Source organism: Mastigoproctus giganteus, chromosome 9 (assembly GCF_048544385.1).
Source record: "Mastigoproctus giganteus isolate SK-2022 chromosome 9, ASM4854438v1, whole genome shotgun sequence".
Lineage (NCBI taxonomy): Eukaryota > Metazoa > Arthropoda > Arachnida > Uropygi > Thelyphonidae > Mastigoproctus > Mastigoproctus giganteus.
Genome location: NC_143583.1, coordinates 125,240,341 through 125,312,429, shown reverse-complemented (window position 1 = coordinate 125,312,429; position 72,089 = coordinate 125,240,341).

The window sequence follows — 72,089 nt, the reverse complement described above, 5'->3', positions numbered from 1 at the left end:
AGACCTTATATTCCAAATCCCCTACGGTGTTTCCGATGCCAGAAGTACGGACATTCCCAGACAGCTTGCCGGGGAACCCCTGCTTGTGCAAAGTGCGGGTCAGTTGAACACAACTGCGAAGCCTGTACTGCACCCCAACCGATATGCCCAAACTGCAAAAAAGATCATCCCGCTTACGCTAGAACATGTGAACGCTGGAAAACTGAGAAACTTATTCAGATTTATAAAACCAATCATAACGTGTCCTATCAAGAAGCTAAGCGAAATATCTCACCACCAAACCTTGCAAATAGAACTACGTATGCTCATATCACCAAAAAATTCCAATCAACCGCATCGCAAACTGATCTATCAGTACCCCCAAAAGAGTCTTTCTCGAACTATGTAAAAACACTGTTCAATACAACTGAAACTCAGGCAGTCAATACGCCTATTTCTGTACCAATCGAAAATCACCACTCCCCGGATGAAGGGCACAAAGAAAAACAAATCGTAACTACTCACCAACAGGAAATGGATACTAAGGAAATACCCCCAGATGACCCGGTCCTACACATTTTTGTAGAAGAAGACATGGAAACAGAAAGGCCCTACTTTCGAAAGAAAGACAAAAACAAGAGTGAAAAACAGAGAACCTCAGCACCAAGAAAACGCTTTGAAAGTCTAACTAGAGATAAACAATGAACACAATAATTCAATGGAATTGTCGTGGTTTCCGTGCCAATATTAATGACCTATACGACCTTATCTCTAAATACACACCAATATGTCTCTGCCTCCAAGAGACATATTTCAAACCTCAAGACACACCAAAACTGTCTTATTACAATATCTTTAGAAAAGATAGAACTGATCAAAATACTGCACATGGTGGAGTAGCTGTTATAACAAACCCATTTGTTCCTGTCAAACAGGTCTTACTAAACTCTCCTCTCGAGGCAATAGCGGTCCGTGTAGCTGCTGACATCCATATTACAATCTGCTCCTTATATATTCCACCAAGCTATCCCATCCAACAAAATGATCTAAACAACCTCATAGCTCAACTCCCCACACCTTTCCTCATTCTGGGAGACTTAAATGGTCATCACACACTATGGGGTAACAACAATATTGACCAAAGAGGAAAACTAATTGAAAAATGTTTAGATGATAACAACCTTCTCCTTCTAAATGACGGCTCACCTACTTACGTTCACCTTCCTTCTGGAACATATACTGCAATAGACCTGTCTATCTGTTCTGCAACTTTGTATCCTACTCTAAAGTGGACGGCAAACAATGATCCACTGCATAGTGATCACTTTCCCATTACAATTGAATTAGTAAATAAACCCTCTTATCAACTTACTAGAATTCCTCGGTGGCTAATTGATAAAGCAGACTGGGTGATGTATAAAAAATTAGCTAAAGTGGACCCTGAAATTATACAAAAATCCCCAACCAAGGAAGCGGTTGAGTATGTCACAAAAACTATACTACACGCAGCAGGACAAGCTATACCAAAATCCTCCTCAAAATTACCTGTACACCCAAAAATATGGTGGATTGACGAATGCCGTGCAGCAAAAAGAGATCAAAATAAAGCTTGGAATACTTTTAGGCGCTATCCAACCACAGCTAATCTCATTCAGTTTAAACGCGTTAGAGCAAGAGCCAGGTATGTTAGACGCAGTAATAAAAAGGCCGCTTGGATTCGCTTCACTTCAACCATCAATCAAGCAACTCCCACACATAAAATTTGGAAAACAATCAGAAAATGAGTGGTAAATATCAAACGACACCTCAGCCTATCATGGAATGGAGAGGGCAGAACATTTCTGACCCTACCCAAATTGCCAATATACTAGGAGAAACTTTTGCCAAAACATCAGCAACAGAATGTTACATACCAGCCTTCAGAAGATTCAAAGCAAATTCAGAAAAACAAAAGTTAAACTTTTCTTCAAAAGCAGAAGAACAATATAACTTACCATTCACTATCCACGAACTACATAGAGCCTTGTCAACATCTAGGCGTAGCGCTGTAGGACAAGATAATATCCATTATTCGATGATACAGGAACTAAGTGCTGAATCACTGCAGTCACTTCTTGATCTGTTCAATAGGCTCTACCGGGAAGACACATTCCCTGAACAATGGCACCACGCTACAGTCCTTGCATTCCTTAAACCTGGAAAAGACCCGACAAACCCTACTAGCTATAGACCCATTGCTTTGACCAGTTGCCTTTGCAAAATTCTGGAAAAGATGGTGAACCGTCGACTGATATGGTACCTGGAAAATTTCAATCTCTGAAATTCTGCACAATTCGGCATTCGACAGAACAGATCAACACTAGATATACTAGTAAAACTAGAGAATTCCATTCGGAATGCATTCCTTAGATCGGAACACCATGTAATGGTTTGCTTTGACATCAGCAAGGCCTATGATTCCACGTGGAAGTATGGAATACTCCGTGAGCTACATCGCCATGGACTTCGGGGCCATCTCCCGATTTTCATACGCAACTTCCTAGACAAGAGAACTTTCCAGGTTCGATTTAAAACTTCGCTGTCCAAACTATTTTTACAGGAAGAAGGAGTTCCCCAGGGCTCTGTACTCAGCGCTACACTCTTTATAATTGTGATAAACACCATTGCTGAACAACTTCCGAACACTATTGATAAGGCACTGTTCGTAGATGACCTTAGTATTTCTTGCCATGCGAAAAACATGAATACGATCGAGAGACAATTACAAGGGGCAATAAATAAGATCAGTGCATGGGCACAAACCAATGGTTTTCAGCTTTGTTCTCAAAAAACGTTGTGTATCCATTTTTGCCGACAACGTAAATTGCACCTACACCCGGAACTACAACTGACCGGAAAACCAATAGCAGTTCAACCCAGCATACGATTCTTAGGAATCACCTTAGATCATAAACTTACCTTCCTGGAACATATTAAAAGACTAAGAACATCCTGCCAACAAAAATTAAATATCATCCGGGTTCTCTCAGCAACAAAGTGGGGAGCTGATCGCCTTACCTTATTACGGCTATACAGATCTTTAATAAGATCAAAACTTGATTACGGGGCCCCAGTATATAGCTCAGCAAGGCCTAGTGTCCTTCGCTGGCTTGATCCTCTCCATCATAGTGCAATACGCATTGCTCTAGGAGCATATCGCACGTCTCCAACACATAGTCTATATGCCGAAGCTCACGAACCCCCTCTCTCTATCAGAAGGCAACAACTTATATTACGCTATGCATATAAAATTAGATCTATGCCTGAACACCCAAATTGGGAATTACTTTTCACTCCCCAACACAGCAGGTTATACCATAACCGCCTTACTGCTAACAGACCGTTAGGTATAAGAATAAGACATCTTCTAGGAGAACTTAATCTGAGTTTTGATAATATCACAAGTACCCCTCCACTACTCCTTCCACCGTGGAGAATTACTCCACCTTTATGTGATAAATACCTTCATAAATGGGATAAATCTGCACTAAATAAAGAAACTTTTTTGCAATTGTACCATGCAGTGGTGGAGCAGTTTCCAAACTTCATTGTAGTTCATACAGATGGGTCAAAGAATGACACCCACGTTGGAATCGCCGCAGTTTTCCCGAACATAACATTAGCCTACAAACTGCCACATGAGTTCAGTATCTATTCTGCTGAACTAATGGCAATTCAGGTTGCACTGAAGCATATCGAGTCCTCCAATATTGAAAGCAGCATAATATTCTCTGATTCCCTAAGTGCACTTCAAGCCCTGGAAAACACCATGAACATCACCCACCCTGTCGTTAAAGAAATAACAAACTCTTTATATACCTTATCTGAGCTTGGAAAAACCATACACTTCTGTTGGGTCCCAGGACATATGGGAATTCCAGAAAATGAATTAGCGGACAGTGCCGCAAAAACGGCCGACTTACCACCTGATGTACAGTGGAGAGTTCCACATCAAGATTATAGACAAATAATGCAGGAAAAATGCATGTACCAGTGGCAATCAACATGGCAAAATCAACTTGAAAATAAGCTTCGAAGTATCAAGCCAAAACTTGAGCAATGGCCTTCAAGCCTCAGTGCAATTCGACAACAGGAGGTAATACTAGCTCGTCTCCGAATAGGTCACACTAATATTACTCATGGTTATCTTTTAAGAGGGGAGAATCACCCCCAGTGTGATCACTGTAAAACAGTACTTTCAGTGAAACATATCCTTGTGGAATGCGCAAAATTTGCAATAGAACGCCAGAATATCTTCACTCCAGCCACAACTGAAGACCCACTAACACTTGTTTCACTTTTGGGCAATAAAACAAATGTCTCAAAGATTTTTACTTTTCTCAAAGCGATCAATGTACACCACCTCCTTTAGCTAGTCAAAAATCAGTCTCCTGACCCTCGATCTATAACGAAATAGCAGAAATACTAACCTATGTATGGCGCACTATGGCCATAGATGCCCATGCGCCCCCCTCAACGTGGGCACCTGTACGTGGTGAGGGGACCTCCCAGTGACGCTGCTGGGTTTCCAGATTAGCATCACTGGGATCTAACGCCCATACCTTGGTTTCAGGGTTACATCTTTGAAATCCGGCGTGTGCAGCCGTGCGCCGCGACCCGTGGAAGCGGAAAGGGGGATCCTGGTGGTTGAGGGGCCCAGCTTCAATACACCACTTTGGCCCCTGCTTCGACGAGACGGGTGGTCCCGGACCGGCTCGACTGGGATCAATCGGCGGGTGGTATTATACTGCTAGGGTCAACTGCGTTCCAATAAGTCTCCCTCCCTATGGTCCTGGGACGGGATAAAGACTTATTGGTAACGTGGGTATGGTGCTCTAAGCGAACTCGGCGTCCCATTCGTGTACGCAGTACCTGCTAGTTCACGAGTGGGCGTCCCCTCGTAGGGCTCCGTGGTGGGTGAGGTACTTAGGCATCAGACATTTTCTCTTTACTCATATGAGTAAAGAGAAAATTTAAATCTTTCTTCTGGGGCCCCAACAAGGCCCCTACCTAATCGAAATGATGACGCAGAAAACACCTCTGCAAAAGGAGCCAGGACTGAGGATACACCATCATCAGTGACACCGCTTTTCCTCATTCTCCCTTCCACCGGAGAGCAGTCCATTGGGAAGATGTCACCCTTCTTTATCCAGAAAGGATTAGAAGGGTTGGCAGGTTCACCTAAAACTGTAAAAAGACTGCGTTCTGGCGACCTTTTGGTCGAAGCTTCTACCACCAAGCAAGCGGAAAAAATCATAGAGTCTACATCCATAGGGGGAATACCTATCGTCGTAACCCCTCACAAAACTTTAAATTCTTCACGTGGTGTCATATCAGAGTGGGACCTTCTTCATGTTTCTGAAGAAGAGATCTGCTCTGATTTAAAAGAACAAGGAGTGACAGCTGTCAAAAGAATATCAATGAGAAAGGATGGGAATCTCGTCCCTACCCGAGTTCTCATCCTAACGTTTAACACCCCACGGCCTCCAAGTTCCATCAAAGCAGGCTATCTAAACTGCCCAGTGAGGATTTATATCCCAAACCCACTGCGGTGTTTTAGATGCCAAAAATATGGCCACTCACAAACATCTTGTCGTGGTAACCCTGCCTGTGCTCGATGTGGTGTGAAAGACCACGAGAGCAAGCAATGTACAGCTCCAAAACCCACCTGTGTCAACTGCCAAGGTGAGCACCCCGCCTACTCAAGAGCATGCCAGCGGTGGAAGGACGAAAAAGAAATCCAAAAATTGAAAACAGAGCTGAATATTTCCTACCCAGAGGCCAGAAAACGTATCCAACCAGTAAATAGCGGGAAACCTTCATATGCCCAGAAGGTTTCTGCTAAGAGCACTATCGGGACACAAACTGAGATGACTATACCACCAAGAGAGTCATTCACCCCGAGTGCACGCTATTTATTGAGTTCTCAAAAGCCCACCAAAAAAACACAGTCAGTTGCCACTCCTATATCCGTACCTCCTAGTGCTCCACCACTACCAAAACCAAGTGGTAAAGAGCCTCAAGTAACAACAGAAAGAATGGATGTAGAGAACAAGGAGGTACAGGATGAATCAGTCTTGGAACTCTTTGCGGAGGAGGAAATGGACACGGGACAGCGTCCATTCTTCCCCAAAAAAGACAAATCCAAGACTGATAAAAGTAAGCCCTCAGCACCTCGGAAGCCGCCTGATGGACCCACCAAGCCAAAATAATGGCTAAATTCCTACAATGGAATTGTCGTGGATTCCGGCGAAATACAGATGACATCAAGGCCCTCCTGCAAAAGCACGAGCCAGTTTGCTTTTGCTTGCAGGAGACTTATTTAAAGGCAAATGATGATCCCACCATGCATAACATCACAATCTTTCGTAAGGATAGAATTGCGGATGGTCCTGCCCATGGAGGAGTGGCTATCCTTGTGAATAATCAGACCGCAGTTCAGCCCTTGCTAATTACAACCAGCATAGAGGCTGTTGCAATTCGCCTTACAGTGGGATTCCTATTAACGGTCTGCTCTATTTATTTGCCACCTGGGACTGACATCTCCCAGGAAGACCTTGATGATCTTGTAACGCAGTTGCCTCCCCCTTTCTTACTTCTTGGGGATTTTAATGGACATAACACCCTGTGGGGTAGTGTTAACATCAACGGAAGGGGACGAGTCATAGAGCGTATGCTCAATGACAATGACCTTTCCCTTCTGAATACTGGAAAAAACACCTTCTTCCACATGCCTACCCGTACTTTTTCTGCCATTGATCTCTCTATCTGCGTCCCTTCTCTACTCCCTTCACTCACTTGGGAAGTGGAGGAGAATCCATACGGAAGCGATCACTTCCCTGTGATAACCTTGTTACACAGTGGGAGACCATGTCTTCCTTTCAGGTTACCACGGTGGAAGATTGATCAGGCTGACTGGTTTGCCTTCCAAAATCAGGGAAATTGTGATCTCAGTACCGTCAGCCAAGAGCCTATCAATGAAGCAGTAACGTACATCACAAAAGCTATCGTCCAAGCAGCTGCGAATGCAGTTCCAAAAACATCTGCCCGGTTTCCACCATTTCCCAAACCTTGGTGGAATTCCCAATGCACAACAGCAAAAAAGGCCCAAAACAAAGCGTGGGGGATATTCCGCCGATATCCTACCACGACAAACCTTATGGCCTTTAAACGCGCACGAGCTAAAGCACGCTATACCCGCCGTCAGAGTCAAAAGGAATCGTGGATCCGTTTTACATCATCTATTAACCAGTCTACCAACTCCAAGGTAGTCTGGGATAAAATCCGGAAAATGAAGGGAAAATATACATCCCACCCTTCTTCAATCCTAGATTATAATGGATGCACTATTGCAGATCCAACTGCAATAGCCAATGCTCTTGGGGAAACATTCTCTAACATCTCCGCAACATCTTCCTCTTCCCCAGAGTTCCTGGTCCTGAAACATAAAATCCAAAAACAGACACTTGACTTCAAGTCCAAGGGCCTCTATCCCTACAACGGGGAATTCACTAGAGAGGAACTGAAAAGAGCTCTCACTCTTTCCAAAGCAAGTGCTGTTGGACCAGATGGCATCCATTATGAAATGATTAAACATCTTTCATCAAAATCTATGGATTATCTGCTCCTTCTATATAACAGAATCTTTATTGAAGGGCAGTTTCCGGATTCCTGGTGCAAGGCAATCGTTCTTGCCTTTCCTAAGCCAGGAAAGGATCCAAAAATCACCACCAATTATCGTCCTATTGCTCTGACTAGCTGTCTGTGCAAAGTCCTGGAGAGAATGGTCAATTCTCGTTTAATATGGTATTTAGAATCAAATGACCTTCTCTCCAATATCCAGTGCGGCTTCCGAAGGAACCGGTTCACTCTGGACCATCTTATTAGACTGGAAACATCCATCCGGGATGCTTTCCTAAAACGCGAACACTTGGTGTCAGTGTTTTTTGACATGGAGAAAGCGTATGACACAGCTTGGAGATTTGGCATCTTAAAAGATCTGCATAGCCTGGGTCTCAGGGGACGACTCCCCATTTTTATTAAAAACTTTTTGGCCAACCGATCTTTCCAAGTTCGTGTGGGATCCTCACTCTCTCGTTCCTTTAGTCAAGAGGAGGGAGTACCACAGGGATCAGTTTTAAGTGTCACGCTTTTCGCCATCAAAATAAATTCCATCACAGGACAACTTCCTCCTACCGTAAACAGTGCCCTCTATGTTGATGACTTTAGCATATTTTGTCAGTCATGCAACATGAGGGTTATTGAAAGACAACTGCAAAAATCCATTGATCGCCTCAACTCCTGGGCACTTGCAAATGGCTTCAGGTTCTCGCCGGAGAAGACCGTTTGCGTACACTTTTGTCGCAAGCGTAATCTTCATCCTGAACCTGAATTAAGGCTCGGACAAAATGCTATTCCAGTAGCAGCGGACACAAAATTCTTGGGACTCGTATTTGATCAAAAGCTGACCTTTCTGCACCACATCCGTCAACTTCGCACAAAGTGCACACGCGGGCTTAATATTCTCCGCTCGCTCTCCTCTACATCTTGGGGAGCAGACCGTTGTACGCTTCTTCGGCTTTACCGTGCACTTGTGCGATCCAAACTTGATTATGGGTCCCAGGTATATTCTTCAGCCAGAGACAGTGCCCTTCGATGGCTGGATCCTGTCCATCACCAGGCTCTTCGTGTCGCTACTGGAGCATATCGCACATCTCCTGTCCAGAGTTTATACGTCGAAGCAAACGAACCACCGTTATCGCTTCGACGTAAGCAGTTGTCTTTAAACTATGCTCTAAAGCTGAAATCCCTGCCAGACCATCCTACGTGGACATCCGTTTTTGATCCACGTTGGGAAAACTTATATAATACCCGTCAGACTGCCAACCGACCTTTTGGCATTCGTGTCCAAGAGCTACTCAGAGAGTTTAACATCATGGTGGCCCCAGGTGCCAAGCGATTTTGTGATCAAGTGTATTTGCCAGTGAATTGCGCTCTCTTGAATAAGTAAAATCGTCTTCTTTATTTACAGCGTTACACTAACAATCAATTAAATAAGCTTCAGTAAAGAAATCACTTTACTTGAACAGGAGGAAAATTAACCTTCTTTCTTTTTTTTCCCCTTTTTTCTTTGCATATTACTACTAACCCACTACCGCTTGGTCACAAAGGTGGCACTGCTCCTGCCTCCACGTGGCGGGGCCGGTAACCTGGAGGGGAAAAGATCTCCCTTCCAGGGCGAAATGGAGCAAGAAGTCCATAAAACCCAGAAAAACACTGGGTACACAGAAGAAACTCTGACAAGGCAAGAACAAGAGGAGTCTGGTTCTGTCGCAGCAAAACGTCAAAAGACTGACGTAGGCAGAATCCGAACCCCAACCTTTTTAATTATACATTCAACTCAAGAACAACCAGTTGGAAAACTCTCCCCTTTCCTAGTGCAAAAAAGCCTAGAAAGCATAATAGGTACTCCCAAGACAGTTCGTCGGTTAAGATCTGGAGACCTACTGGTTGAAGTTGTCACTGCCAGACAATCTGAACAACTACAAAAATTACAATCCTTTGGTGGAATTTCGGTCAGCGTTTCACCGCACGTTTCCTTGAACACGTCAAGAGGTGTCATCACTGAGTGGGACCTCCTCAATTTGTCAGATGAAGAACTCAAACAGGAATTACGAGAAGAAGGAGTCATCAATGTAAGGCGAATTCTCACGAAGAAGGATAATGTACTAGTTCCTACCCGGAATATAATCCTTACTTTTGATAATCCTAAACCACCAACATTGATCAAAGCCGGTTACCTTAACTGCCGAGTTAAACCATACATACCAAATCCATTACGCTGCTATAAGTGCCAGAAATTTGGGCACTCACAGACGGTCTGCAGAGGAGCAGCTGCCTGTGCCACATGTGGATCCACTGAACATTCTACAAATGACTGCACTAACACAACTCCAAACTGCATTAACTGTAAAGAAGCCCATCCGGCGTATTCGAAGGAGTGTCCCCTTTGGAAACGCGAAAAACAGATACAGCGATACAAAACTGAACATAATGTAACCTACCAAGAAGCTAAAAAATCCTTACCAGTTCCAAATACTAACAAGCCAAGTTATGCCCAAATAACCAAAAATCATGTATCAATTGCTACCCAAACAGAGGTCACCATACCACCAACAAAGTCACTAGCTGAATGGGCAAAGTCAATATTGTCCTCAGTGCCAACACCCCAAACAAAAAGCAAACAAAGCAAAGCAATAAATACGCCGATCACAATACAACCAGATGCCACTCAACAGCAAAATACTACAGTGTCTACCACTCCCGACTCAAACCAAACAGACTACATGGATTCAGAAGATAATTCAAACCAAGATGGACAGATTTTAGAACTTTTTACTGAAGAGGAGATGGATACAGCGAAACCTTATTTCCCAAAGAAGGGAAAAGGTAAACTTGAGCGATCTAAACCTTCTGCACCTCGAAAACAAATCGAGGGCCCCACTAAACCAAAATAATGCTTACTTTCTTACAATGGAACTGCAGAGGCTATCGCAGTAATTTGGCTGACATCCGAGATCTCCTTTCGCAGTATGATCCTATTGCCTTCTGCCTACAAGAAACCAATCTAACACCAAATATAATTGTTTCCCTTCAGAAATACATAATACATCGGCAAGATCGTGTTGCCCACAATCTGAACAACGTTGCACATGGAGGAGTAGCGCTGATCATCAACTCCCAGATACCCTCAAAAGTAATTCCACTAAAGACAAATCTTGAAGCAGTTGCTGCACGAATCAATGTCAACTTTGATTTAACCATAGTCTCATTATACTTACCACCTAACCAAAACATAAGCTACGCTGAATTAGAAGAACTAGTGATCCAGCTTCCCAAACCCTATTGTATCCTAGGAGACCTGAACAGTCACCATCCGCTGTGGGGAAACCACAACCTGGACAAGCGCGGAAAAACTATCGAAAAATTACTTGATCAACACAATCTAATAACTCTCAATAATGGAGCCCACACTTATACGCATCTTCCCACAGGATCTACATCAGCTATTGATGTCTCTTTATGCTCAGCAACCATATACCCTCTGTTCGGATGGACTATTCACAGCAACCCACTGGGCAGTGATCATTACCCTGTGATATGCCGCATTGATACAAGCGTTCCCCATATTTTTTACCGAATCCCAAAATGGATATTCTCCAAAGCTGATTGGGATATGTACAAGCAGCTAGCTACACTAGAAGAAAAACAAGTTCAACAAACACCTATAAACTTGGCAGTAGAACATATATCTAACAAAATACTGCAAGCAGCGGACAAAGCAATTCCGAAACGATCCACTAAAATATCGGCCCGCTGTAAAGTGTGGTGGAATAATGAATGTAGTGCCGCAAAAAAAGAGAGGAACAGAGCATGGAATATCTTCAGAAAGTTCCCAACAACAGAAAACCTCATCTGCTTTAAAAGGGCAAGGGCAAAAGCAAAACGAGTTAGACAGACCAGCAAAAGGGAAGCATGGAGGCGTTTCGCTTCCTCAATTACAAAAATGACAAAAACCCAAACAGTTTGGGCTAAAATACAGCGTATGTATGCAAAACATCCAAGTGTCAACTGTCCCATGCTTAATGTAAATGGCTCTGATATTTCAAAACCAGAGGAGATTGCAAACGCTCTAGGTAGATCTTTCAAGGAAATATCAGCTGTGACATCATACTCGCCACAATTCCAGACACTCAAAGCACAAGCTGAAAAACACTCAATTAATTTTGAATCAACATCCAGTGCTGCATACAATCTCCCTTTCACAATGTCAGAATTACATCATGCTCTAGCCTCCACTAAACTCAGTGCAGCAGGTCCAGATGGAATACATTACATAATGATAGCAAAACTCACTGAATCTGCACTCAAGACACTATTATTGCTCTTCAACAGAATATTCAAAGAAAACACTTTCCCTGACAAATGGCGGCATGCTTATGTTTTGGCTTTTCCAAAACCTGGAAAAGATTCTTCAAATCCGCAGCATTACCGACCTATTGCACTCACCAGCTGTCTATGCAAGGTAATGGAAAAAATGATCAACGCTCGGCTATCCTGGTTTCTAGGTCGAAATAACCTTATGAATCCAGTGCAGTGTGGCTTTCGTGAAGGTAGATCCACTCTTGACCTATTGATTAAGACAGAAATAAACATCCGTGACGCCTTCGTACGCAAAGAACATCTTGCGATGGTCCTATTTGACATTGAAAAAGCGTTTGATACTGCTTGGAGATACGGTATAATGCGAAATCTATACGATCTGGGATTACGCGGACACCTACCACAGTTTATAAGAAACTTCCTACAACACCGCTCATTTCAAGTTCGATTTCACAACCACTTATCTTCAAAGTTCATACAGGAAGAAGGAGTGCCCCAAGGATCAGTGCTAAGTGCTACCCTCTTTAATATAAAAATGAACTCAATAACACAGGACCTGCCACAAACAATATCCACTACCCTGTATGCCGATGACTTTAGTATCGCCTGCCATTCTCCTAATATGCGGATGGTAGAGAGACAGCTGCAATGTGCAATCAACAAAATAGCAAAATGGGCCCAAAACAATGGTTTTCGCCTGTCAAACCAAAAGACTGTCGGTATACACTTTTGCAGGAAGCGTAACCTACACCTACACCCAGAACTTCGACTAGAAAATCAAATCATACCAGTTGTCCCTAGTGTCCGCTTTCTTGGTGTGATACTTGACCAAAAGCTCACCTTCCTGGAACATATAAAAACACTCAGGATCACCTGTCTTAAAAAGCTAAATATCTTAAGAGTTCTATCAGGCACAACATGGGGAGCTGACCGATACACACTATTACAGTTGTACCATGCGCTAATACGTTCACGTCTAGACTATGGTTCTGTAGTTTATAGCTCTGCTAGACAAAGTGCTTTACGCTGGCTTGATCCTGTGCACCACAGTGCTCTACGTCTTGCACTGGGGGCGTACCGAACATCACCTGTCCATAGCCTATATGCTGAAGCACATGAAACCTCCCTGCAGCTACGCAGACAAATGCTTCTATTACAATATGCAGTAAAACTCAAAGGGCATCCAAACCATCCCACTTGGAACGGACTTTTCTCCCCTAAATGGATAAACCTATACCAAGCCTATCCATCAATAAATCCACCAACTGGGATACGTCTTTGCTCATTGCAGGCCGATTGGCAAATTGACTTTAGTAAAATACAGCCCACTGCCTCTCATGAAGTTCCACCTTGGACATACTATATACCACCGTGTGACTTTTCATTGACAGCATGGGGAAAACACACCTTATCCCAACAGAACGCACTGCAAATGTACACCGCACTGAGAACCCAGCACGGCCAGTACACACCAATTTACACAGACGGGTCTAAAACTAACAATCATGTTGGAGCAGCAGCAGTATTTCCCAACACAACTATATCCAAGAAACTCCCTTTAGAATGTAGCAGCTATACTGCAGAACTTTGTGCTATCCACATAGCCTTAAACTATGCACTCTCTAAAACCATATTGCACAGTGTTGTATATACAGACTCCATTAGTGCTATCCAAGCCATACAACGCAATACAAAAAATGATAACCCCTTACTTGGACAGATCTGGAATACTCTGACAAAGTTAAACCACAAGAAACAACAAGTTCTGTTATGTTGGATCCCTGGTCATGCAGGAATTTCTGGAAATGAACAGGCCGACCTAGCTGCCAAAACTGCTACCGACCCTATAGCCCAAGCCTTTACTACACCTGCATCTGACTACAAGTACATTATAAAGAAACAATGTATGGAACAATGGCAACGCATCTGGCAGAGTCAGGCCAATAACAAATTACTCGGCATTAAAAAAGATCTCAAACCATGGAAGTCTAGTATTCGTGAGAACCGTCATGAAGAAGTTGTATTAGCCCGATTACGAATAGGTCACACACACCTGACACATCTCTATCTACTTACAGCCGCTGATCCACCACGTTGCACAAACTGCAAAGCCCAACTTACAGTCCAACACATACTCATTGACTGCCCGATTTATAAAAATGAGCGTCAAACTTTATTTGCCTCTTTTTCAGCAACGAATTCTCCGAGCATTGCCCATCTTTTAGCAGATATGCCACATGTAGACAAAGTCTTCACTTTCCTTAAAGAGATAAAACTGTATAACACACTGTAAACGTTAACTGCAATATAAAAAAAAAAAAAAAAAAAAAAAAAAAAGCACTAAACTTTACCCGAGTTAGGCGCATTATGGCCATGTTGCTCTTGCGCCGTAAAGCCCACACTCAAACAAACAAACAAACAAACATCATGGTAGACAAGGTTGCACAAACACCAAAAGAAACTCTTCCACCCTGGCATGCTCATACTCCATCGTGCGACTTTTCCCTTAAGGAATGGGTAAAGTCTGAGACCTCATCATCTGTCTACCAGCAGCTCTTTTCTGCACATCGAGCTGAGAACTCCGACTTCCTGCCCGTCTACACAGACGGCTCGAAGTCTGAATCGTTCTTTGGATCTGCTGTTGTGTTCCCGGACACTATAATATCTCAGCAGATTCTTCCCGAATCCAGCATATACACTGCAGAGCTGCATGCTATAGAGTTAGCCTTGGATCACATTCGAATTTCTCAATGCCAAAGGTCAATAATATACTCTGATTCTTTGAGTGTATTACAGGCTTTATTATCTTTGAGACGCAGCTGTCATCCAGTTCTCTCTCGGGTTCAGCAGAAGATATATTCTCTTCATAAATATAAATTTGATATTCGCTTCTGCTGGATTCCTAGCCATATTGGGATAAAGGGAAATGATTTGGCTGACACTGCAGCCAAATCAGCAGCTCCCATTAACAATCGTTGCCTGTCAGTCCCCTATACAGACTACAGGCAAATAATACGAGAAAATATATATTCCCAATGGCAAGAACTATGGCATAGAGAGAGAACAAATAAATTATACCAAATAAAGCCTCTAATACAAACATGGCAGTCCAGTCTGCGCAGGAATCGGAGCGAGGAAGTTGTTCTTGCCCAACTCCGCATAGGACACAGTCATCTGACACATTCGTTTCTGCTGAGGGCGGATGATCCTCCTATGTGCGAGCAATGCGACACCATTTTATCCGTTAAACATATTTTATGTGACTGTCCCAGTTTTAGTAATGCTCGTTTTATCGCTTTTAACCATCTGACTGAGCCTTATACACTCAGTCAGATTTTATCCGACAATGACCACGTGTCTGCTATTTTTAGTTTCTTGAAATCAGTAAACCTTTTTAACCATATTTAAAAAATCTTTTTATTTTTACCTTGTTTACTGCTATTCGTCTTTTAAAATATATACGTGGCTTTTATAACCTGACTTAGTGACCTAATTCGTTAGGTCACTGAAAGCTTTTTATCACTTTCATGACAAGGTTTTGGCGCATTATAGCCTTAGTCGCTGATGCGCCAATAAAACTAAACTAAACCAAACCAAACTAAGCCCATGCGCCAAACAAATCCCCAACCAAACAAACAAATTCCGAAATCACGACCTCACAAGTGCTCCCACCATAACAACTGGTGGAACACAAATTGTTCGAATGCCAAGCGTGAGAAAAACCGTGCTTGGGACAAATTCCGTAAGTTTCCTACAACCAGTAATCTAATAGAATACAAAAGACTTAAAGCCAAAGCAAGGCAGATTAGGAGAAAAGCCAAGCGTGACTCCTGGATCTCATTTGCCTCAACTATCACCAAAGACACTGACCCACGATTCATTTGGAGAAGAATTAAAGCGCTAAATGGAAAATTCACTCGACCACCCTCTCTAATATTCTGTTGGAATGGAAAAGATCTCTCGGCACCTAAGGAAATCGCCAATGCGCTAGCAGAATCATTTTCTTCAATATCTGCTTCTGCTTCCTACTCCATCTCCTTTCAGCGCATCAAGGCAGATGCAGAACGCCGCAAAATTAACTTTTCCACACGGCTCTCACTTCCATACAATCAACCATTTAATATAACAGAACTCAAAGAATCCTTAAATAAATCATCAAATAGTGCTGCCGGCCCAGACGACGTACATTACATCATGCTAAAACAATTACTTGAAGAGGACCTACGTACCCTATTGATCTTCTATAATCGAATCTTCTCAGAAAATGATTATCCACTTTCGTGGTGTCATTCTCATATACTTGCCATACCAAAACCAGGCAAAGACCCTTCTTTGGTTGACAATTATAGGCCAATATCTCTCACAAGCTGCATGGGGAAAATTTCTGAAAGAATGATACATACGGGGCTTACCTGGATCTTAGAAGCAGAGAACCTTTTAACAGATCATCAGAGCGGCTTTCGTATGAACAGATCCACTCTTGATGTCCTTATCAAAGCTGAATCGAATATTCGGAATGCCTTTGTCATGAAGCAACATCTAGTCATGGTCAATTTGGATATTGAAAAGGCATTTGATACTACTTGGCGACATGGTATTATTATGGACCTTTATCATCTAGGACTAAGGGGTCATCTCCCTCAGATAATTCAGAATTTCCTGCACCACCGCTCTTTTCAGGTCCGTTATCAGAACGTACTATCTACACCCCATATTCAGGAAGAAGGAATACCACAGGGATCTATACTCAGCGCAACATTATTTGCAATACGAGTCAACAGCATAACTAGAGACATCCCCAAAAGTGTGGAGGCTTATATGTACGCAGATGACCTCGCCATCTCCTGCCAATCTCAAAGCATGAACACCATTGAGCGTCAACTCCAACTTGCCATTAACAGAATTGAATCCTGGATGTCACGCAACGGATATCGACTAGCTGAACAAAAGTCTACCACCACTCACTTTTGTAAGAAACGTGCTGTCCACCACCATCCTGAATTACGGCTAAACAATTGTCCAATACCAGTAGTAAACAGCATCAGATTTCTCGGTCTGATATTAGATAGTAAACTTAACTTCCAAGCACATATCACATATCTACGAACTACTTGTCTAAAACAGTTTAACATGCTTCGATCAGTCTCATCCAAGTCGTGGGAAGCTGATCGGTACTCCTTACTTCACCTCTACAAATCTCTGATCCGTTCACGCTTAGATTATGGTTCTCCCGTATATGACTCAGCTAGGAAAAGCACATTAGATCGGCTAAATGTCATCCAGCACAGTGCCCTGAGGACTGCTCTGGGCGCGTTCAGGACTTCTTCCATGCAAAGTCTTTATGTTGAAGCCCACGAGCCGCCATTACATCTTCATAGGAAAACATTATTGCTTTTATATGCTTCTAAGATCCAGAGTCTTCCATCGCACCCCAGTTGGGAGTATCTTTATCTCACTCGGTGGGATTCGTTTTATGAGAATAAGCCACTTGAAAATCGTCCTGCTTCACTCAGGATCAAAGATCTTATTCAGAGTTGGAATATTGATTTAGCTGATATTTTTCAGAACACAACTGCACCTGTTCCACCCTGGACGTATGTTTGTGCCTCACATGATACACATTTTCTCCAGTGGGGGAAGAATGTCATACCTCCCAAAAACTTTCGACAGTTGCACTCAGCTCATGCTACCCTTAACTCCGATGCCTGTAAAATATATACCGATGGGTCGAAAACTGATAGTAACGTAGGTGCTGCAGCTGTTTTTCCTACATGTACAATTTCAGTCACACTACCTTTATCATGCAGTGTCTTCACTACTGAACTTTATGCCATCAAGTTAGCACTTAATAAGATTATTGAACTTTGCATCTCACCCGCAATAATTTACACTGATTCCCTCAGTGCTATCAATGCCATAAGGAAGAATTTCTCCTCTTCTCATCCTACATTGAAAGAAATTCATTCCCAACTATTTTCCTGTAGTATGTCCAATCAGTCAATCTGCTTTTGCTGGATCCCTGGCCATTCTGGCATTCCGGGAAATGAAAGTGCAGACTTTGCCGCTAAACATCCTCAACCCACTCTCTCACAACATCCTCAGGTCCCATACACTGATTACAAGCCTGTAATTCGTAAAGCATGTTACGACAACTGGTCACAGACATGGAAAAGGAATACTAACAACAAACTTTACCAAATAAAACAAGAACCAAAGCTGTGGCTCTCTTGCTTCAGACCAAACAGACGTGAGGAAGTGGTGTTGGCAAGGCTAAGAATTGGACATACACATCATACCCATCTCTACTTGCTATTGGGAGAAAGCCCACCTCAGTGTTCATCCTGTAACAGTCGGCTTACGGTCCGCCATTTTCTGCTTGATTGTCCCTTGCATTCAACCATCTGGTCAAACACTTTTCAATCAGTTTCCAGGCTTAACGTATCACCTGATTTATCGCATATCCTAGGAAACAATGGAAATATTGAAGAACTTTTAATATACTTAAAATGTATTGGCCTATACAAAAGTATATAATGTAACAACAATAACGATAGGGTCATGCAATTAAACGATAAATAGACACAATTTGGCCTCAGTTGCCCTTGTGTCTTTAAACCCAATAACAACAACAACAACACGTCGTGTCATCTGCTCTTTAGTCAGTTGATGCGGCACCCAGAGAGAACAAAGTTTCTTCAAGTGCAAATGATCTTGCAGAATCGAACGAATTGCTGGTGCATTTAGGCCCAAAGTATCCTCTATCTGTTGGTAGGTCACTCGCCTGTTTTCGTCAAGCATTTTCCTCACAGCAGTAACGTTTTCCTCCGTAACTGACGTTCGTGGCCTTCCCGTCCTCTCAGAATCCTCCAGAGTGAAATTTCCCCTTTGGAATTCTCTATACCACCTGAATATCGTTGTACGATGTGGACAATCATCATCATCTAGTGCAAGGGTCATTTCTTCTAAGCACTGGTCTATGGTTAAACCACGCACGAAATTATACCGCAAAACTATCCTTATCTCATTTCTTGACCACGATGCCATCGCAAGCACTTTACACTCTCACTACTAATGAATAACTGAGCCCATCGACTTGGCGCGGCGGCTACTATGCACGTATGAACATGTCTCAACATGCAGCAACAAGCAGCTTCCTGTGATTCATTGTTGCGTCATATTGCAAAACTTTCCTAGTACCCTTTGTATATATATATATATATATTATTACAATAAAAGAATAGGCGCATTATAGCCAAAGCAGCTTATGCGCCATAAAACCCCCACAACAACAACAACAACAATATTCCACCAAGCCTTTCCATCCAACAAAATGATCTAAACAACCTCATAGCTCAACTCCCCACACCTTTACTCATTCTGGGAGACTTAAATGGTCATCACACACTATGGGGTAACAACAATATTGACCAAAGAGGAAAGCTAATTGAAAACGTTTTAGATGATAACAACCTTCTCCTTCTAAAAGGGCCCCGGGTGCCAAGCGTTCCGTGACCAAGTGATTTTTGTGCGTTCCAAAAAGCGTTATATCCAAAGAGCCTTTGAACAAATTATATTTCGTTCCAACTACCGTTTTCTTTATTTATAATTACTGCAGCACTTTCGCACTACAAGAAGTAGGCAAAGGCCCAGAAAGGGAAGCCACCTTTCTGTTTCTATTTCTAACAGTACTAACCAATTAACTCAGCCGCTTGGTCACCTAGTGGCACTGCTCCTGCCTCCCCGTGGCGGGGCCGGAAACCTGGGAGGTAAAGCAAACCCCCAGGGCCAAAAGGAGCAAAACATGGAATATGACAACTTCCCCCCGATTAAGACTGCAAATCTGAATAATACGGATTTGCATCAACCTGATATCGACTCTACCAATCCAAAGAGACTGAAAACGGATACTCATCGAATTGAACATCCGAGTTTTCTGATTCTCCATTCACTGACAAACCAACCCTTAGGCAATCTATCGCCATTTCTAATTCAAAAATGTCTTGAGAATGTAGCTGGTTCCCCGAAAATGGTGAGGCGACTAAAATCTGGCGACTTACTTGTAGAGACCACAAGCTCTAAACACTCTGAGTCTCTACTTAGACTCAATTCATTTGGTGGAATTCAAGTCAAGGTGTCCCCACATGCCACACTAAATACATCCAAAGGCGTAATTTCAGAATGGGACCTAATGAATGTTTCAGAGGAGGAAATTGTACAGGAATTGCAGGAACAGAAAGTCACACAGGCCAAAAGAATCATGATGAAAAAAGATGGCGAGCTAACTCCAACTCGGAGCATCATACTAACATTCAGCTCACCAAACCTACCTTCGTCAGTGAAAGCAGGGTATTTGCATTGTCGCATACGGCCATACATTCCAAACCCAATAAGATGTTATAAGTGTCAGAAATTTGGACACTCACAAACAGTCTGTCGAGGTGACCCAGTCTGCCCAAACTGTGGATCGAAAGAGCATACCCAAACTGATTGTAATGCCCAGTCTTCTCTTTGTCCCAACTGTAAAGGCAACCATCCAGCCTTCTCCAAAAATTGTGAACAGTGGAAATACGAGAAAAAAATCCAGAAATATAAAATAGAAAACAAAGTCTCGTTCCCAGAAGCACGAAAGCAACTGCAAATACAGATGCCTAGACGTACATATGCTGAAGCCTCTAAAAAATTTCATTCAGTATCCATCCAAACTGACACATCAATTCCACCAAACATCTCTATTGCTGAATGGGCTCGATCCCTGCTCTCTTCTGCACCACAATCATCAAAGCAACATATATCAAGCAGGGCTAACAACACTCCAATCACCATACCACCTGCTGTCCATGCAGCCCCTGTAATATCCGTTCAAACAGAGAATCCAGATCCCGTTAGCAAACAGCCAGTTGACTCCGTCCTTATGGATACCAATGAAATCCCCAGTCAGGAAGAAACAGAAACCATTCTGGAGATCCATCCGGAAGATGAAATAGACAAGAGACCAGTTTTCTCAAAAAGAGATAAAATCAAAATTGACCGCGGTAAACAGACTTTTAAAAAGCAGACAGACTCAGCTCCCTCATCTAAATCTAAACAATGAATAATATAGTCCAGTGGAATTGCAGAGGCTTGCGTAGCAATATTGATGACATCCAGGAAATAATCGTCATAATCCAGTTGGCATCTGTTTACAGGAGACATATTTAACTCCTAAGGTATCTCTCTCGATCAAAAATTATTCTCTTTTCAGAGAAGATAGACCAGTTACAAATAAAGCTCACGGTGGGGTTGCTATTCTCATAGATTCACGAGTCCCTTGCAGGCGTATTCCTTTGCAAACCTCTATTGAAGCGGTTGCTGCGCGAATAGCAATTGGAGTCACTATAACAGTTGTCTCTATCTATCTACCGCCCACTCAGCCTTGCACTATTCATGAACTTGAAGATCTAATACTGCAGTTGCCAACCCCTTTCTGTTTATTGGGCGACTTCAATGGACACCATCCATTGTGGGGCTCTCCCAATGCAGATGGACGGGGACAACTTATTGAAATGCTCATTGACAGGCAGAATTTATCCATCCTAAATACTGGTTCACCAACTTACATTCATCTCCAAACAGGAACTGTGTCCTCAATAGATCTATCTACATGCTCTCCAATCCTTTTTCCTTGTATTGAGTGGACAGCTTTGGATGATCCACTGAACAGTGATCACTATCCACTAATCTGTAAAATTCAAACTTCACACTCTGTGACTTCAGAAAACTGCATGAAATGGAAATTTTCCAAGGCTGATTGGGCAAAATATACTTATCATGTATCATTTGATAATCAGATAATTGAATCTTGTCCAATTGACATAGTCACCAGCCATATCACTAAACAAATCCTAGCAGCTGCGTCTATTGCCATTCCACAGTCACAGTCAAGCTCTCGTAGATCCATAAATTATTGGTGGAATGAAGACTGTAGAAGTGCCAAAAAAGAAAAAAACCGAGCCTGGAATATATTCCGCAAACATCCTACTACCAATAATCTTATAAATTATAAAAAACTCAGAGCCAAGGCTCGCCATATCAGGAAAAAAGCAAAAAGAGACTCCTGGATCCGATTTGCAAATTCAATTAATAAAAATACAGATTCTAGAATAATATGGAGAAAAATAAAACAATTAAATGGCAAATTTCCTCCTCCATCCTCCCCAATTTTCAACTGGAATGGACAGGAGCTGTGTACTCCTGCAGAAATTGCAAATGCTTTAGGCTCTGTATTCTCACAGCTGTCTGCATCGCCCGCATACGACCAGTCATTTCAGAAGATTAAAGCTTCAGCTGAAAAATCTCGATTGAACTTCAAAACCAAATCGTGTCTATCATATAATCGGCCCCTCACTATGATTGAACTTCAAGAAGCTATACATACCTCAAAGAACAGTGCTCCTGGTCCAGATGGAGTGTATTATACAATGCTTAAACACTTAGATAACAAAGCATTATCCTTGCTGTTAACTTTCTACAATCGTATTTTCACTGAACATTCATTCCCCACATGCTGGCATCACTCCTATGTACTGGCAATTCCCAAACCAGGGAAAGATCACTCTGTCCCTCACCACTATAGACCTATTTCTCTTACCAGCTGCTTGGGCAAAACCCTGGAAAAAATGATACACCGCCGACTAACCTGGTATCTTGACTCCAAACATTCAATATCTGATAGCCAATTTGGATTCAGGAAAAATCGATCATCCCTGGATCTCATGGTCAAAGCTGAAACAAACATCAGGAATGCGTTTATCCGAAACGAGCATCTCGTTATGGTATGCCTTGACATAGAAAAGGCCTTTGACACCACTTGGCGTTTTGGTATCTTGAAAGATCTACATTCCCTTGACCTCAGAGGCCACTTACCATATTTCATACAAAACGTCCTTCAGAATAGAACTTTTCAAGTCCGCTATCGGCAAGTCCTCTCGCAAATCTATATACAACAGGAAGGAGTCCCACAAGGCTCAATTCTGAGTTCTACCTTATTTGCAATAAGAATAAATAATATAACCAAATGCATACCAGTCCCTGTAAACACATATCTCTATGCCGATGACCTGACTGTTTCCTGCAGTTCACAGAATATGAACTTCATCGAAAGGCAACTACAAACCTCTCTTAACAATATTGAATTATGGATGACACAGAATGGATACCGACTATCACATCAGAAATCCGGTGTCATTCATTTTTGCAACAAACGAAAGATGCATCCTGAACCAGAGCTTCACTTAACGAATCATCCTATATTAGTCATGAAAAGTATTTGTCTCCTGGGCCTCATTTTTGATAGTAAGCTTAATTTCTTAGAACATATCAAATATCTGCGGACTACTTGCCAGAAAAAAATGAATATACTCAGAGTTCTTTCTTCGACAACATGGGGTGCAGATCGCTATACCCTGCTTCAATTGTATAGAACTCTAATTAGGTCTCGTCTTGATTATGGTGCCCCAGTTTATGACTCTGCCAGGGAAAGCGTACTTACTCGCCTTGCACCTATTCAACATTCTGCCCTCAGGATTGCTACAGGAGCTTTTAGGACATCGCCAGTACAAAGCCTTTATATTGAAGCCAATGAAGTTCCACTCTGTCTCAGAAGAAAGGTGTTACTTCTGAATTATGCAGCTAAAATTCGAAGCATGCCTACCCATCCAATTTGGCCTATACTTAGTGACCCACAGTTTAAAATCTTTTATAGAAATAAACCCAGTGCTGTTCAGCCTACTGGTATCAGATTACAAGCACTATCAGAAACTTGGAATGTCCATCTCGAAAAAGTCCTCCAAGATCCAACCTGTCCAGTCGCCCCATGGGCCTATACTATACCATCCTGCGACAATTACTTCGTAAACTGGGGGAAGCATTCCCTGGCAAATATCAATATACAACAACTCCATACTGCTCACACAGAGAATTATCCTCTTTTTACAAAAATATATACCGATGGATCAAAGTCTGATAGCGCAGTAGGTGCTGCAGCAGTATTCCCTTTTAACACCATCTCTCTATCACTTCCCACAGAATGCAGCAGTTATACAGCTGAGTTATTTGCCATCAAGCTTGCCCTACAAAATATTCTCCATCTGTCCATCAAAAAGAGTATAATATATACGGACTCGCAGAGTGCACTTATAACCCTACAAAACACCTCCTCACCAAAGAATCCTTTAATAAAAACTATAAGAGATATGTTGATACACACTCAGGAACGCCAGCTTGTAGTTATCTTTTGCTGGATCCCAGGCCACACTGGGATACCTGGAAATGAATGTGCAGATTATGCAGCCAAACATCCTTCTAATTCAGAGTCATCATGTGCTCTCGTTCCATATGCTGACTACAAATCTAATATACAAAGAATATGTAAGGAACAATGGACACTTATATGGCAAAATAAACCAGATAATAAGCTCTTTCAAATAAAACCAGACCCACAATTATGGGCCTCTAGCTTCCGGGAAAACAGAAAGGAAGAAGTAATCCTAGCCAGAGCAAGAATTGGTCACAGTCACATTACCCACCTATTCCTCCTCACAGGCAATGATCCTCCTCAGTGTACACACTGCAATTCTCAACTCACAATGAAGCACATTCTTGTTGAATGCACCTTATACTCGCATGCCCGGCAACTCTCATTCAGTTTTCTTCCTAATCTTAAAGAATCTTTAAACCTCTGTCATATCATAGGTAATAATGCCAATCTCACAGAATTTTTCTCATTTATCAAACGGATAAACTTATATGATCAGTTCTGATTGTTTGCAAAACAGTCATCATGAGTATCGTCCACATCGCTGATCGGCGCAATATGGCCTGAGCAGCCCTTGCGCCAAAAATAACAACAACAACAACAACAATCCTTCTAAAAGACGGGTCACCTACTTATGTTCACCTTCCTTCTGGAACATATACTGCAATAGACCTGTCTATCTGTTCTGCAACTTTGTATCCTACCCTAAAGTGGACGGCAAACAATGATCCACTGCATAGTGATCACTTTCCCATTACAATTGAATTACTAAATAAACCCTCTTATCATCTTACTAGAATTCCTCGGTGGCTAATTGATAAAGTAGACTGGGAGATGTATAAAAAATTAGCTAAACTGGACCCTGAAATTATACAAAAATCCCCAACCAGGGAAGCGGTTGAGTATGTCACAGAAACTATACTACACGCAGCAGGACAAGCTATACCAAAATCCTCCCCAAAATTACCTGTACACCCAAAAATATGGTGGAATGACGAATGCCGTGCAGCAAAAAGAGACCAAAATAAAGCTTGGAATACTTTTAGGCGCTATCCAACCACAGCTAATCTCATTCAGTTTAAACGCGTTACAGCAAGTGCCAGGTATGTTAGACGCAGTAATAAAAGGCCGCTTGGATTCGCTTCACTTCAACCATCAATCAAGCAACTCCCACACATAAAATTTGGAAAACAATCAGAAAATGAGTGGTAAATATCAAACGACACCTCAGCCTATCATGGAATGGAGAGGGCAGAACATTTCTGACCGTACCCAAATTGCCAATATACTAGGAGAAACTTTTGCCAAAACATCAGCAACAGAATGTTACATACCAGCCTTCAGAAGATTCAAAGCAAATTCAGAAAAACAAAAGTTAAACTTTTCTTCAAAAGCAGAAGAACAATATAACTTACCATTCACTATCCACGAACTACATAGAGCCTTGTCAACATCTAGGCGTAGCGCTGTAGGACCAGATAATATCCATTATTCGATGATACAGGAACTAAGTGCTGAATCACTGCAGTCACTTCTTGATCTGTTCAATAGGCTCTACCGGGAAGACACATTCCCTGAACAATGGCACCACGCTACAGTCCTGGCCCCGGGTGCCAAGCGATCCGTGGCCAAGCGATTTGTAGTGCATTTCTAAAAGCGATTTCTGCAAAGAGTATTTGAGCAAAGAGATTCTACAAGAAGTAGGGAAAGGCCCAGAAAGGGAATCCACCTTTCTGTTTTTTTTCTATAAATACTAATTACTAACCCAACCGCTTGGTCACCTCGTGGCACTGCTCCTGCCTCCCCGTGGCGGGGCCGGTAACCTGGGTGGAAAAGATAATCCCCCAGGGCCAAAAGGAGCCATCATGGATTCTACAAATTTTCCACCCTTAGAGCCTTCAAGCTCAAGACCAGAATATGGTAATGAAGACAAGGAAAATAGCCAACCCAAAAGGCTTCGAACAGAAACACACTGTTCAGACATTCCCAATTTTTTGGTGATGCACTCTCTGTCTACCCAGCCTGTGGGTAAGTTATCTCCGTTCGTGATTCAAAGACATCTAGAATCTATTGCAGGATCACCAAAAATGGTAAAGCGACTCCAATCCGGAGATCTCCTGATTGAAACAGCCACCACAAAACATTCGGAGTGGCTATTAAAGACAACGACATTTGGTGGGTTGCCAGTATCTGTTACTCCCCACAATACCTTAAATTCATCAAAGGGTGTCATCACAGAATGGGACTTAATTACTGTGTCTGAGGATGAATTAGTACAAGACCTTAGCAACCAAAAGGTAATCAGCGCTAAAAGAATAATGACAAAAAAAGATGGAAATCTCATTCCAACTCGTTCCATCATTTTAACTTTTAGTACTCCTGATTTGCCATCCTCAGTAAAAGCTGGATATTTAAACTGCCGAATTCGTTCATACATCCCAAATCCTCTTCGCTGTTTTAAATGCCAGAAATATGGCCATTCACAGCAGGCATGCAGAGGTGACGCCATCTGCCCTATTTGTGGAGCAAAGGATCATACGCAGGCAGATTGTCCAGCCGCAATTCCCATCTACCCCAACTGCAAAGGCAATCACCCCGCATTTTCTAAAACATGTGAAATGTGGAAAACAGGTAGGAATATCCAAAAATATAAAGTAGAACACAAAGTCACATATCCTGAGGCACGCAGACAAATAATGCTGACCATGCCAAGTCCATCTTATGCCTCTCGAACCCGAAGTTTTCATACAACTGCAATTCAAACAGATGTGTCGATACCGCCCAACGTCTCGCTAGCTAATTGGGTTAAAGCAACCATATCAACCACAGGAAAAGAAAATTCTAAAACGAAAACCAGCAATGCCACCAACACCCCAATTAGTATCCCAAATGATACTGAGACAGTCTCAAATGACACAGAAAAATTCCCAATTGAGACTCGGACAGTTCTGCATAACAAAGAAAAACTTAAAACTGCTAAAGATAAGAATAAACCTGAATCATCAGCCAGTAGTATGGAAGTAGATGTAAACCCAGATCATGAAGAACCCATACTAGAACTTCATGCAAATGACACGATGGATACTGGACGCCCTACTTTCCCGAAAACAGACCGAAAAAAATCCTCTTCAAACAAAAAACAGTCAGATGATTCATCCTCAACTAAACCAAAATGAAACACAACATCTTACAATGGAATTGCAGAGGCTTTCGTTCCAACACAGACGATATTCAATACCTAATTAACCAATATTCTCCGGTTGCCTTTTGTTTACAGGAAACTTACCTAACCACACAAATTTCTCCTTCGATAAAGAACTTTGGATTTATCGAAGAGATCGAAATACTGCTAACGCTGCCCATGGTGGTGTGGCAATACTAGTAAATTCAAAGATCCCATCTAAACATATCCCACTCCAATCTGAAATAGAAGCTGTTGCTGTTCGTATAACTCTCCATGGTACAGTAACACTAGTCTCAGTCTATCTACCACCAAACTGTACTTGCTCTTTAAAAGATCTTGAAGACCTCTTTATACAGATACCTCCACCTTTCTGTATATTAGGGGACTTTAACGGGCACCACCCATTATGGGGCTCTACTAAATTGGATAGACGAGGTAGACTAATTGAAAGTTTTTTGGAGACACTAAATCTCACTGTACTCAATACAGGTGCACCGACACACGTACAGCTCCCAGCAGGACACACCTCAGCAATAGATCTCTCAATTTGTTCACCAGTACTAGTCCCAACCATAGAGTGGTATGTAATAAACGATCCCATGGACAGTGACCATTTCCCAATAGTATACAACTTTCTGAAAGCAAAGACTCCTTCATTTCAACCCAGCAGAAAGTGGAAATTTGTCCGAGCAGACTGGGCAAAATTTCAGTCATCAATTGACCTTGATGAGGAAAAAATCCGCCTCCAGCATATTGATGATGTGACAGAATACATCACGTCGCATCTTCTAAATGTGGCTAAAGACACGATACCACTATCAAATCCGCCGGGCCGAAAGCACTATAATTACTGGTGGAATGACAAATGCACCACAGCAAAGAGAGCAAAAAATAAAGCCTGGAATTTGTTTCGGCAGTGCCCAAGCACAGTCAATCTCATTAATTATAAGAAATTAAGGGCAAAAGCACGCTTTATACAAAAGCAAGCAAAGAAAGAATCCTGGACCCGGTTTGCATCCACTTTTCACAGAAATACTGATCCCAAAATAATATGGAAAAGAATTAGACAGCTGTCTGGTAAGTTTCCTACCATACCTTCTCCAATCCTCTCCTGGAATGGGCAAGATATATCTAATCCTGCAGATATAGCCAATGCTTTGGGCAATATTTTTGCAGAAATCTCAGCAACATCAGCATATACTAGCTCATTCCAAAGAATTAAAAACACTAAAGAAAAGCATGGTATTAATTTTGAAACTTCAAACCTTCTCCCATATAATAAACCTCTGCAATATTCTGAACTATTACATGTCATTAGAACAGCCCGCAATGGTGCTGCTGGACCAGATGGGATTTATTATGTCATGTTTCAACATCTTAATGACAAAGCTTTGCGCCTCCTCCTAGTCGGCCCCGGGTGCCAAGCGTATTTCGAGGCCAAGCGATATTCTGGTGATATATAGAGCGCTCTTCTAAAGTGATTGAAGTTATTTCCTCTTAAGTTCCTACGTTTCTACCAAAAGCCTTTCTTTTATAACTAGTTCTATACTTGAAAACCACAAGTTAGAACACAGAAAGGAAACACACCTTTCTTTTTCCTATATTTTTTGTTCTATTAACCAACTAACACTTCAACCGCTTGGCCTCCGAGCGGCACTGCTCCTGCCTCCCCGTGGCGGGGCCGGTAATCTGGGGGAAAAGTTATCCCCCAGGGCTAAAAGGAGCAACGATGGATAAAAATGAATATCCACCTCTAGAGCCTTCAAACTCAAGGCTAGACAAACCAAATGATGAAGACGTGAACCAACCGAAAAGGCTCCGAAGAGAAGTTCAGTGCAATGAAATGCCAAACTTTCTGGTGATACACTCTCTCTCCAACCAACCTGTCGGCAAATTATCACCATTCGTCATCCAAAGATTTCTGGAATCGATTGCTGGAACACCAAAAATGGTTAAACGACTGCAATCCGGAGACCTATTAATTGAAACAGCCAACTCCAAACATTCCGAGTGGCTGCTCAAAACAACGACATTCGGTGGCCTGCCAGTATCTATTACTCCACACAACACCTTAAATTCCTCGAAAGGCGTTATAACCGAATGGGACCTACTTACAATATCAGAAGAGGAATTAGTTCAAGAACTGTGTAATCAAAAAGTAACCAACGCCAAACGCATAATGACTAAAAAAGATGGAAATCTCGTCCCAACTAGGTCAATCATTTTAACCTTCAGTACCCCAGATTTGACATCCTCAGTAAAAGCTGGCTATTTAAACTGCCGAATTCGGGCTTATATTCCTAATCCCATTCGTTGTTTTAAATGCCAAAAATATGGACATTCCCAACAATCATGCAGAGGAGAAGCTATTTGTCCTATTTGTGGTTCCAAGGAACATACACAAGCAGACTGTTCAGCAACAAGTCCCATTTGCCCCAACTGCAAAGAAAGTCACCCAGCAATTTCAAAATCCTGTGAAATGTGGAAAACAGGGAAAAAAATTCAAAAATATAAAATTGAACACAAAGTCACATACCCTGAGGCACGCAGACAGGTTATGTTGACCATGCCCAGTCGTTCATATGCGTCTCACACTAGAAGCTTTATTTCAACAGCAGTACAAACAGATGTATCAATACCCCCCAGCACATCTATGGCTAATTGGGTTAAAAATACATTATCTAATTCAGGAAAAGACACACATCAAACTAAAACCAGTGAGTCGACCAACACTCCAATCAGCATCCCAACTGATACTCGGACACTCTCGCATGATAAAGAAAAATTAAAAACTACCAAAGAAAACAAGAAACCTGAATCATCCAACGATAGTATGGAAGTAGACGTACACTCAGATCTTGAAGAACCCATACTAGAACTCCATGCAAATGACACTATGGATACTGGGCGCCCTAGCTTCCCAAAAAAAGACCGGAAAAAGTGCTCAAACAAAAAACAGTCTGATGAATCATCCTCAACTAAACCTAAATGAACCACAGTATCTTACAATGGAATTGCAGAGGTTTTCGTTGCAACACTGACGATATTAAATACCTAATTAACCGATTTTCTCCAGCTGCCTTCTGTCTACAGGAAACTTACCTGACCTCACAAATTTCTCCTTCGATAAAGAACTATTGCCTTTATCGAAGAGATCGAAATACCGCTAATGCTGCCCATGGTGGTGTAGCAATCCTAGTAAACTCGAAGATCCCAACTAGACATATCACACTCCAAACTAAAATTGAAGCTGTTGCTGTTCGCATAACTCTCCATAATGCAATAACACTTGTCTCAATCTACCTACCACCAAACCATATTTACTCTTTAAAAGATCTTGAAGACCTCTTTATACAGATACCTCCACCTCTCTGTATATTAGAGGACTTTAACGGGCACCACCCATTATGGGGCTCTCCTAAATTGGATAGACGGGGCCGATTAATTGAAAGTTTTTTAGAGGCACTAAATTTCAGTATACTCAATACTGGTGCACCGACACACGTACAGCTCCCAGCAGGACACACTTCGGCAATAGATCTCTCGATTTGTTCACCAGTACTAGTCCCAACCATAGAGTGGTATGTAATAAATGATCCCATGGGCAGTGACCACTTCCCAATAGTATGCAACTTTCTGAAAGCAAAGACTCCATCAATTCCACCCTGCAGAAAGTGGAAATTTGTCCGAGCAGACTGGGCAAAATTTCAATCATCAATCGATCTTGATGAAGAAAAAATCCGCATCCAACATATTGATGAAGTGACAGAATACATCACGTCGCATCTTCTAAATGTGGCTATGAAGACAATACCACTATCAAATCCTCCGGGCCGAAAGCATCATAATTACTGGTGGAATGACAAATGCACCACAGCAAAGAGAGAAAAAAATAAAGCCTGGAATTTGTTTCGGCAATGTCCGAGCACAGTGAATCTCATTAATTACAATAAATTAAGGGCAAAAGCACGCTTCATACAAAAGCAAGCAAAGAAAGAATCCTGGATCCGTTTTGCCTCAAGTTTTCACAGATATACTGATTCCAAAATAATATGGAAAAAAATTAGACAGCTGTCTGGTAAGTTTCCTACCATACCTTCTCCAATTCTCTCTTGGAATGGGAAAGATCTCTCTAATCCAGTAGATATAGCTAATGCTTTGGGCAATACTTTTGCCGAAATCTCAGCAGCAACAGCCTATCCTACCTCATTCCAAAGAATTAAAAACACTGAAGAAAAACATGGTATTCACTTCAAAACTGCCCGTCTTCTCCCATATAACAAACCTCTGCAATATTCTGAACTTTTACATGTCATTAAAACCGCCCGAAATGGTGCTGCCGGGCCAGATGGGATTTATTATATCATGCTACAACATCTTGATGACAAAGCTTTGCGTTTCCTCCTGGTCTTTTACAATCGCATTTTTTTAGAAAATGTTTTTCCAGCTACTTGGCATCACTCTACAGTTTTGGCTTTCCTGAAACCTGGAAAAGATCCATCCAACCCCAATAGCTATAGACCAATATCTCTCTCAAGCTGCCTCAGCAAAATTCTTGAGAAAATTATCCACAGAAGACTCGTCTGGATTATTGAGTCGGAACAGCTAATGAGCCATAACCAATATGGCTTCCGTCAAAACAGGTCATGCTTAGATCTTATGGTCAAGGCTGAATTTGCCATCCGTAATGCTTTTGTCAAACGTGAACATCTAGTAATGGTTTCAATAGACATAGAGAAGGCTTTTGATACCACCTGGCGGTATGGTATACTTAGTGATCTTTACCTTCTCGGACTACGAGGCAACCTTCCTATATTTATTCAGAACTTCTTACATACTAGATCATTTCAAGTTCAATACCAACATGCCCTTTCCACAACTTTCATCCAGGAAGAAGGTGTTCCACAGGGATCAGTACTGAGTGCCACTCTTTTTGCTCTGAGAATAGATTCTATCACTAAGCAGCTTCCAAATACAGTTGAGACTTACCTTTATGCAGATGACCTTTCGATCTCCTGTCATTCTCAAAACATGAGGTCTATTGAAAGACAGCTTCAGATAGCACTTAATAAAATCCAACAATGGGCGAGCCTCAATGGTTATCGGCTCTCACAGCAGAAAACAGTTGCCATCCACTTCTGTAGACAACGCAAACTTCATCCAGATCCCGAACTTCAAATTTCTAACATCGTTGTCCCAGTCACCAGCAACATCAGATTTCTTGGATTAATCCTAGACAACAAGTTAAATTTCCTAGATCATATTAAAAATGTACGGACCTCATGTCTAAAGAAGTTAAACATACTCAGAGCTTTATCTGCCCAAACGTGGGGTGCAGATCGTACCTCGCTTCTTCGTTTATACAGGGCATTAATCAGATCCCGTCTCGATTATGGTGCTCCAATCTATGATTCTGCCAGAAAGAGCGCATTACACTGGCTTGATCCAATTCAGCACAGTGCTTTGAGAATTGCAACTGGTGCATTCAGAACGTCGCCAGCACATAGTCTCTACATTGATGCTCATGAGCCCCCACTAACTTTACGCAGGAAAACACTGTTACTCAAATATGCTGTCAAGATACAAAGTTGTGCCTCTCATCCCGTTCAGTCATACCTTTTCAACACACCATTAGAAATCCTATACAGAAACAAACCTAGTATAGTAAAGCCAGCTGGTCTTCGCCTTCTTGAATTGGTGCAAGTTTGGAATATTTCCATCCATTCCGTAAAGCAGGTGGCAACTTATACTCAGCCACCATGGGCATCTCCTCCTCTTCCAACCTGTGACACTTACCTCTGTCAATGGAGAAAGAATACTTTGCAAGCATCAAATGTCAACCAAATTCATGCAGTTCACACTCAAAGATATACTGATTTCTCTCCAATTTATACAGATGGCTCTAAATCTAATTCAAATGTTGGAGCAGCTGCAGTGTTTCCGAATACAACTGTATCAGTTTCCCTTCCATCAGAATTTAGTATATTTTCTGCTGAATTAGTATTATTTTAGTATTAGTATTAGTAACGGCCCTATGGTGCAAGAAAGCCTATGGCTTATGCTGCACCAGCCAAAAAAAAAAAAAAAATCCGAACAAAACAATGATAAAAACAAAAATTAAATAAATAAATAAATAATAATAATTAATAAATAAATAAAAATAATAAAATGAAATTAAAAATTAAATAAAAAGGAAATTAATCCTATCATCCTATGCGCTTCCCTTACCCGAAAGTACTATCCAGATGACCTTTGAATTTCCCCAAACTGTCGGCCTCTACCACCCATGAAGGCAACTTATTCCAGTAATTTATAACTCGCTGGCTAAAATAAAACTTCCTGCAATCCAATCTAAACATTTCCCCCCGTAACTTGAATTTATGTCCCCTAGTTCTAGCATCATTTATAATCTTGAAAATTTTGTCCTCATTCATTTTACTGATGCCTCTCAGAGCCTTAAACACCTCAATCAAATCTCCCCTAAGGTGTCTAGTTTCCAAACTCTGCAACCCACATATTCGAAGTCTTTCTTCATACGGACTCCCTTTTGCCGATCTCACCAGGCGAGTTACCCTTCTTTGCACCCTTTCAAGAAGCTCGATGTCTTTCTTTAGGTGCGGTCTCCATACTTGAACACAGTATTCCAAGTGTGGTCTAACATAGGCCTTATATGATGGGATTATCACGTCCCTAGATCTACTTGCAAAAGTTCGATAGATCATCGAAAGGACACCATGGGCCTTCCTTGCAACCTGTTTACAATGCTCAGAGAATTTCATGTCTGACCGTATCGTAACACCCAAGTCCCTTTCCTCCAGTACTGGGTTTAGTTGAACTCCACCAAGTGAATAAGTTGGCCCCGAGTGCCAAGCGATAGTGCCCAAGCGATATTTTGTGCGATACATAGCGTTCTTTCACAGCGGATTAGTTATATTTATTTTCCAGTCTCACTATTCTTCTTGTTTTTCTTAAGTGATTCTTTACTTAAAAGCTTTGAAGTAGAATCCAGAAAGGAAATACACCTTTCTTTCCTTGTGTATATATATATATAATCCGTACTAACCTAACTAAACCTCTAAACCGCTTGGTCACTGGTGGCACCGCTCCTGCCTCCACGTGGCGGGGCTGGAAACCTGGGAGGAGAAAAACACTCTCCCGGGGCAAAAAGGAGCAAAGATGGACATAAATAGACATGCCACTTATGGATCTCATGATCCAGATCTCTCAAACAGAGAAGACTTAAATGCAGGAAATGCAAAACGGCAGAAAAAAGAAGGAACAGAAAGCCCTGCTCCTCTTTTTTTGATACTGCATTCTTTGACTGACATTCCTTTGAGTAAGCTCTCCCCATTCTTAATACAGAAATGTCTTGAGAATGTGGCGGGCCCACCAAAAATGGTTAGAAGATTAAAATCCGGAGACCTTCTAGTGGAGATGAACGAGAATAAACACTCGGAAAAACTATTAAAAATATCGACTTTTGGTGGAATTCCCACAAAGGTTACCCCGCATGCCACCTTAAACTCCTCTAAAGGGGTAATAGCCGAGTGGGATCTCCTTAACGTATCTGAGGAGGAAATCGTTCAGGAATTAGGCGATCAAAATGTAATAAATGCCAAAAGGATAGTCATTAAGAAAGATGGGGTTCTTACTCCTACCCGAACGGTCATTCTTACATTTAAAACACCAATTTTACCAACAACTGTTAAAGCTGGATATTTAAGGTGCAAATTCGACCTTATATTCCAAACCCAGTCCGGTGTTTTAAATGCCAAAAATTTGGACACTCACAAGCAGTCTGCAGGGGTGTAACCACCTGTGCCTCCTGTGGTTCAAAAGAACATGTTCACACAGACTGCCCCAATGAAATACAAAGCTGCCCAAACTGTAAGGGGAATCATTCAGCATTTTCAAAGGATTGCATCCAGTGGCAGACTGAAAAGAATATACAAAAGTACAAAGTAGAACACAAGGTGCCATACCAAGAAGCAAAAAGACATTGTTTAACTTCAAATAAATTGCCATCTTATTCTTCAGTTGTAAAAAAGCAACGATCCATAACATTACAAACAGATTGTTCAGTTCCGCCAAGCATCTCAATTTCTGATTGGGCCAGATCAGTCCTCTCTACACCAAAAGAACAGCCTACCCAACAGCAATCAACTCATTCGGTAAACACACCATTGACAATACCGCCAGATAAAAATTCTGTACAACAGCCAGTTAATCAAACAAGCTCTGAAAGAAATAATCAAAAAACCAGTACTGATACCATGGAGATAGATAGAAATTCACACCGAGATGACCCACTTCTTGAACTTCATGCAGAAGAGGAGGACATGGACATCACTAGACCAAATTTCCCAAAAAGAGAAAAAAGACTAGACAGGCGCAAACAGACCACATCCCGTAAGCAAGCAGACACACCCGATAATGCATAGAATCATTCAATGGAATTGTCGCGGACTCCGAGCTAACTCAGACGATGTTTATGACTTAATTACCGAATATAAGCCTGCTGTTCTTTGTCTACAGGAAACAAACCTGACCCCTAAAATAACTATGAGCATAAAACATCACATAATGCTTAGAAAGGATAGGAATGACTCTAATACAGCACATGGAGGTGTAGCATTGCTAGTAAACTCCAGAACTCCTTTCAGACCAGTCCCACTGCAAACAACTTTAGAAGCAATTGCTGCTAGAGTTATGGTAAAGATAGCAGTAACAGTTGTTTCCATATACCTTTCGCCAAACTATTCATACTCTCTAGCAGATTTGAATGATTTAGTTACCCAGCTGCCACCACCTTTCTGTATCTTGGGCGACTGGAATGGGCATCACCCCCTATGGGGTTCCTCGCACCTTGATAAGAGAGGTCAGTTAATTGAAAAATTTCTTGAAAGGCACAACTTAACATTATTAAACAATGGGACTCACACGTACGTGCATCTTTCCTCAAGGTCAACTTCAGCAATTGATCTTTCAATATGCTCGCCAAACCTCCTTCCTCTTATTGATTGGACGGTCACTGATAACCTGCGAAATAGTGACCACTTTCCAGTAATATGCACACTATCGACTAACTCTCCTCCTCAAACTGAGATAAAAACTGTTTGGAAATTTGACAAAGCTAACTGGAAGAAATATCAAGAGCTAGCACATCTAGATATTCAGACTATTGAGACTCTCACCATTGACTCTGCCGTAACTTACATAACTCAGCAAATAATAGCAGCTGCAGAAACCAGTATACCCAAATCATCCATGAAAACTCGCTCCCACCCAAAAATATGGTGGAATGCAGCTTGTAGCAATGCAAAAAAAGAGAAGAATAGATACTGGAACTTATTTCGTAAATACCCAACCACAGCTAATCTCATACAGTTCAAGAAAGCTAGAGCTAAATCCCGTCACATACAACGAATAAGCAAAAAAGAGGCATGGTCTAAATATGCCTCCTCTGTAAACAGGACCACAAATATCAGAACTATTTGGACTAAAGTTCGAAGAATTAATGGAAAATATCCACCTATAACCACTCCGATAATATATCTAAAAGGCAAAGAAATCTGCAGTCCTCTCGATATATCTAATACATTAGGTGAAACCTTTGAAAAAATCTCCGCTGTAACCGCATTTGAGCCAAGTTTCCAGGCACATAAAATACAGGCAGAAAGATATAATCTCAATTTCAGTACTTCACGACAGCATCCATATAATGTACCCCTTACCATGGCAGAGTTACGTTGCGCACTCGCAAGATCTAAAAATAGTGCTGCTGGCCCTGATGGAGTGTACTATGCCATGATATATCACTTGAGTGAAGAATCCCTTTCTGCTCTGCTAAAACTGTATAATAGAATCTTTGGCGAAGACTACTACCCTACCAGTTGGCGTCATTCTATTGTATTAGCGTTCCCAAAACCAGGAAAGGACCATTCAGATCCAGCAAATTACCGACCGATAGCATTAACTAGTTGTATAGGAAAAGCATTAGAAAAAATAATTAATGCCAGATTGACATGGTTCCTAGAGACTGAATGCATTCTAAGTCAAAATCAATATGGATTTCGAAGAACTAGATCAACACTTGATCTTATGGTCAAAGCTGAAGGAAACATCCGAAATGCATTTCTCAGGAACGAACACCTAGTGATGATATGTCTTGACATCGAAAAGGCTTTTGATACAACCTGGCGGTATGGAATTCTTCACGATCTCTATGAATCCGGTATTCGTGGTCATCTTCCAAAATTTATTCAGAACTTTTTGAGCAATAGGACCTTTCAGGTACGTTTTCACTCTGCTCTCTCACAAACATTTGTGCAAGAAGAGGGGGTCCCTCAAGGTTCTGTGGTTAGTGCCACGCTCTTTTCTCTCAGGATTAATTCCATTACCAAATGTATTCCCGACACAGTTGAAACTTATCTGTATGCCGACGATCTGGCAATCTCAAGCCAGTCACAAAACATGCGTTTCATTGAAAGGCAGCTTCAAGGTACAATTAACAAGCTTGTTCAGTGGGCCAAAAACAATGGATACAGACTTTCAAAACAAAAAACAACAGCAATTCATTTTTGCCGTAAACGGAATTTACATCCAGATCCCGATTTACATCTTGATTCTCATCCAATTTCTTTTCAACAGAGTATTAGCTTTCTTGGACTAATTCTGGATAGAAAACTTAGTTTCTTAGAGCATATTAAACACATTCGTACAACCTGTCTAAAGAAGCTGAATCTCCTCAGGGCAATTTCCGATATGTCATGGGGTGCAGATCGGTACATGCTGCTGCACTTATACCGGTCGCTCATAAGATCCAAACTAGACTATGGGTCACCTGCATATGCCTCAGCTAGAGAAAGTGCATTAAAATGGCTCGACCCAGTACATCACAATGCCCTCCGAATTGCACTGGGAGCTTTTCGTACATCGCCAGTTCAGAGTCTCTATACGGAAGCACATGAACCACCCCTATTTCTTCGTCGGCAAGCTCTGTTATTAAGTTATGCAGCAAAAATCAAAAGTTTCCCACATCATCCAATAAAGCAGTATTTATTCACCCCAAAATGGCATAATTTGTACCAAAATAAACCTTTGCAGAATAAACCATGTGGCATTAGATTAGAAAGCATAACTACGTGCTGGGAACTAAATATGAATGACATAACTCTAGATATTAGCACGGCTATGCCACCATGGCAAATACCCTTGGCCAATGTTGACCAACACTTCCAACAATGGGGAAAGAATGCTCTTCCAAATTTCAGTTTTCAGCAGATCCATGCAAATCACTCTTTTCAGTTCTCTAGTTTTACCCAAATTTACACTGACGGTTCCAAGACAGATAGTAAAGTTGGAGCAGCTGCAGTTCTACCAAACATTACAATATCCCAGCAGCTTCCTTTGGAGTACAGTATTTACACTGCAGAACTGTATGCTATCCTGATGGCTCTAGACAATGTAAAACAGTCATTACATCCTCAAACTATTATCTACACCGATTCCTTAAGTGCTGTATCTGCTCTTCAGTGTAAATTTCCATCCAGTCATCCGTTTCTACAACAAATTCAAACCAAGTTAATGCAGCTTCTTGCAAACAGGCAAAAATTAATTTTCTGTTGGATACCTGGGCACTCTAGAATCAGAGGAAATGAACAAGCGGATCTTGCAGCCAAGAACGCCAGTCACATAAAATCAGACATGCAGATACCTTACACAGATTTAAAATGCATCATACATACCAATGTTAGAAAAAAATGGCTATCCATTTGGCAGGGAGAAAAAAACAATAAGCTTTTTCAGATCAAAAAGGATCACAAGAAGTGGCTATCAAGCCTAAGGGGCAATAGAAAGGAAGAAGTAGTACTTGCTAGAATTCGAATAGGACATACTCACCTAACTCATAGTTATTTACTCACTGAGGAAGACCCTCCACTATGCAGCAACTGTCAAACTCAACTCACAGTAAACCACCTGATCATTGAATGCCCATTATATCTGAGAGAACGAAAAACAGCTTTCTCTTCACATCTATCTTCTTCTAATAAATTTACCTTACAACAGATTCTCGGAGACCGACAAGATATTAATGATGTTTTTACCTTCCTCAAATTGATAAACAAATATCACCTGATCTGAATCCTTTTATTTAATATAACAATCATGTACCAAATAAGACTGAAATAGGTGCATTATGGCCTTAGTAGCCCTTGCACCAATAAATCCAACAAACAAACAAGTGAATAAGTTATTTTGGGATTACTGTTTCCCAGGTGTAATACCTTACACTTTGTTGGATTAAAGCACAGCTGCCATTTTTCTGACCATTCTTGAAGTCTATCTAGGTCTCTCTGAAGAAGCTCAGCTTGACAGTGATCATTAACTACTCTACCAATTTTAACATCATCTGCAAATTTAGACATCACGCCCTCTATCCCTTCATCAATGTCGTTTATGAAAATTAAAAACAACAGTGGTCCTAATACTGATCCTTGGGGAACCCCACTTCTTACATCAACCCAATCTGAGGAATAGCCATTTATCCCCCTCGACGTGGGCACCTGTACGTGGTGAGGGGACCTCCCAGTGACGCTGCTGGACTTCCAGACTAGCATCACTGGGATCCAACGCCCACAGCCTAGGTTCCGGGCTTACATCAATGGAATCCGGCGTGTTTGCCGTGCGCTGCGACCCGTGGAAATTCGGAAAGGGGGATCCTGGTGGTTGAGGGGCCCAGCTTCAATACACCACTTTGGCCCCTGCTTCGACAAGACGGGTGGTCCTGGAAGGCCCGGCTAGGATCAATCGGCTAGTAGGTTCGCCTGCGAGGGTCAACCGTGTCAATGCAACGCCCCTACCCTCATGGTCCGAGGGACAGGATTCAGGCTGGCGGCGGTGCGGGTATAGTGTCTGGGTAGCCCTGGCGTCCCACTCCCGAGCGCATTTATTGCATGCCGGGTAGTGGGCGTCCCTTTGGGCTCCGTGGTGGGTGGGGAGCCCGGGCACTGAACACTTTAATAAACTACATGAATCCTGATAAACTAACTTCTTCAGGGGCCCCAACCCGGTCCCTATCTGAAACTATTGAGAAAGATCCAGATAGCATTATTGCTAATAAGAGGCAGCGAACCGAACTACCATCAGGGCCAGTCCCAAGGTACTTAATCATGCACTCAACAAGTGAAAAACCGATTGGAAAAATGTCACCCTTCTTTATCCAAAAAGGGTTGGATGGGTTAGCAGGTTCACTCAAGTCAGTTAAGAGGCTCCGTTCTGGAGACCTCTTAATTGAAACTAAAAATGACAGGCAATCAGAACACCTACTCCCAACAACATCAATCGGAGGAATCCCTATAACAGTGACACCACACAGAACACTCAATTCATCTAGAGGTGTCATTTCGGAGTGGGACCTTCTCGACGTATACGAGGAGGAAATGTGCTCCGAATTAAAACCACAGGGAGTCATTGCCGTCAAGAGAATCACTGCGCGAAGGGATGGAAAAATTGTTAAAACCAGGAGCGTTATCCTGACTTTTAACTCTCCTAAACCTCCTGATGAGATTAAAGCTGGATACATCAACTGTTCAGTGCGTCCATACATTCCGAACCCTTTACGGTGTTTCAAATGCCAGAAGTATGGACATTCTCAAATGGCCTGCCGTGGAGTCCTTGCATGCGCTCGATGCGGTGCAAAGGACCACGAAACAACAGCATGTTCAGCCGCAAAACCCACCTGTATTAACTGTGAAGGCGAACACCCAGCCTATTCACGAGCATGCCAGAGGTGGAAAGAAGAAAAAGAAATTCAACGGCTGAAGGCAGAGCTAAATATATCATACCAGGAGGCAAGGAAATCGGTCAAACCCCTGAATATCAACAAACCTACCTACGCCCAGAAGGTAGCAGGGAGATGTTCCGTCGGAACTCAGACGGACATGACCATTCCTCCAAAGGAGTCTTTCACTCCCATCGTGCGGTATCTCTTAAGCTCTCAAAAACCTGCACAAAAGGACCAATCAGCTGCCACTCCTATATCGGTACCTCCTAATGCTCCACAAGTTCCAAAGGTAATTATGAAAGAAAAGAATAAGAAAGGGGAAGTCCCTCCTAGTACCCAAGAAAAGATGGATGTCGAGCAGAAGGAGGTACCCGAAGATTCAGTCTTGGAACTCTTTGCGGAGGAGGAAATGGACACGGGACAGCGTCCATTCTTCCCCAAAAAAGATAAATCCAAGACTGATAAAAGTAAGCCCTCAGCACCTCGGAAGCCGCCTGATGGACCCACCAAGCCAAAATAATGGGTAAATTCCTACAATGGAATTGTCGTGGATTCCGGCGAAATATTGATGACATCAAGGCCCTCCTGCAAAAGCACGAGCCAGTTTGCTTTTGCTTGCAGGAGACATATCTAAAGGCAAATGATGATCCCACGATGCATAACACCACAATTTATCGTAAGGACAGAATTGCGGATGGCTCTGTACATGGGGGAGTGGCTATCCTTGTGGGTAACCAGACCCCAGTGCAGCCCTTACTAATTACAACTAGCATAGAGGCTGTTGCAATTCGCCTTACGGTGGGATTTTTATTAACTGTGTGCTCTATCTATTTACCACCTGGGACCGACATCTCCCAGGCAGACCTTGATGATCTTCTAACGCAGTTGCCTCCCCCTTTCTTACTTCTCGGGGATATGAATGGAAATAACACCCTGTGGGGTAGTGCCAACATCAACGGAAGGGGACGAGTCATAGAGCGTATGCTCAATGACAATGACCTTTCCCTTCTAAATACTGGAACAAACACCTTCTTCCACGGCCCCGAGTGCCAAGCGAGTGATCAAAGCGATATACAAAGCGATTTGAAAGCGTCTTTTTCCCAAGCGACTGATTAGAGAGTTTGTTAAAACCTTTTCTTTTATAAAGTTATTTATTTTGGCTCTTCCTAAATAAAGGAGTAAGCTTCCTGACAAGAAAAGAAAGACACCTTTCTATTATATATATAAGTAACTTCTCTAACACACTAACCACTAACCACTTTTCGCTTGGTCACTGGTGGCACCACTCCTGCCTCCACGTGGCGGGGCCGGTAACCTGGGAGAAGAAAGTCCCTCTCCCGGGGCTAAAAGGAGCAAACATGGAATTTGATAATTTTCCTCCAATTGAGCCTCGACGCTCATCAGGTCCAAAAGTCAATGACACAGATCATGACACATCACAGTCGAAAAGACTGCGAAATGACAAAGAGCAACAGGAATTCCCATCTTTCCTAATTTTCCACTCCTTGACAAACATATGCATGAATACGCTCTCCCCATTTCTGATACAGAAATGCTTGGAAAGCTCATCAGGTTCGCCTAAAATGGTGAAAAGGCTTAGATCCGGAGATTTGCTAATAGAAAGTGCGAGTCGTAAGCAATCAGAGACTCTGCTGAACCTCTCAACCTTTGGTGGTATTCCAGTACAAGTTACACCCCATGCAACACTAAATACCTCCAGAGGGGTAATTGCTGAGTGGGATTTGATGAATGTCACAGATGAAGAACTGGTCCAAGAATTAAAAGAACAGAAAGTCTCAGAAGCTAAGCGGATTATGATCAGAAAAGATGGTCAGCTTGTTCCCACACGGAACATCATCCTAACGTTTGGCACACCAAATTTACCATTGAATGTTAAAGCCGGCTATCTAAACTGCCGTGTAAGACCATACATTCCTAATCCCATCAGGTGTTATAAGTGCCAAAAGTTTGGGCACTCTCAGACCGTCTCTCGAGGGGATGCAGTGTGCCCAAACTGTGGTTCAAAATCTCACACACAAACGGAATGTGGTGCTGAAACGCCACATTGTCCGAACTGTCAAGGCCAACATCCCGCTTATTCAAGGACCTGTGAACTATGGAAAACAGGAAAAAAGATACAAAAATACAGAGTAGAACGGAAAGTGACGTACCAGGAGGCGAAGAAACAAATTATGCTTACGACACCAAAATATACCTATGCAACAGCAGCAAAGAAATTCCAGTCAGCCACCACTCAAACAGACGTTTCAATTCCCCCAACCATATCTATTTCAGATTGGGCCCGAAAAATACTCTCAACCTCACAGCAATCCACTAAACAACAACATGCAACAGATCGTGCAAGTAATACACCAATTACAGTACCATCAAATGTATCGCAGTCCTCCTCAGAAATCATAAAAACTAAGATAGTAGCTCCAATGCAAAAAACTCAGCCAAATTTAACAAATATGGATACAGATGAAACCATTAACCAGGATGAGCCAATCTTAGATCTACACGCAGAAGATGACATGGACACCGGACGACCTATTTTCTCGAAAAAAGAAAGAATAAAATTGGAGAGACAGAAACAGACTGGACCTAAAAGGCAGACTGAACCAAACCCAACTACTAAAAACAAATAATGGATCACATCATACAGTGGAACTGTAGAGGCCTACGTAGCAACATTGATGATATCTATGACCTAATCCAACAGTACAGTCCGGTAAGCATTTGTTTACAAGAAACTAATCTACCACCAAACGTAATCCCAAAAATCAAGAATTATACTATATATCAGCATAACAGAAATAACAATAACACTGTGCATGGAGGTGTGGCCATTCTTGTAAACTCAAGAATTCCTACTAACCATATTCCACTGCAGACCCCCTTAGAAGCAGTAGCAGTACGTGTCTCCCTAGGAATCCTGTTAACAATAGTGTCTATCTACCTATCACCAAACAAAGTATATACTTATAATGATCTAGAAGAACTTCTGCTGCAGATCCCACCCCCCTTTTGTTTATTGGGGGATTTTAATGCCCACCATCCACTCTGGGGCTCCCCGCATACAGACAGACGAGGAAAAATTCTGGAATCGCTACTTGACAAATGTAATCTAACACTGCTGAACACTGGTGCAGATACTTACATTCATTTCGCTACTAGAACAACTACAGCTATAGATTTAACAATCTGCTCTCCAACATTGTATCCCCTCATTCGCTGGTCAACAATGGATAATCCCCTAAACAGTGACCATTATCCGATAATTTGTGAAATCCAAACATCTAGAATACCTCAGGCTAATAATACGCACTTAAAATGGAAATTTTGCAAAGCAGATTGGCAGTTGTTTGCTTCTAATATCTCATTCGACAATGAAATTATCAGAAATAAATCCATCGATGATGCTACACAACACATCACAGTTGAGATCCTAAATGCCGCAACCAAGGCTATACCCAAAATCCGTACTGGTTCTTCTAAACATGCAAATTTGTGGTGGAGTGATGCGTGCCAGCTTGCCAAAAAAGAGAAAAATCGGGCATGGAACCTATTTCGAAAACACCCAACAACGGAGAACCTTATAAATTTCAAAAAACTTAAAGCAAAAGCACGATTTGTAAGAAAAAAGGCTAAAAAAGATTCTTGGATTCAGTTTGCCTCTACTATAACGAAAGATACCAATAGCAGAATAATCTGGAATAAAATAAAAAAACTGAATGGACGATTCTTACCAACGCCCAATACAATACTGAAATGGAACGGACAAGACTTATCTTCTCCAAATGATATAGCCAATGCTCTTGCAGAAAACTTTGCCAAAATATCAGATATTGCTGCATATCAATCATCCTTTCAGCAACATAAAAGAAGGGTTGAGAAATGCAAATTAAATTTCAGCACAAAACTAACACATCCATATAATCAGTCGTTTACGTTTTTGGAACTACAAGACGCTCTAAAAAAATCAACGAATGGGGCATCAGGTCCTGATGGGATTTATTATCTCATGCTGCAACATCTAGACAAAAAGGCGTTAAACTCCCTATTGCTGTTTCTGAATCGGCTCTTCTCCGAAAGCCACTATCCTCACTCATGGTGTCATTCAACAGTGCTAGCGTTTCCTAAAGCTGGAAAAGATCAGACGAATCCATGCAACTATAGACCAATATCCCTTACCAGCTGCTTGGGCAAGACATTAGAAAAGATGATACACAATAGGCTTATATGGTACATAGAATCTCATTCAGTCATTAACTGTAATCAATATGGCTTCCGCAAAAACCGATCCACATTAGACTTGATGGTGAAAGCAGAGTGTAGTATACGAAACGCCTTTATCCGAAAAGAACATTTTGTCATGGTGTGCCTAGACATTGAAAAAGCATTTGCCACCACCTGGCGCTATGGCATTCTACAAGACCTCTATGCCATAGGACTCAGAGGTCGGCTCCCAATGATCATAGAGAGTTACCTTAAAAATAGAACTTTCCAAGTGAGATACCGTAATGCTCTTTCACAATCTTTTGTCCAAAGAAAAGGTGTACCACAGGGATCGGTACTCAGTGCTACACTCTTTGCTCTCAGGATAAACAATTTAGTGCCCAACATTTTGGGTAACGTAGACACCTATCTGTATGCTGATGATCTTGCAATATCCTGCCATTCACAGAATATGCGTTCCATTGAACGACAACTGCAACTTTCCATAAACAAAATAGTGTCATGGACTTCACATAATGGTTATCGTCTATCCGCAACCAAAACTGTAGCCATTCACTTTTGTAAAAAACGTCAGTTACATCCAGAACCTGAATTAACATTGGGAAATAAACCGATACCAATCACTAACAATATCCGATTCTTGGGCATGACTTTTGACACCAAACTGACATTCCAGAAGCATATACTACAAACACGAACTATCTGTATGAAAAAGCTGAATATACTTAAAGTTATCTCATCCATGACATGGGGAGCTGATCGCTATACTCTGCTCCATCTATACAGAGCTTTAATAAGATCGCGATTAGATTATGGCGCTCCAGTTTATGATTCCGCTCGAAAGACTCTGTTGGCCTGTCTTGACACAGTACAACACAGTGCGCTCAGGATTGCTCTTGGGGCATTCAGGACTTCGCCAATCCAAAGCCTATATATAGAAGCCAATGAACCTCCACTCCATCTACGGAGAAAGATGCTGCTCCTAAACTATGCAGTTAAAATAAATAGTTTTCCATATCATCCTATCTGGTCACACCTCTATGATCCCCAATGGGTAAACCTTTTTAGAAATAAACCGCATGAAAACAAACCTACAGGAATCCGTCTACAAGAACTAATTCAGCAGTGGAATATGCATTTGACCAATATTCATCAAGATAGAGAAATTGTGCAACCTCCATGGAAAGCATGCATACCTTCATGTGATTATTACTTTCAACGTTGGGGGAAACAATCCCTGAACAATGAAACTTTTCAGAAAATACATGCAGCCCACTCCTTGGCAAATGCACAAACTCTGCAAATCTATACTGATGGCTCCAAAAGTGACACAGCTGTGGGAGTTGCTGTGGTTCTACCAACATCAACAGTCTCTGTCTCGTTGCCTCAGGAATGCAGTGTTTTCACTGCAGAACTCTATGCCATTAAGATGGGTTTGACTTTCATTGCTACTAACTCCACACCGAAGACTATGATATATACAGATTCTTTGAGTGCAGTGACAGCACTCCACGGCAATTCTCGCTCTCCACATCCATTGATAACTCTAATAAGAACTCAAATATTGGATCTCCATAAAAATAAGCAGAGTGTTACTTTTTGTTGGATCCCAGGGCACACAGGAATACCAGGTAATGAGCATGCAGATAAAGCAGCAAGAAATCCCACTGACAATGACAATATCCAGATTCCTTTCACAGACTATAAATTAATCATTCATCGAATATGCAATGAAAAATGGAGAGAAATTTGGCACAATCAGTTAAATAACAAGTTACGAAATATAAAACAGAATCCGCAGGTATGAAAATCTAGTTTCCGCTCAAACAGGCACGAAGAGGTTGTACTTGCCAGAGCACGTATTGGACATACCCACCATACGCATCTCTATTTATTGCAAGGAAATAACCCCCCACTATGCTTGCATTGTGATTCACCACTAACTATAAAACATATTCTTGTAGAGTGCGACCATTATCAGTCTATCAGATTAACATCATTTAGATCCCTCCGTAACTTGAATGAATCTCTTCAACTAAGACATATACTTGGAGACAACTCTAATCTATCTGAATTTTTTCACTTTCTGAAACAGATTAATATATATATGCTCTTATAAACTCCCTTTACTGACCTGTACAGTGTCTCTCTACAGAAATAGGCGCAATTTGGTCATAGTAGCCCTTGCGCCAAAAAACAACAACAACAACAACCTTCTTCCACATGCCTACCCGTACCTTTACTGCCATTGATCTCTCTATCTGCTCCCCTTCTCTACTCCCTTCACTCACTTGGGAAGTGGAGGAGAATCCATACGGAAGCGATCACTTCCCTGTGATAACCTTGTTATACAGTGGGAGACCATGTCTTCCTTTTAGGTTACCACGGTGGAAGATTGATCAGGCTGACTGGACTGCCTTCCAACAACAGGCAAATTTCGATCTTAGCACAGTCAGTCAAGAGCCGATCAATGACGCAGTAAGGTACATCACAGAAATCATCGTCCAAGCAGCTGCTAACGCTGTCCCAAAAACATCTGGCCGGTTTCCACCATTTCCCAAACCTTGGTGGAATTCAAAATGCACAACAGCAAAAAAGGCTCAAAACAAAGCGTGGGGGATATTTCGCCGATATCCTACCACGAACAACCTTATAGCCTTCAAACGTGCACGAGCCAAAGCACGCTACATCCGTCGTCAGAGTCAAAAGGAATCACGGATCCGTTTTACATCATCTGTTAACCAGTCTACCAATTCTAAGGTAGTCTGGAATAAAATCCGGAAAATGAAGGGAAAATATACCTCCCAACCTTCTGCAATCCTAGATTATAATGGATGCGCTATTGCAGATCCAACTGCAATAGCCAATGCTCTTGGGGAAACATTCTCTAACATCTCTGCAACATCTTCGTATTCCCCAGAGTTCCTGGTCCTGAAATATAAAATCGAAAAACAGGCACTTAACTTTAAAACTAAGGGCATTTATCCCTACAACGGGGATTTCACTATTCTGGAATTGAAAAGAGCCCTCGCTCTTTCCAAAGCAAGTGCCGTTGGACCAGATGGCATCCATTATGAAATGATTAAGCATCTTTCACCAAAATCTATGGATTGTCTGCTCCTTCTGTATAACAGAATCTTTACTGAAGGGCAGTTTCCGGACTCCTGGCGAAAGTAATCGTTCTTGCCTTTCCTAAGCCAGGAAAGGATCCAAAGGTCACCACCAATTATCGTCCTAACAGATATTTATTTAAAGTATACCCAGAATAAAATAAAATAAAATAAAATAAAGTTTTATTTTATTTTATTTTATTCTGGGTATACTTTAAATAAATATCTGTTAAACTATGGACCCCAGTACTCCAGGCCCATTTGTCACTAATTATCGTCCTATTGCTCTGACTAGCTGTCTGTGCAAAATCCTGGAGAGAATGGTTAATTCCCGTTTAATATGGTACTTAGAATCAAACGACCTTCTCTCCAGAATCCAGTGCGGCTTCCGAAGGAACCGGTCCACTTTGGACCATCTTATTAGATTGGAAGCATCCATCCGGGATGCTTTCCTAAAACGCGAACACTTGGTGTCGGTGTTCTTTGACATGGAGAAAGCGTATGACACAACTTGGAGATTTGGCATTTTAAAAGATTTACATAGCCTAGGCCTAAGAGGGCATCTGCCCTTTTTTATTCAAAATTTTTTAGCCAATCGATCTTTCCAAGTTCGTATGGGATCCTCACTCTCTCGCTCCTTTCGCCAAGAGGAGGGAGTACCACAAGGATCAGTCTTAAGTGTCACGCTTTTTGCCATCAAAGTCAATTCCATCATAGAACAACTTCCTCCAACTGTAAACAGTGCCCTCTTTGTTGATGACTTTAGCATTTTTTGTCAGTCGTGCAACATGAGGGTTATTGAAAGACAACTGCAGAAAGCCATTGATAATCTGAATGTCTGGGCACTTGCCAATGGCTTCAGGTTCTCGCCGGAGAAGACCGTTTGCGTACACTTTTGTCGCAAGCGTAATCTTCATCCTGAACCTGAATTAAGGCTCGGGCAAGATGTTATTCCAGTAGTGTCAGACACAAAATTCTTGGGACTTGTGTTTGATAAAAAGTTGACCTTTCTCGAACATATTCGTCAACTTCGTACAAAATGCACGAGGGGTCTCAATATTCTCCGCTCTCTCTCCTCAACGCGTTGGGGAGCAGATCGATGCACCCTACTACCGCTTTACCGTGCACTTGTACGCCCCAAATTAGACTACGGGTCCCAGGTATACTCCTCAGCTAGAGATAGTGTCCTCCGATGGCTGGACCCTGTCCACCATCAGGCTCTCCGTATCGCTACTGGAGCTTTTCGAACATCTCCTGTCCAGAGCTTATACGTCGAAGCAAACGAACCATCATTATCCCTTCGACGTAAGCAGTTGTCTTTAAACTATGCTTTAAAGTTGAAATCCCTGCCAGACCATCCTACGTGGGCATCCGTTTTCGAGCCACGTTGGGAAAACATGTATAATACCCGTCAGACTGCCAACCGACCTTTTGGTATTCGTGTCCAAGAGCTAATCAGAGAGTTTAACATCATGGTAGACAAGGTGGCAGAAACACCAAAAGAAACTCTTCCACCCTGGCATGCTCATCCCCCACCATGCGACTTTTCCCTTAAAAAATGGGTAAAGTCTGAGACCTCATCATCTGTCTACCAGAAGCTCTACTCTGCACACCAAGCTGAGCACTCAGACTTCCTGTCCGTTTACACAGACGGCTCGAAGTCTGAATCGTGCGTAGGATCTGCTGCTGTCTTTCCGCACACTATAATATCTCAGCAGATTCCTCCTGAATCCAGCATATACACTGCAGAGCTGTATGCTATAGAGCTAGCCTTGGATCACATTCGAACTTGTCAATTCCAAAGGTCAATAATATATTCTGACTCTTCCAGTGTACTACAGGCTTTATTATCTCTGAGACACAATTCTCATCCAGTTCTTTGTCGGGTTCAGCAGAAGATACATTCTCTTCATGAATACAAGTTTGATATCCGCTTCTGCTGGATTCCTAGCCACATTGGGATAAAGGGAAATGATTTGGCTGACGCTGCAGCCAAATCAGCAACACCCACTCATAATTGTTGCCTGTCAGTCCCCTATACAGACTACAGGCAAATAATACGTAACAAGATATATTCCCATTGGCAAGAACTGTGGCACAGACAGAGAACAAATAAATTATACCCAATAAAGCCTGTAATAGAAATATGGCAGTCTAGTCTGCGCAGGAATCGGAGCGCGGAAGTTGTTCTTGCCCGACTCCGCATAGGACACAGTCATTTGACACATTCCTTTCTGCTGAGGGCGGATGACCCTCCTATGTGCGAGTCTTGCGACACCGTTTTAACTATAAAGCATATTTTAATAGATTGCGTTCATTTTACCCATGTTCGCAATATATATTTTACCGCTTTTACTCATTCGACTGAGCCTTATACACTCAGTCAGATTTTATCAGACAACGACCACGTGTCGGCAGTTTTTAAATTTTTAAAAGCTACTAATATATACCCACATTTATAAATAACAATTTGACGAGGTAACCTTTTTAAAGGTTACCAGAATTTATCTTTATTGATATTTTAATCGTTTCATGGCGCAGTATAACCTTAGCTGTTTTTGCGCCAATAAACACAAAATCAATCAAGCCATTTATCACAACCCTCTGCCTCCTGCCCTGAAGCCATCCTTCTATCCATCTAAGGATTTTTCCAGTGATTCCAACCTGTTCCAGCTTATAAAGCAACCGCTCATGTGGGACTGAGTCAAAAGCTTTGCTGAAATCTAAATAAACAATGTCGAAATTATTCCCTAAATCCAGCTCGTGAGTGACCCTTTCAAAATAGCGAACCAGATTTGTTAAATATGATTTTCCCTTTACAAAACCATGCTGAGTATCCTTGAGAATTTCAATTCGATCCAAATGATCCTGAATTCCACCCTTGATCAATGCCTCCATGAGTTTCCCTACTACTGAAGTCAGACTGACAGGTCGATAATTTCCCACTTCACTTTTAGAGCCACCCTTATGTATGGGAGATACATTTGCACTTTTCCAATCCAAGGGAATCTCCCCAGAGTCTAGTGATGCTCGCATAACCAGCCTCAGTGGTTCAATGCACTCGCTTGCCGCCTCTCTCAAGATTATAGGGTATATTCCATCAACTCCAGGAGCCTTACTAGTCTGTAGGCTTGAAAGTTTTTTCATTAAATAATCTTGCGAAATTTCAATATCATTAATTACATATTTTTTAACTTCGCTCCCACAATTTCCCATTGCCACAAAAGGCTTTTCATTTGTAAATATCGATGCAAAATAACTGTTGAGTTCATCTGCAACGGCAGCTGGTGTATTTATTACTATCCCCTTTCCCTTACGTAAAGGTCCGATCTGGTTTGTCCTGCTCTTCTTGGCATTTATATATGTGAAGAATTCTTTATCCCCCCTCTTTGCTCTGTTTGCTAGTGATTTCTCATAAACTGCCTTTGCCTGTCGAACCTTTTCTGTGGCTCTATTACAGCTCTGTGGCTCTATTACAGCTCTGTGGCTCTATTACACATCACCTTGTAGCTGTTATAGGCTTCAGTACTTTTTATTGCTCTGTAACGTTTCCATGTAACCTTTTTCTGCTCAAGTAATGTGGCAACTTCACTATTCATCCAACTTGGAACCCTTCTCGTGGAGTATTTTTTTAATGGTATATACGCATTCAAGGCATCGGTGATTAATGTTTTAAAAGCGTACCACAGTTCAAATGTATTCATTCTCTGCGCGATATCTACCCAGTTAATAGAGGCCATCTAGTACCTTAAGGCATCGTAATTTCCTTTTCTGAAATTAAAACCCATTCCTTTGCCTTTTACTTCTGCTACCTCTCTCGTCATCATCCACCGTAGAACTCCGTGATCACTTCCTGCTACTGGTTCCTCTACTGTCAGCCCTGTTATGTCATCTGATTCATGTGTGATGATGAGGTCTAGGATATTCTTTTCTCTAGTACTTTCCCTGGCATGTTGATACAAATAACAGTCATCTAGTTGATTTAAAAATTTTGTTCCCCATGTCGAGTTTCCTTCCCATTTACTCCAATCAATTTGAGGCAAATTGAAATCACCCATAATAAGGCATTGACGCTTACTTGCCCATTCCATTTGCATGTAGAGGCTTTTGTCATAGTCTTCACAATCACCTGGTCTGTAGATTACGCCTACTCGCATTGTACCTTTGTTTCCAACTATCTCACACCATACAGACTCTATACTAGCATGTGAAATGTCTGAATCTGGGAAAGCTATCGTCGCACTCAGGCTGCTTCTGATAAGAAGCATTACCCCACCACCCCTTCTATCTACTCTATCCTTCCTAAACACATTATACAAGCCGTACTGAAACTCATCATCCCCAATTTCCGGGTGGCACCACGTCTCCGTAAGCCCTATTATGTCCGCGTTACTTGTTTTAACCAGCAGTTCGAATTCGCTCATTTTATTGACGACACTTCTAACGTTACTGTATAAACAATTAAGATTTACTGTTCTTGTATATTTAACAACCCTAACACAACCCTTGAAGTTTTTTAGGCTCTCTTCCCTGATATTAGCTACCTGCTCACGTGAAACGTCTTTGCCCCCAGAACATCTAGATAATACGTGCAGTTGGGGTAACAGATAAGAACTCTTAAGGTATGTGCAAGAGTTACATTGACCAATATTATCAGATAAACGCGTGTCAGTATTACCCACATCCCCCCTAACTAGCAGTTTCCCTGAGCCTTTAAGGTATCCTCAATAATACTGGCAAAAACTTTTGCACCACCTTTGTTTAAGTGTATCCCGTCTCTACAAAACAAATTCCTTCTACCTACAAGTGTGGGCCATGCTGATAGAAATTTACCCCCTAAAGCCTTGCAGATTCCTTCAAGTCTTGAGTTAATCCACAAGTCTCTTAACATATAATCCCTCCTATCGTGTCTGGGCAGAATTGCAGACACATAGACATTATGGCCTAGCTCGCGACATTTCCTCAGCATGGTCCTGTATTTTTCCAACAAATCGTCAGATCGTGTACGTTTAATATCGTTTGTCCCCACATGAATAATAATATTTTCTTTACCCCCTTTAAAATCTGACAGTCTGTTGGTGACATCATCAATAGTTGCTCCCGGCAGACATACCCTGGTTCTGCTCCACCTATCTTTATTACAAAAAATATTCCCCGTTTCCCTGACAATGGAGTCTCCTAATAAAACAATGTCCTTTCTAACCAGGGTAGTTTGCACTTGGTTTTTCTGTTTTGAGGCTCGAATCGGGTGTGCATCACTTGGTAGATTGCTGGAGTTTTGAGTCCCTGACGAGCTCCCAGAAGCATTATTTTCGAGGGCAAGCACTCGTTTTTTCAGGGACTCAAATTGTTCCATCAGTGCACCAAATTGTAATTTAAGATCGGTGCACTCCTTACATCGATCACAAAGAAAAGAATCCCCAGGTGAGGTAGGATTAGTCACCAGGTCGACCTTGGAAAACATTCCACAGGTTCCACAACGGATTAAATCATGACTCACCCGTAAATCGCCATCTGCTATTTCCGTGTGACTCACGATACCCTGTGACGTGTTTAAGGCAGATCTCGTAACAACCATTATAAAATTAAATAAATATCAATGAAAGTAACTTTAAAAAATTATATCTATAATATTATTAAAATCAAACAGTTACAGGAAAACCTATAACAAAATAATCCAACAATATTTAAATAAATCAAATATTTAAAAGCACTATCCAAAAGTAAACCACTTAACTGAGGAGCCCTGTCTAAGCGCGTCCGCTCACCTCGAATGCCAACGAATTATATGCAATTAAACTAGCTTTAGAAAATCTCTATTCTGACAGTTCCTTAAAATCAGTTATTTACACTGATTCACTGAGCTCAATCATGTCATTATGTAATTCCTCAGATAAAGTTCACCCTGTTCTTGATGAAATCAGAAGCTTATTACTGCAAATTAAAGAACGCAACCAACTGGTCACTTTTTGCTGGATTCCAGCCCATTCCGGTATTTTAGGCAATGAACTGGCTGATAAAGCTGCAAAAAACCCAACTACATTTGATTTAACCAATATCCCTGTTCCAGCATCAGATTATGCACTAACCGTTCATGCTGCTTGCCTATCACAGTGGACAGCACTCTGGCACTCTCAGACTAATAATAAACTCTTTAAGTTTAAACGTGATCCAAAAATTTGGCGCTCCAGTATCCGTACATCGAGACAAGAAGAAGTAGTCCTTTCAAGGGCAAGAATAGGACATACACATCTGACCCACCTTCATTTACTCACAGGAGATGATCCACCACAATGTACACATTGTTCTAATAATTTGACTGTAAAACATATTCTTATTGACTGCCCCTATTATAAACAAGCCAGAACTTCATCCTTGATATCATTGGTTAACCTTCATAAACCAGTAACTCTTGAAAATCTCATTGGTGATAAGGCAAATATTTCTGAATTTTTTGACTTTCTCCGGCAAACTGGGCTTTTCAATTATTTCTGATTTCAGATTTTCTTTTGATCTAGGGAAAACTCATGTTTTAATATAATAAGTGAATAGGCACATTATAGCCTTAGCAGCTTATGTGCCTTTAAGCCTCCAGAACAACAACAACAACAATCCTCCTAGTCTTTTACAATCGTATATTTTTAGAAAATGTTTTTCCAGTTTCTTGGCATCACTCTACAGTTTTGGCATTCCTAAAACCTGGAAAAGATCCATCCAACCCATATAGCTATAGACCCATATCTCTCTCAAGCTGCCTCAGTAAAATCCTTGAGAAAATTATCCACAGAAGACTCATCTGGATCATCGAGGCGGAAGAGCTAATGAGCCGTAGTCAATATGGCTTTCGTCAAAACAGGTCATGCTTAGACCTTATGGTCAAGGCTGAATTTGCCATCCGTAATGCTTTTGTCAAACATGAACATCTAGTAATGGTTTCGATAGACATAGAGAAGGCATTTGATACCACCTGGAGGCATGGTATACTTAGTGATCTGTACTTTCTCGGACTACGTGGCAACCTTCCTTTGTTTATTAAGAACTTTCTACATACTAGATCATTTCAAGTTCGATACCAACATGCCCTCTCTTCAACTTTCATTCAGGAAGAAGGTGTTCCACAGGGATCAGTATTGAGTGCCACTCTTTTTGCTATTAGAATTGATTCCATCACCAAACAGCTTCCAAACACAATTGAGACATATCTATATGCAGATGACCTTTCCATCTCCTGCCATTCCCAAAACATGAGATCTATTGAAAGACAGCTTCAAATTTCACTAAATAAAATACAACAATGGGCCAGCCTCAACGGCTACCGACTCTCTCAGCAGAAAACAACTGCAATTCATTTTTGCAGACAACGAAAACTTCATCCGGATCCTGAACTTCAAATTTCCAATGTCTCCATCCCAATCGCTACTAACATCAGATTTCTAGGATTAATCCTTGACCAAAAAATTAAATTTCCTAGATCATATTAAAAATGTACGGACTTCCTGTCTGAAAAAGATAAACATACTCAGAGCGTTATCTGCCCGAACGTGGGGTGCAGATCGTACCTCCCTGCTTCGGTTGTACAAGGCATTAATCAGATCCCGTCTCGATTATGGTGCTCCAATCTATGATTCTGCCAGAAAGAGTGCATTACGCTGGCTTGATCCTATTCAACACAGTGCTTTGAGAATTGCAATTGGTGCGTTCAGAACGTCGCCAGCACATAGTCTCTACGTAGAAGCTCACGAGCCCCCACTAAATGTACGCAGGAAAACACTGTTGTTGAAATATGCTGTCAAGATACAAAGTTGTGCCTCTCATCCCGTTCAGTCATACCTTTTAAACCCACCATTAGAAAACCTATACAGAAACAAACCCAGCATAGTTAAACCAGTTGGTCTTCGCCTTCTTGAACTGGTGCAGGTTTGGAATATTTCCATCCGGAAAGTACAGCAGATACCAACCTTTGCTGAACCACCATGGGCTCCTCCTCCTCTTCCAACATGTGACACTTACCTCTGCCAATGGAGAAAGAATACTTTGCAAGCAACAAACTTCAAACAAATTCATGATGTTCACATTCAAAGATATATTGATTTATACAGATGGCTCTAAATCTAATTCAAATGTTGGAGCAGCTGCAGTGTTTCCAAATACAGTTGTATCAGTATCCCTTCCATCAGATTTTAGTATATTTTCTGCTGAATTGTATGCAATAAAACTTGCTTTAGAAAATCTCTATTCCGACTGTTCTTTAAAATCTGTTATTTATACTGATTCCCTCAGCTCAATCATGTCACTAAGTAATTGCGAAGATAAAGTTCACCCTGTTCTAGATGAAATCAGAAGCTTGTTACTACAAATCAAAAAACGTCAACAACTGGTTGCTTTTTGTTGGATACCCGCCCATTCCGGTATTTTAGGCAATGAACTGGCTGATAAAGCTGCAAAAAATCCAATTACCTTTGATTTAACCAATATCCCTGTTCCAGCATCAGATTCTGTACTAACCGTTCATGCTGCTTGCCTATCACAATGGACAGCACTCTGGCACTCTCAGACTAATAATAAACTCTTTCAGTTTAAACAAGATCCGACAATTTGGCGTTCCAGTGTCCGTACATCGAGACTAGAACAAGTAGTCCTTTCAAGGGCAAGAATAGGTCATACTCATCTGACACATCTTTATTTACTCACAGGAGGTGATCCACCACAGTGTACACATTGCTCTAACATCTTGACTGTTAGACATATTCTAATTGACTGCCCCTACTATAAACAACACAGAGCTTCATCCTTGATCTCACTGATAAATAATCGTAAACCAATAACTCTTGAAAATCTCATTGGTGATAAAGCAAATATTTCTGAATTTTTTGACTTCCTCAAGAAAATTGGACTTTTTAATAATTTCTGATTTAAAATTTTCTTTTGATTTTATGGAAATTCCTCATCTCCTAAAATAATAAGTGAATAGGCACATTATAGCCATAGATGCTTATGTGCCATTAAGCCTCCATAACAACAACAACAACAACAGCTACAGTCCTTGCATTCCTTAAACCAGGAAAAGACCCGACAAACCCTACTAGCTATAGACCCATTGCTTTGACCAGTTGCCTTTGCAAAATTCTGGAAAAGATGGTGAACCGTCGACTGATATGGTACCTGGAAAATTTCAATCTCTTACATTCTGCGCAATTCGGCATTCGACAGAACAGATCAACACTAGATAAACTAGTAAAACTAGAGAATTCCATTCGGAATGCATTCCTTAGATCGGAACACCATGTAATGGTTTGCTTTAACATCAGCAAGGCCTATGATTCCACGTGGAAGTATGGAATACTCCGCGAATTACACCGCCATGGACTTCGGGGCCATCTCCCGATTTTCATACGCAACTTCCTAGACAAGCGAACTTTCCAGGTTCGATTTAAAACTTCACTGTCGGAACTATTTTTTCAAGAAGGAGTTCCCCAGGGCTCTGTACTTAGTGCTACACTCTTTATAATTGCAATAAACACCATTGCTGAACAACTTCCAAACACTATCGATAAGGCACTGTTCGTAGATGACCTTAGTATTTCTTGCCATGCGAAAAACATGAATACGATCGAGTGACAGTTACAAGGGGCAATAAATAAGATCAGTACATGGGCACAAACCAATGGTTTTCAGAACGTTGTGTATCCATTTTTGCCGACAACGTAAATTGCACCTACACCCGGAACTCCAACTGAACGGAAAACCAATAGCAGTTCAACCCAGCATGCGATTCTTAGGAATCACCTTAGATCATAAACTTACCTTTCTGGAACATATTAAAAGACTAAGAACATCCTGCCAACAAAAATTAAATATCATCCGGGTTCTCTCAGCAATAAAGTGGGGAGCTGATCGCCTTACCTTATTACGACTATACAGATCTTTAATAAGATCAAAACTTGATTATGGGGCCCCAGTATATAACTCAGCAAAGCCTAGTATCCTTCGCTGGCTTGTTCCTCTCCATCATAGTGCAATACGCATTGCTCTAGGAGCATATCGCACGTCTCCAATACATAGTCTATATGCCGAAGCTCACGAACCCCCTCTCTCTATCAGAAGGCAACACCTTATATTACGCTATGCATATAAAATAAGATCTATGCCTGAACACCCAAATTGGGAATTACTTTTCACTCCCCAATACAGCAGGTTATACCATAACCGCCTTACTGCCAACAGACCGTTAGGTATAAGAATAAGACATCTCCTAGAAGAACTTAATCTGAGTTTTGATAATATCGCAAATACCCCTCGACTACTCCTTCCACCGTGGAGAATTACTCCACCTTTATGTGATAAATACCTTCATAAATGGGATAAATCTGCACTACATAAAGAAAATTTCTTGCAATTGTACCTTGGAGTGGTGGAGCAGTTTCCAAACTTCATTGTAGTTCATACAGATGGGTCAAAGAATGACGCCCACGTTGGAATCGCCGCAGTTTTCCCGAACATAATATTAGCCTACAAACTGCCACATGAGTTCAGTATCTTTTCAGCTGAACTAATGGCAATTCAGGTTGCACTGAAGCATATCGAGTCCTCCAATATTGAAAGCAGTATAATATTCTCTGATTCTCTAAGTGCACTTCAAGCCCTGGAAAACACCATGAACATCACCCACCCAGTCGTTAAAGAAATAACAAACTCTTTATACAGGGTGTTTCAGTTAAACGTTTCAGAACTTCTAAGAGGGGTAGGGTACATCCTGACAACTCGAAATCATGTAGCAATGTGGGGTCGGAAATGCTTTCCTGAAGCGGTGTTGTACACAGAAGCACTATAAAGAAAAGAGACCGTAAGTGAGAAATCGTTTTAATAATACATGAAAAGAAGCAAAAGGTACATGGATTAAAGTAAGTGTTCGAAGTTTCTTCCACGGACTACAATGCACGCCTCACATCTCCGACGCATGGACATCCGAACATTCTGGAATACTCCAGGCGAATTTCGAATTTCTTGAACAAGAACGCCAAGTTAGTAGGATGGATGATTACACGAACGCAGAGTTAGCCGATATGCATTTGGCGTACGGGGCTGCAAATTGTAGTGGGCCAGCCGCACAGCGTTTGTACGCGGAACGATATCCGACGAGGCGTATTCCCAGTCATAATTTCTTTGCAAGACTGCACCAGAGGTTAGCTGAGAGAGGTTCATTTGAAAGAGCTGACAGGGACAGGGTAAGAACAGCACGGACTCCAGCCGTCGAACAGAATGTGCTGCAGCATGTACAGGGGAATCCAAGAACGAGTACACGAAGTCTAGCAAACGCAGTCGGGGTTTCCCATTGCAGCGTCTGGAGGATTCTCCGAGAACAAGACATGCATCCGTTTCACGTGCAGCGTGTCCAGACACAGCAACCGGAGGATTATGCACCTCGTATTGCTTTCGCACAGTGGTACCTTGGAAAATGTGCTGCAAATCCCCTTTTTCCTGCTGAAGTGTTGTTTTCCGATGAGGCATCCTTCACAAGGGAAGGAATTTTCAACACGCATAACGACCATATCTGGGCGGTCGAGAACCCGCATGCAATACGACGTCGTGCAGCACAGATTCGATTTTCGGTCAATGTATGGGCCGGTATTATGGGAGATCACCTCATCGGACCTTACCTGTTACCGTGTCGTCTAACCGGACCTATCTACTTGATCTTTCTGCAGCAAGTATTGCCACAACGTTTGAGAGATGAACAGATTTCTGCATCGACGCAACAGACAATGTGGTTCCAACACGATGGAGCCCCTGCCCATTATAGCGGAGATGTTCGTAACTACCTGGATGTCACATTTGGTCAACAGTGGATCGGACGTGGTGGTCCCGTGCGTTGGCCTGCTCGGTCACCCGACCTATCATGTCTTGATTTTTATTTCTGGGGTCATATGAAATCGCTAGTTTATGACACCCCTGTTGACAATGCTGAGGAGCTGGTTGCAAGAATCGCAGTAGCTGCCGAAGAAATTCGAAATTCGCCTGGAGTATTCCAGAATGTTCGGATGTCCATGCGTCGGAGATGTGAGGCGTGCATTGTAGCCCGTGGAAGAAACTTCGAACACTTACTTTAATCCATGTACCTTTTGCTTCTTTTCATGTATTATTAAAACGATTTCTCACTTACAGTCTCTTTTCTTTATGGTGCTTCTGTGTACAACACCGCTTCAGAAAAGCATTTCCGACCCCACATTGCTATATGATTTCGAGTTATCAGGATGTACCCTACCCCTCTTAGAAGTTCAGAAACGTTTAACTGAAACACCCTGTATACCTTATCTGAGCTTGGAAAAACCATACACTTCTGTTGGGTCCCAGGACATATGGGAATTCCAGAAAATGAATTAGCGGACAATGCCTCAAAAGCGGCCGACATACCACCTGATGTACAGTGGAGAGTTCCATATCAAGATTATAGACGAATAATATAGGGAAAATGCATGTACCAGTGGAAATCAACATGGCAAACCAACTTGAAAATAAGCTTCGAAGTATCAAGCCAAATCTTGGGCAATGGCCTTCAAGCCTCAGTGTAATTCGACAGCAGGAGGTAATACTAGCTCGTCTCCGAATAGGTCACACTAATATTACTCATGGCTATCTTTTAAGAGGAGAGAATCACCCTCAGTGTGATCACTGTAAAACAGTGCTTTCAGTGAAACATATCCTTGTGGAATGCACAAAATTTGCAATAGAACGCCAGAATATCTTCACTCCAGCCACAACTGAAGACCCACTAATGCTTATTTCACTTTTGGGCAATAAAACCAATGTCTCAAAGATTTTCACCTTTCTCAAAGCGATCAATATATACCACCTCATATAGCTAGTCAAAAATCAGTTTCCTGACTCTCGATGCATAAATACTAACCTATGTATGGCGCACTATGGCCATAGACGCCCATGCGCCACAAAAATCCCCAACCAAACAAACAAACAACTCAGACTAATAATAAACTCTTTCAGTTTAAACATGATCCAAAAATTTGGCGCTCCAGTATCCGTACATCGAGACAAGAAGAAGTAGTCCTTTCAAGGGCAAGAATAGGACATACACATCTGACCCACCTTCATTTACTCACAGGAGATGATCCACCAACACATTGTTCTAATAATTTGACTGTAAAACATATTCTTATTGGCTGCCCCTATTATAAACAAGCCAGAACTTCATCCTTGATCTCACTGGTTAAACTTCATAAACCAATAACTCTTGAAAATCTCATTGGTGATAAGGCAAATATTTCTGAATTTTTTGACTTTCTCCGGCAAACTGGGCTTTTCAATTATTTCTGATTTCAGATTGTCTTTTGATTTAGGGAAAACTCATGTTTTAATATAATAAGTGAATAGGCACATTATAGCCTTAGCAGCTTATGTGCCATTAAGCCTCCAGAACAACAACAACAACAAACTTTGCAGGTCGCTCCCATTTCCCTTCCTAATTTTCCATCCCTGTTTATTTTATTCCTGTTTTTAACCTTAGTTGTTCATAGTTTAAAAAAATAAATAAAATAAACAGATACATTAAATCTAAACTTATAAATCTGTAAACAGATTTATGCTAGACATTATCACGAATAGAATAATGGATGTAGTAGAGAAAATAGAGCAGATAACCCTTGAGACTTCCAGAAAAGTTTTCAAATAACGAAAGGTGTAGTTCGGCTGGAGTAGAATTTATATTTTTATTTCATCAAATGTAAACGTTAACAAATTCAACCTATCCTGTTAATATGTCTGAAGACCGTTACATTACAAGTGGTAAAAGAACGAGTAAAAGAATAAAAGTGAGAGAGCTGTAGGCAAACAGGATCTTATATTTCCTTTATAACTGAGAAGGTATTTTCTCCCGCAGACACTGATAACGCGCAGCTTCGAGCCATAACCGGTTGAAAGTATCTTTATTGACAACGCCGGCCGGTGTCTCTTGCCGGCCCGTTCTCGCTCATTGACAAGATCAGGGTAGCGAAATTGCATAAAATTGGAACACATTTGCTGCGGGTTGGAGGTTTTTATTTTGGGTAATCATCCGAATGTACTGGAGATGCGAGGCTACGAAAGATTCTAAACGTAACTGTTCGCATACTCCCAGAAGACCTCTACCAAAATAATCTTGTCGCAGCGTGCACTATCAGCAAGAGCGAGGGGAGTCGGTAATATTCTGTTAGATGCTCAAAGAAAGAAGTATATCATTCGGGAGGAATTAACTGATTTAAGTGCAATGATCTGCTCGCGTGGTAAATACTTCCCTATACAGTAATTCACATAACACAGCGCTGACACTGAGAAAAATCAGAATCGAGGATTTCTCCCTTTGGAAAATAAGGTTTATAACAGCGATAATCCCTTACCATTTAGTTTTTCCAAACACTTTTAATATGTTATTTATTTGTTTATACCAAATTCCATCTCAGGTAGCTAAATAATTCCCAGGAATGATACTCTATCTAGAGATCACGAAATGATGAATATTAAACCGAGTGTATTTATCGAAGTTAGATGGAGTTTGGAAAATAAGTGATTAAAATTTGTCTTCATGAAATCTTCGTCTTTCATTTTTATTAAACCCTTCAGTGCCTTATACACCAGAATTCGATCTCTCTTTAGATGTGAATGTTAAGAAGATATTATTTAATTCCTGTTTGCAGATAGAAACAGCGTCTAATGTTTTATTTTACTTAGATGCTGCATTTTGTAGGATGGTCGAATATTTCTATAAGATACAGAATTTAAAGAAGGTCGATTCAAAACAAACTGAAACACAGAGAACAAGTTATTAATATCCTAGCCTGTTGGCAATCTTATAAAGTAATTATTAAGTTCCTTTACAAGAGTTTTCTTGTAATGTGCCGAATCTAATTTATTAAAATTTTAACGATGCAGTGCCCACTAACATTTTCAAATAGCTCCAGAAATTAAAATCTTATCTGAAATATTAATTCCGATTTAGGATGTTTTCCTTGATCTAAAGAAAATAAGGAGGTTCCAATTAAAACTGTTATTACAGTAGTAAAAATTTTATTCAGAACACTGAAGAAAATACAGAATGACTCGACCATGTTGGTTGCTCCCCTCTGACTAGAAAATCTTACTACCGAAAAACCATTTGATCGCCATAATGATAACGTTTATGTCCACAGATCCAAAGAGTAATGCATACATTTATTGTGCATGCGAGGGAGTAAAAGAGAGAGTTAAAGTTTCTACTATCTTTAGAAGTTTAGAAGTTTTAGAGAAGTTTTATGAAAGCCTCTTAATCAAATTTTTTCAAGGTGGCCATGAAATCATTCAGAGCGATCAGTTTTTCTCATGAAACGTAATAAGACGTAATGAGTATGATTTTCGAGATGCGTATGTTCACATGCCGGACTATTCCGAACAAACTGGACTATTCGCATGGTCTAATTTCGTTCGGGAAGCAAAACACAGGATACTTTGCGCATTGCAACAGATGAATGGTCTCACAGACTGAGGGAGTATGTAAAGATCAGGGGCAATTTTTATTCACATTGTTGAAGAATTTTGTTTGCCATTATACACTATTTAGTATTAGTATTAAACACCGAATTATGCAAGGAAGCAAACGTGTTCGAAATCAGCGGAAAAATATATAATAATAATAATTCAAGAACAGAATATCTATACTGTTCCTCTTCCCACAAGGTACTCCTCTAATTGTGCTTTAAACTCAATCAAACTCACTGCCTCCATCACTTTGGGAGGAAACGTTTCCAATGTTCGACAAAACGCTTCCTATAGGTGAATCTCCTGTGATTAAGACACTTAAGGGGTCCAGTAAAACCCCTTAAGTGCCTCATACACCACAATCTCCCCTTTCGTGTCTACCTGCCAGAGCCAACAGTCTACACCTTCTAAACGTTCTTCATATGTGAATCACTTTGCACTCGTCACCACCTGACCCATCTTCATCTGCTTCCGGCCATTGATCCTCAGCAGTGCACAAAGTGCAACACTCAGCTCACCCCTCGACGAGGGCACCTGTACGTGGTGAGGGGACCTCCCAGTGACGCTGCTGGACTTCCAGATTAGCATCACTGGGATCCAACGCCCACAGACAAGGTTCCAGGCTTACATCAAAGGAATCCGGCGTGTTTACCGTGCGCTGCGACCCGTGAAAATTCGCAAAGGGGGATCCTGGAGATTGAGGGGCCCAACTTCAATACACCACTTTGGCCCCTGCTTCGACAAGACGGGAGGTCCTGGAAGTCCCGGCTAGGATCAATCGGTTAGTAGGCTCGCCTGCGAGGGTCAACCGTGTCAATGCCATGCCCCTACCCTCATGGTCCGAGGGACAGGATTCAGGCTGGCGGCGGTGCGGGTATAGTGTCTGGGTAGCCCTGGCGTCCCACCCCGAGCGCATTTATTGCATGCCCGGTAGTGGGCGTCCCTTTGGGCTCCGTGGTGGGTGGAGAGCCCGGGCACTGAACCATTTAAAAACTCCCATGAATCCTGATAAACATATTCCTTCAGGAGCCCCAACCCGGTCCCTATCTGAAAATATAGACACTGACAGCACTATTGCTTCAAAGAGGCAGCGGACTGAATTTCCGTCAGGGCCTATCCCGCGGTTTCTAATCATGCACTCCACCAATGAAAAACCGATTGGTAAAATGTCACCTTTCTTTATACAGAAAGGGTTAGATGGGTTAGCAGGTTCTCCCAAATCAGTTAAGAGGCTCCGTTCTGGAGACCTCTTAATTGAAACTAAAAATGATAGGCAATCCGAACATCTACTCCGAGTAACATCAATCGGAGGAATCCCTATAACAGTGACACCACACAGAACACTCAATTCATCGAGAGGTGTCATTTCGGAGTGGGACCTTCTCGACGTAACCGAGGAGGAAATCTGCTCCGAATTAAAACCCCATGGAGTTATTGCCGTCAAGAGAATTACTGCAGGAAGGGATGGAAAAATTGTTAAAACCAGGAGCGTTATCCTGACTTTTAACTCTCCTAAACCTCCTGACGAGATAAAAGCTGGATACATCAACTGTTCAGTGCGTCCATACGTTCCGAACCCTTTACGGTGTTTTAAATGCCAGAAGTATGGACTTTCTCAAATGGCCTGCCGTGGAGTCATTGCATGCGCTCGATGCGGTGCAAAGGACCACGAAACAACAGCATGTTCAGGCGCAAAACCCACCTGTATTAACTGTGAAGGCGAACGCCGGCCTACTCACGAGCATGCCAGAGGTGGAAAGAAGAAAAAGAGATTCAACGGCTGAAGGCAGAGCTTAACATATCATACCAGGAGGCAAGGAAATCAGTGAAACCCCTGAATATCAACAGACCTACCTACGCCCAGAAGGTAGCAGGGAGATGTTCCGTCGGAATTCAGACGGACATGACCACTCCTCCAAAGGAGTCTTTCACTCCCATCGCGCGTTATCTCTTAAGTTCACAAAAACCTGCACAGAAGGACCAATCAGCTGCCACTCCTATATCGGTACCTCCTAATGCTCCACAAGTAACAAAGGTAATTATGAAAGAAAAGAATAAGAAAGGGGAAGTCCCCCCTATTACCCAAGAAAAGATGGACGTCGAGCACAAGGAGGTACCCGAAGAGTCAGTCTTGGAACTCTTTGCGGAGGAGAAAATGGACACGGGACAGCGTCCATTCTTCCCCAAAAAAGATAAATCCAAGACTGATAAAAGTTAGCCCTCAGCACCTCGGAAGCCACCTGATGGACCCACCAAGCCAAAATAATGGCTAAATTCCGACAATGGAATTGTCGTGGATTCCGGCGAAATATTGATGACATTAAGGCCCTCCTGCAAAAGCACGAGCCAGTTTGCTTTTGCTTGCAGGATACATATCTAAAGGCAAATGATGATCCCACCATGCATAACATTTTTTCGAAAGGATAGAATTGCGGATGGCTCTGTACATGGGGGAGTGGCTATCCTTGTGGGTAACCAGACCCCAGTGCAGCCCTTGCTAATTTCAACCAGCATAGAGGCTGTTGCAATTCGCCTTTCAGTGGGATTTTTAATAACTGTGTGCTCCATTTATTGGCCACCTGGGACTGTCATCACTCAGGCAGACCTTGATGATCTTCTAACGCAGCTGCCTCCCCCTTTCTTACTTCTCCTGGATTTTAACGGACATAACACCCTGTGGGGTAGTGCTAACATCAACGGAAGGGGACGAGTCATAGAGCGTATGCTCAATGACAATGACCTTTCCCTTCTAAATACTGGAACAAACACCTTCTTCCACATGCCTACCCGTACTTTTTCTGCCATTGATCTCTCTATCTGCTCCCCTTCTCTACTCCCTTCACTCACCTGGGAAGTGGAGGAGAATCCATACGGAAGTGGCCCCGGGTGCCAAGCGTTCCGTGGCCAAGCGATTCTAGTGCGTTTTCTAAAGCGTTTTTCTACAGAGAACATTTGAGCGAACAGTTTCTATTTTAGTTTGAAAAACCGTTTTCTTTATTTCTATAGCATAGTAGCTCTCTCGCACTACAAGAAGTAGGCAGAAGCCCAGAAAGGGAAGCCACCTTTCTGTTTTTTTCTCTTAGTACTAACTTACTAACTCAGCCGCTTGGTCACCTCCTGGCACTGCTCCTGCCTCCCCGTGGCGGGGCCGGAAACCTGGGTGGTAAAGATAAACCCCCAGGGCGAAAAGGAGCTATCATGGATTCAAACAATTTTCCACCCTTAGAGCTTCCAAGCTCAAGACAAGAATCCTGTCATGATAATGACAATCAATCAAAAAGGCTTCGAACTGAAGCACAGCGTCCAGACATCCCTAATTTTCTTGTGATACACTCTCTGTCCACGCAGCCCGTGGGCAAGTTATCACCATTTATGATTCAAAGACATCTAGAATCTATTGCAGGGTCACCAAAAATGGTGAAGCGACTACAATCAGGAGATCTCCTGGTTGAAACAGCCACATCCAAACATTCTGAGTGGCTATTAAAAACAACTACATTTGGTGGATTACCAGTGTCTGTTACTCCTCACAATACCTTAAATTCATCTAAAGGAGTCATCACAGAATGGGACTTAATTACAGTGTCTGAGGAGGAATTAGTCCAAGAACTTAGCCATCAAAAAGTAATCGCTGCTAAAAGAATTATGACCAAAAAAGATGGAAATCTCATTCCAACTCGTTCCATCATTTTAACTTTTAGTACTCCTGATTTGCCATCCTCAGTAAAAGCTGGATATTTAAATTGTCGAATTCGTCCATACATCCCAAATCCTCTTCGCTGTTTCAAATGCCAAAAATATGGACATTCACAGCAGGCATGCAGAGGTGACGCCATCTGTCCTATTTGTGGAGCAAAAGATCATACACAGGCAGATTGTCCAGCCGCAATTCCCATTTGCCCCAACTGCAAAGGCTATCACCCCGCCTTTTCTAAATCATGTGAGATGTGGAAAACAGGTAGGACAATCCAAAAATACAAAGTAGAACATAAAGTCACATATCCTGAGGCACGCAGACAAATAATGTTGACCATGCCAAGTCCATCATATGCCTCTCGAACCCGCAGTTTTCAAACAACTGCAATTCAAACAGATGTCTCAATACCGCCCAACGTCTCGCTAACTAATTGGGTTAAAACAACCTTATCAACCACTGGAAAAGAAAATTCTAAAACTAAAACCAGCCATGCCACCAACACCCCAATTAGTATCCCAACTGCTACTGTGACAGTCTCAAATGATGCTGAAAGATTGAAACCCAATAAAGAATCTAAGGAAACTGATCCAACAACCAACACTATGGAAGTGGATGTACACCAAAATGATGAAGACCCTATCCTAGAACTCCATGCCAATGACACTATGGATACTGGACGTCCATTATTCCCAAAAAAAGACCGAAAAAAATGCCCTGCACATAAAAAACAGTCAGATGAATCATCTTCAGCCAAACCAAAATAATGCCTAACATCATACAGTGGAATTGTAGAGGACTAAGCAGCCATTCTGATGACATAAGGGATTTAATCTCTCAGTTTAATCCCATAGGTATATGCCTACAGGAAACATTCTTGTCACCCCAGGTTTCGCCGAAATTCTCAAATTTTATGATATACAGACGAGACAGAAGCCCAGAGTCTCCTGCCCGTGGGGGAGTAGCCATTCTTGTAAATACTAACATACCGTCCAGACCGATCCAATTAAGAACCAGCCTAGAAGATGTGGCAGCTCGGATTGCAGTTGGTATTTCAGTTACCATTGTTTCGATTTACATTCCACCATCTCTATCACTGGCCCAATCAGAACTTGACAACCTCATCGCACAACTTCCAACTCCAATTTGTCTTTTCGGTGACTTTAATGGACACCATCCATTGTGGGGATCAGCTACAATGGACAGAAGAGGCAAGTTGATCGAGGAATTTATAAATAATAATGACCTAAATTTATTAAACTCTGGATCTCCTACATACATCCACTTACCTACAGGATCTACTTCTAAAATTGACTTGTCAGTTTGCTCACCTTCCATCTTTCCAAGCATGACATGGTCTGTATTAACTGATCCTTTTAGCAGTGATCACTTTCCGATCATTTGCTCCTTACAAACAGGAGTAACACCAAATCCTGATAAACGATCCTCTTGGAAGTTTAAAAAGGCGAACTGGGATGGCTATTCTGCTCAAATACTTCTAGATAGACTTTACGTTAAAAACGAACCTATTGATGATGTAAATACTTACATCACCAATCAGATTCTGACTGCAGCAAATACCTACATTCCAAAATCCAAGACATATCACAATCACCGAAATCACTGGTGGAATGCAGATTGCTTCACTGCCAAACAGGAAAAAAACCGAGCTTGGAATAATTTCCGTAAGAATCCCACCACAAATAACCTCATTGCTTATAAAAGGTTTAAAGCAAAAGCAAGGCAGATTAGACGGAAAGCGAAACGAGACTCGTGGATCGCTTTTGCCTCAACAATCACAAAAGACACCGACACACGCCTCATTTGGAAAAAAATACAGGCACTAAATGGGAAATTCGCTCGTATTCCCTCTCCAATACTTCATTGGAAAGGAAAAGACCTATCTACAGCTGAAGAAGTTGCTAATGCACTTGCTGAATCATTTGCTACAATCTCTGCTTCTGCCTCCTATGGGTCCACATTTCAGAACATCAAAGCTAGTGCAGAACGATATAAAATCAACTTTTTCCCGCACCGCTCTTTCCCGTACAACCAACCCTTTACATTCATAGAACTTCAAGAATCGTTAAACAGATCTTCAAGCAGTGCTGCAGGCCCAGATGGAGTTCATTATGTTATGCTGAAGCATTTAATTCAAGAAGATTTGAGTACCATGTTAATCTTTTATAATCGGATATTCTCCGAAAATGCCTATTCTTCTTCCTGGCGTCATTCTTTCATTATTGCTTTACCAAAACCAGGAAAAGATCATTCCTGTGTTGAAAACTATAGGCCAATATCTCTTACGAGCTGCCTGGGTAAAATTTTCGAAAGAATGGTTCACACTAGGCTTACTTACATCCTGGAGTCACAAAATCTCCTTCCAGATCATCAGTATGGCTTTCGGAAGAATAGATCAACTCTGGACGTGCTTATCAAAGCCGAATCTCATATCCGAAATGCCTTTGTCATGAAACAACATCTAGTCATGGTCAACCTAGATCTTGAAAAGGCATTTGACACTACATGGCGTCATGGGATTATTATGGACCTTTACCACTTGGGGTTTAGAGGCCATTTGCCGAAAATAATTCAAAATTTTCTGCAATTGCGTTCTTTTCAGGTCCGATATAAAAATGTACTCTCTGCATCCCACATTCAGGAAGAAGGAGTCCCGCAGGGATCGATACTTAGTCCAACACTATTTTCAATCCGAGTTAGTAGCATAACACGAGACATCCCAAAAACTGTTGAAACTTACATGTACGCAGATGACCTTACAATTTCTTGTCAATCTCAAAGTATGAACACCATCGAACGGCAGCTCCAACTTGCCATTACCAAAATACAATCGTGGACTTCACGGAATGGCTACAGACTATCAGAAAAGAAATGTTCTCTCACCCACTTTTGCAAGAAACGAGCTCTCCATCCCGATCCGGAATTACAAATAAACAATACTCCAATCCCGCTTGTAAGTACCGTTAAATTCCTTGGAGTGATATTAGATAGCAATCTGAATTTTCAAGCTCACATCTCTCATTTAAGAAATACATGTCTAAAGCATCTGAATATACTGCGATCAGTCTCGGCTATGTCATGGGGCGCTGATCGGTATACACTATTGCATCTTTATAGAACTTTAATCCGGTCACGGCTAGATTATTGTTGTCCGGTGTATGACTCTGCCAGGAGCACTACTTTACAACGTCTAAATATTGTCCAGCACAGTGCTCTCAGGACTGCGTTGGGCGCTTTTAGGACTTCTCCAATCCAGAGTCTCTATATCGAAGCACATGATCCTCCATTTCATCTTCGTAGGAAATCATTACTGCTCCACTATGCTGCTAAGATCCAGAGTCTTCCATCTCACCCCAGTTGGGAGTATCTTTATAATACTCGGTGGGATTTGTTATATGACAGCAAGCCAAGTGAAAACAGACCTGCTTCACTCAGGATTAAAGAGCTTTCTCAGAGTTGGAATATCAATTTAAGCGATATTTTTCAGGACACAACTGCACCTGTGCCACCTTGGACATACGTTTCTTCCTCCCACGATACACATTTTTTGGAGTGGGGAAAGAATACTGTACCTTCCTTTAATATCAGGCAGTTGCACTTAGCTCACACTACTCTGAACTCCCATGCGTGTAAAGTCTATGCTGACGGATCCAAAACAGCTACTGCGGTTGGTGCAGCTGCAGTTTTTCCTTCTCTAACGGTTACTGCCTCACTACCATTAGTCTGCAGCGTCTTCACAGCCGAATTATATGCCATCAAATTAGCACTCAGTAAAATTATTGAACTTTCCATCTCACCTGTCATAATTTACACTGACTCGCTCAGTGCTGTTTCTGCCATAAGGAAGAATTTTTCATCTTCTCATCCTACCTTGAAACACATTCATTCTCAGCTATTTTCCTGCAGTGTGTCTAATCAATCAATCAGTTTTTGCTGGATCCCTGGCCATTCTGGTATTCCGGGAAACGAAAGTGCGGATCTTGCAGCTAAAAATCCTCAACCAGCTGTTCCAGAACATCCTCAGGTTCCTTACACTGATTATAAGCCTGTTATTCGCAAAGCAAGTTACGACAATTCGTCACAGATCTGGAAAAGAAACACCAACAATAAACTTTACCAGATAAAGCAAGAACCAAAGCTGTGGCTCTCAGGCTTTCGACAAAACAGACGAGAGGAAGTAGTACTGGCAAGACTCAGAATTGGACACACTCATCATACTCATCTGTTCCTGCTACTGGGAGAAGGTTCACCCCAGTGTTCATCCTGTGACAGTCAACTTACTGTTAGGCATTTCCTCTTTG